The sequence below is a fragment of the Rhinolophus hipposideros genome, assembly GCF_964194185.1.
Source record: "Rhinolophus hipposideros genome assembly, chromosome: 22".
NCBI classification, from domain to species: domain Eukaryota; kingdom Metazoa; phylum Chordata; class Mammalia; order Chiroptera; family Rhinolophidae; genus Rhinolophus; species Rhinolophus hipposideros.
In genome coordinates, this window is record NC_138068.1 from 44,149,913 (window position 1) to 44,222,001 (window position 72,089).

Consider the following 72,089-nt stretch of genomic DNA (forward strand, 5'->3'; position numbering starts at 1 on the left):
CAACAGCGTAGCCGATTGCCTCCCCACCCCCGTGTCTTTCCTTGAGGAAAGAAAAGTCTGTAAGACTGTGCCCTTTTGGGTCTTTGCTTATCTCAGTGTTTTACACCTCATGTCTCTCTGTCTGGTCCCCAAAAGACAGTTTGCAGCCAATGATGAGTAAGATTTCCCACGGGGGAAACAACTCAAGCCAGACGGAATTGAGTGGGGACCCCCGATGAGCTGCCTTAGAAAGATTTGGGAAGGGGCCTTGCCCCCACTTCCCGCTGCCTGGGAAAAGCCACTGCTGACCCTGGCTTTCCCCTTTCACCTAATTGAGAGAAGAGTCTTTAGAGCGATAAGATTAAGCTCTCTGCTCAACTCTGTAAAACAATTTCAACATATGATATATGCCCCTCAAGGGAGTCACATATCTCACCTCAAGGACTTTCTGCTTTGTCTGTTTAAAGATCAGCATAATTGGTTTGGGTTATTTCTAAAACGTGATAAATGAGTCTCACAGACCATGTCAAAAACAATAACACTCCCTTGTGTACTTATCAATAAATCCCACCAGTCGGCTTTATTCTGGATTCGTCTTTCATGACTGTAAGTCCCCTGGCCTTCTGAGATTTAAACTACATTAAGTCTCTGTTTGTTTCTTTCTTAAAACTTAACCCAAGCCACCCCTTCTCGCACCTTCACTGCCTGTGTTGTGCTGGACACAACAAGAAAGAACAGTTTTAAAAATAGAATTAGAGGGTGATTCTAAGATGGTAGAATAGGTAAATGCCATGCCTGCCACCTCCCATGACCACAGTAAAATTACAACTAAATTATAGAATAATCAACCTCAAGAACCATCTAAAGGCTAGTAGAACAGAACCTCTATAACGAAGGATATAAAGAAGAGGCCTCAAAGAGACTGGTAACAGAGGAGGAGACACAAAGCAGGTTGCCATTCTGACTGGGGTGAGGTGATATCTCATTGTGGTTTTTATTTGCATTTCTCTGATGATTAGTGATGTTGAGCATTTTTTCATATGTTTATTTGCCATTTGTATGTCTTCTTTGGAGAAATATCTCTTAATTTCTCTTCAATGGGCAGAGAAATGTCTCTGCCCATTTTTCTATTGGGTTGTTTGTTTTTTGTTGTTGAGTTGCATGAGTTCCTTGCATACTTTGGATATTAGCCCTTTATCGGAGGCACTGTTTGCAAAAATCGTCGCCCATTCAGTTGGTTGCCTCTTATTTTGTCGATGGTTTCTTTTGCTGTGCAGAAGCTTTTCAGTTTCATATAGTCCCATTTGTTTATTTTAGCTTTTACTTCCCTTGCCTTTGGAGTCAAATTCATAAAATGCTCTTTGAACCCAAGGTCCATAAGTTTAGTACCTATGTTTTCTCCTATGCAATTTATTGCTTCAGGTCTTATGCTTAAGTCTTTGATCCATTTTGAATTAATTTTGGTACATGGTGACAGATAGCAGTCCAGTTTCACTCTTTTGCACGCGGCTATCCAATTCTCCCAGCACCATTTATTGAAGAGGCTGTCTTTTCTTTATTGTATAATTTTTGCTTCTTTGTCAAAAATTATCTGTCCATATTTATGTGGTTTTATTTCTGGGTTCTCAATTCTATTCCATTGGTCTATGTGTCTGTTTTTCTGCCAATACCATGCTGTTTTGATTATTATAGCCCTGTAATACAAGCTAAAGTCAGGGAGGTTGATCCCTCCAGTATTGTTCTTTTTTCTTAAGATTGCTTTGGCTATTTGGGGTCTTTTGTGGTTCCAAACAAATCTGATGATTTTTTGTTCTACTTCTTTAAAAAATGCCATTGGGATTTTTATGGGGATTGCATTAAATCTATATATTGCTTTGGATAATATGGGCATTTTAACTATGTTGATTCTTTCAAGACATGAGTACAGAATATTTTTTCATTTCTTTGTGTCTTCTTCAATTTCTTTTAATAATGTCTTACAGTTTTCAGCATATAGGTCTTTCACATCCATCATAAGTTTATTCCTAGGTATTTCATTCTTTTTGCTGTGATTGCAAAAGGAATTGTTTTTCGTATTTCTTTTTCTGAGATTTCATTGTTAGTATACAGGAATGCAATGGACTTTTGTATGTTGGTTTTTGTAGTTGGCATCTTTACTGTATTCATTGATTGTTTCTAATAGCTTTTTGGTGGAGTCTTTAGGGTTTTCTATATATAGCATCATGTCATCTGCAGAGAGTGATAATTTAACTTCTTCATTCCCAATTTGAATGCCTTTTATTTCTTTCTCTTGCCTGATTGCTCTGGCAAGGACTTCCAACACTATATTGAAAAGCAGAGGTGATAGGTGACAGCCCTGTTGTGTTCCTGAATGTAGAGCAAAGGGCTTCAGTTTTTCACCATTAATTATGAGATTAGCTGAGGGTTTGTAACATATGTCCTTTATTACGTTAAGGTATTTTGTTCTATACCTATTTTATTAAGTGTTTTAATCATAAATGGATGTTTTAGCTTGTCAAATGCATTTTCTGCATTAATTGATAGAATCATATGATTTTTGTCCTTTATTTTGTTTATGTGATGTATCACATTGATGGCTTTGTGGATGTTGAACCATCCTTGTGCCCCAGGGATGAACCCCACTTGGTCATGATAAATAATCTTTTTAATGCATTGTTGTATTCGATTTGCTAGAATTTTGTTTAGGATTTTTGCATCTGTATTCATCAGAAATATTGGTCTGTAGTTTTCTTTTTTTCTGTTGTCCTTACCAGGTTTTGGTATCAGGGTAATGTTGGCCTCATAAAATGAGTTGGGGAGTACTGTCTCTTCAATTATTTGGAAGAGTTTGAGCAGGATTGGTATTAGATCCTCTTTGCAGGTTTGGTAGAATTCGCTAGTGAAGCCATCTGGTCCAGGACTTTTGCTTTTGAAAAGCTTTTGGATGACTGAATCAATTTCATTACTGGTGATCGGTCTTTTTAGATTTTCAGTTCTTCATGGTTCAGCCTTGGAAGGCTATATGTTTCTAAGAACTTGTCCATTTCTTCTAGGTTATTGAATTTGGTGGCATATAGTCCTTCATAGTATTTTTGGATGATCCTTTGTATTTCTGTGGAATCCGTGATAACTTCCCCTTTTTCATTTATGATTTTGTTACTTAGTGTCTTCTCTCTTTTTATCTTAGTTAGTCTAGCCAAGGGTTTGTCAATTTTGTTAATCTTTTCAAAGAACCAGCTCTTTGTCACATTAATTTTTTCTATTGTCTTTTTGTTCTCTATTTCATTTAGTTCTGCTCTGATTTTTGTTATTTCCTTTCTTCTACTGCCCTGGGTTTTATTTATTCTTCTTTTTCTAGTTCTTTAAGGTGTAACGGGAGGTTATTTATTTTAGATTTTTCTTATTTCTTGAGATAGGCCTGTAATGATATAAATTTCCCTTTTAAAACTGCTTTCAGTGCATCCCCAAAATTTTGATAGGATATATTGTCACTGTCAATTTGTTTCTATGTATCTTTTGGCTTCCCCTCTAATTTATTCTTTGACCTGGTTGTTTTTTAAAAGTATGTTGTTTAATCTCCATGTATTTGTGTTTTTCCTGCTTTCTTTTTGCAGTTCATATCCAATTTCAAAGCCTTGTGATCAGAGAACATGCTTGGTATGATTTCAATCTGCTTAAATTTGCTGAGGCTGCTTTTATGTCCCAATATATTGTCTATCCTTGAGAATGTTCCATGTACACTGGAAAAAAATGTATAGTCTGATGTTTAAGATGAAGTGCTCTCTAAATGTTTATTATGTCTATTTCATGTAATGTGTCATTTAGGGCTATTATTTTGTTATTTATTTTCTGTTTGGATGATCTATCCATAGCTGTCAATGATGTATTTAAGTCCCCTAGTATAATTGTGTTTTGGTCAATTTCTCCCTTTAGTTCTGTTAGTAGTTGCTTGGTCTATTTCGGTGCTCCCTGATTGGGGGCATAAATATTGATGACTGTTATGTCTTCTTGTTGTATATTCCCCTTTACCATTGTGAAATGTCCATCTTTGTCTCTTGTTACCTTTTTCCCCCTAAATTTGTTTCATCTGATATCAGTATGGCTACACCTGGTTTTCTCTGGGTACCATTTGCTTGGAGTGTCAATTTCCACCCTTTTACTTTGAGTCTATGCTTGCCTTTGTAGCTGAGATGTGTCTCTTGGAGACAGCATATGGTTGGGTTTAGTTTTTTGATCCAATCCACTACTCTGTGCCTTTTTATTGGTGAGTTCAGTCCATTTACATTTAGGGTGATTATTGATACATGAGGATTTCCTGTCATTCTATCTTTAGTTTTCTGGTAAGGCTGTGTCTGCATTGTTTCTTTGCCTTTTCATTGTTGCCTATTATTTCTGTGTGTTGGTGGTATTCTATGATGTTCCCTCTGTTTCTTCTTTTATTACAGTATATATTTCAGTTCTGGATTTTTTTTTGATTGGTTACCCTTAACTATATGTAAAAGAAAGTTTGATATTTAGAGTATTCTATTTTCTTCAGCACATTTACTGTCTTCATTCACATATTCCGGTTTAGGCCTTTACTCTCCCCCTTTTTATGTTTTTGTTGCCACAAATTGTCCCTGTTGATGGTGGTCGAATAGCTTCCTTTAGTATTTCTTGTAGTGCAGGTCATGTATTAGAAAATTCCCTCAGCTTCTGTATTTTTGGAAAGGTCTTTATTTCTCCTTCATATCTAAAGGATATCTTTGCTGGATATATTATTCTTGGCTCGTAATTTCTCTCTTTCAATAGTTTAAATATTTGGTTCCACTCCCTCCTAGCTTATAGAGTTTCTGCTAAAAAATCTGATGATATTCTAATGGGCTTTCCTTTGTAGGTTACCGTCTTCTTTTCCCTGGCTGCCTTGAGGATTCTTTCTTTGTCGTTGATTTTAGACAGCTTCAATACAATGTACCTTGGAGAAGGCCTATTGGGATTGAGGTAATTAGGTGTTCTATTTGCTTCTTGGATTCGAGGATCCAGTTCTGTCCACAAGTTTGGGAAGTTCTCATCGACAATTTGTTTAAATATATCTCTGTTCCCTTCTCTCTTTGTTCTCCTTTTGGTATGCCCATTATTCTTGTGTTGCTGTTTCTGATGGTGTCAGAAAGTTCTTGTAGATTTCTTTCATTTCTTTTAAGTCTCAAGTCTTTTTCTTCTTCCATCCGTGTCATTTACAGGTTTGTGTCTTCGATGTCACTGATTCTTTCCTCCATCTGGTCAACTCTACTACCTAAGCTGGTTATTTCATTCTTAATTTCTTATACTGAGTTTTTAACCTCCAGAAATTCTACTTGGTTCTTTTCTAAAATGTCAATGTCTTTAGTAAAATGCTCATGTTATTCTTTGATTGTGCTTCTCAGTTCATTAAACTGCCTTTCTGTGTTTTCTTGCATCTTGTTGAGTTTTTTCAGAACTGCATTCTTGAATTCTCCGTCATTTAAGTTACATATTTCCATTTATTTAAGTTCCTTTTCTGGAGACTTTTCACTTTCTTTCTGAGCTGTCTTGTTGTCTTGGTTATTCATGGCAATTACTGATTTATTATTTCTCTTCCTAGACATCTACAGAAGTGGCTTCTACAACAGATTGATAAGAAGAGGTCTTTCTTTTGTTTTTCAGTAATTGTGGGTAGAATGTTTTATTTTCTCTCCGTTGCAGCCGTTTTTTCTCTCTCACATAGTATTGCTACGTTTTCTCTGCATTATTCCAGCTTCTTACACAATTGGGGGATTCCCTGGGAGACGGGCTTCTCCTCTGTTAATAGTTCACCTGAGTCACAGGGCGCAGTGTTTGTGTGGGTATGCGGAGAGGTTTTGAAGTTCCAAAGCTCTTCCTGCACCAGATTCAGGGCCCGTATGTTTCAGCAGTTCTGTTTACTCCTGCAGGGATCTGCCCAGATAGGTGGGGCCAGGGGCAGGGTGAGTTGTGAGAGGTGGCCCAGAGCAATGGCAGTGACCACCACCACTGCTGGTCCTACTTCCATAGCTCCCTCCCCTTTTCCAGAACTAGTTGGGTTGCGAATCTTTGTCTGTGGTCCACAATTCTCAGAACAGCAAATATTCTGTTCTTTTGTTCTGCCACTGCTACTGTTCCTCTTCTAGCACCCGGCAGGTGGGGGCTGGGCGAGATCTGGGAGGGTAGGAAGGGGGCAGCTAGTCTCAGTGCCTAAGGCTTCCATTCTCTGCTCAGCAGTGAGGGCTTAAACCACCATTTTCAGCCTTCTTCCCTCAGTCTTTTCTCTGAGGTCTCTCCCGTGAACATTGGGTTCAGCAGCATTACATGCTGTCCCCTTAGCCCTGTGGGCTATAGACGGAGCCCTAGCAATCCGAGTTCTTCCCTCTCCTGCAGCTGCGGTAGTTCCAGCATGCAGTGAGTTCGGAGCACTGAGCTAGGCCTGTGTCCTGTGCCCGTGGGGCTCCGTCTCCGCAGTTCTCCCTTTCCTCCTCATCTCCCACCCCCTGCATGATTTGCCTACCTTTAGGTGAATTCACTAGTGGCCCTCTTCGTCTTGCCTGTCTGCTGTGCAGGGAGTCCTTTGTGGAGTTATAGTTGTTCCATTTGTTGTAAATTCCAAAGGAGATTTACAGAGGCTCACCTCATGCTGCCATTTTGATGACGTCTTTTTACCACTGACTTTTGACTCCTCCTTCCCCAGGCCTGGTCAGCCCAACCACCTCATAGCTTTGGATATAGCTTACTTTCCCCTCTGTCTTGCTTATATCCCAGCAGCAGGCACTTTCTTGCAATTGTAGTATTCCAATAGCCTTTTAACCAAGCATCCAGTCATATGCTATCACACGGAGAATCATATTTAAAAAATTAGAAATGTTATAATGCCAGTCCTGTAGACCTCCGTGTTTAAGCAACTTTTATTTTTTCAATTTTTTGGGGTCATCCAATGGGTAAGATATGGTTGTGAGAGGAGGAACAAATGAAAATATGGATAACAGTTAGTGGGGGATGGGGATAAAGGAGGTGATCTAAAAAGCAAAGCTGCCAACATCCTTATCCTACAGAGAGAAGTTCAAAATGAACTCCTGGGAATTGATGAATCAGAAATAGAGGTTTAATTATATTTGTTAATCTTATAAAATAACTACCAGAATATCTATCAATCCATCTATCTATCCATCCATCCATCCACCCACCTATGCTTCTAAACAGTGAGAAAAAGAGGGAAGTTAAAGGGCTACATGTGAACTAAATCCTCATCTTTTATATCAAGGACCCACAATATCTTTCATGAGTCCTGGGAAATGGAACCAAGAGATAAAGGGTGGGGTTGGGCACTTGATTTTCATGTTAAGGTCTTCTCTACATTTGACTTGGAACTTTGAAATTTTTATAAAAGTGATTCTATTTACTAAGAGACAGAGCATTACAGAAATATTTAACTTAAAAAGTGACATTGCTGTATAATCTCATTCCTCAGGCATAAGGCTATGAATGGTTCAAAATCTCCAGGTTTCCTTTTATTTGAGCTTAGCAAATCATTGTCTTTTCTTAAATCCAGATCTTTCTCTGCTTACTGTTTTAAACTTGCTTATAACAATTATACAGAGCAAATAGCTTTCCATGTAAGTACATGCACATGATTTGGCTGATTTTTAAAATCTCATTTCATAGATTTTAGATATTTTATTTAATAGTTTACTGTTGATACATATTTGGGTTAATTTCATTTTTTTACTATTAGAAACTGTGTTGCAGTAAATACATTTCAATTTTGTGCACATAGGCAAATATTTCTGTGGGATACAACCCAGATGTGGAACATTGTGTTAACGAATATGTATCTTTTAAATGTTTAGCAAAGATTGCTAAATCGCTATGAACAAAGACTATTGAATTCCCACTCTGCCAATGCTGATGAAAGAACCTTATTGAGAAGGCATTATCATTGTGTTTAATTTTTTTCAATGTTTAGGAGAATAGTGACCTTTCATTGCTGGGTTAATTTGAATTTTTATTATTGAGGAAGCTAAGAGTATTTTCATGTGTATTAGAGACTTTCATATTTTTTCCTATGATGTGTGTGTTTGTGACTTTTATCCAAGTTTCCTATTGGATTTTTGTCCTTTTATTTAAATAATACTTGTAATAGCTCTTTGATATGGAAATTTAATTTATCTGTGTCACATTTGTCAAATTCTTACCACTTGTCTTACTTCACAACCACTAGGATGACTATCAGCAAAAAGACAGATAATAGCCAGTGTTGTCAAGGAAGTAGAGAAATGGGAACCCTCATACACTGCTGATGGTAATATAAAATGGTGTGGCCATTTTGGAAAACCATCTAGTAGTTCTTAAGAAAGTTAAACATAGAATTACCATGTAACCCAATAATTCCACTTTAGGTAAATTCCCAAGAGAAATAAAAACATACACCCACACAAAAGCTTAAACACAAATGTTTATACCAGTATTATTCATAATAGCCCCAAAATGGAAACAACCCAAATGTCCACCAATTGATGGATGGATAAATGAAATGTTTTATATATACAATGGAATATCAACAGTAAAAGGAAATGAAGTAGCAATACATGCTATAACATGGATGAACCTTGAAAACATGCTAAGTGAAAGAAACCAGACACAAAAAGATAATATATAGTATGATTCAATTTATATGACATGTCCAGAGTAAGTAAGTCTATAAAGAAAGTAGAGTAGTGGTTGCCTAGGGCTGGAAGGGGTAGGAGATTGTCAAGGTGCGGGGAGGGTGCAGTGATAGCTAAGGAGCACAGGATTTCTTTGGGGGGTAATGAAAACATTATAAAGTTGACTGTGAAAATTCTGAAAGCCATTGAATTGCACACTTAAATTGTTGAATTGTATGGTATGAGATATATTTTTTAATGAAATTGTTTTTAAAAAAATCCAATCCATGAGCAGTGAGCTCAGTTGCATCCAAGCTGCTCTCTGATCCCACCCCATGAGACACCATGATTTGAGAAGCACCTCGCCGGCCCTTTCTGAAATCTCAATTCCCACAGTCATGAGCAAAATGAAGTGTTTCTTATGTATCAGTGAATCTGAAACAACCAGTATCTGTGGTTGCTGATGACCCCAAAGTAGATAGAGTGTGCTTGGTGTGGGGAGTGTTGAGAGGGAGGAGTGGGGCTTTGCCAACTGCTTTCCTTTCTCCATCAGTGGAGATCTGAGGACCAGCCCAGGAGTCAGCCCTGATGGAGTTTTCCCTTCAGACTTGTGGGCCTATACCCATCACAGCATTCAGAAAACCTACCCCAACCCCTTTTACTTTCACCAGGACCACCATCTTCAGGAGAAGATGTGGGGTCACAAATGCCTGGGTTTTTGTCCAGACCTGTGGAATGCACACGGAAGGGTGTGGTGTCTCCCTGCTCTGTGTTGTGCAACTTCCCCTGGACAAAATGCCAGATAGGTGGATAAGTAGGCCCTTGGAAAGAAGCCTCATCAGAGGCCAAACAGCTGATGTGTGGCAAAAAAGGGAAATGAATTCCTTTTGAATATATTATCTACTCGAATTTTTGGCTCAGTTTGAGCCAAGACAATGAAGGAAATTCTCTTTTTCTTTTGGATTTTAAAGATATTTTTCCATAAACAGGAATTTAGCCCTTTGCCACATATCTTCCAAATAACTTACTCTGTATTCCCATTTAGCTCTTGGCTTTGGGGGTGGGTGTGTGTGTTACAAAAAGTGTGGCCAAATTTATTATTCCTTTCCATTTTCACTTCTGTGTTTTATACATGCTTAGAAAGGGTATCTCAGTTTGAGCACACAGTTTTGTCTCAAACCTTTTAAATCTTAGCCTTTTTGATTCTCAGGTCTTATGGACCTGAGAGTCTGACTTTATGTTTGTAATTTTATCTTATGTATCTCAGGTATGAGCCTCTTTGCACTGATCAGTATTTCATCCTGGAAAGAGAAATATTAATTTCTGAACTCTGAGTTCTTGGGAGCTCCCTCACTGTTACTAAGCCAGGCCCTAAATGAGATGGAGCCTGGTTTGGGAGTTGGCCTCCCAAGGTGGCCTCCCAAGGTGGCCTCCAAATGTGCCCCAGACAACAAATAGGAGAGGATGTTCCAGCAAGTGGGAGGTAAGCACAATCAAGAATACTTATCTGGGAAGGTTAAAGATGGGGAAGATATGTTTAACAGGCAAGTAGGGATCTGTTTAGTTGTTTACCCATAGAGCTGTATTATGACAGCATAGCTGATGCCAGCTGACACTTGGTTTTTCTAGTGGCATCTCCTGCCAGCTGTAGGCCCCCAGCTCCTTGGCCCAGGCACCACACAGGATCTCTCCTTCCTAGGGCCTCTCAGTCCCAGATTTCCTGAGCCTGGCTGTCTGGTGCCTCTCCCTGCCTCTAAGATCATGAAGTCACATAACAGAACCCTTGACAGAAATGGTTGTGGAGGTGATTTCCTTCCAACTGGTTTAGTCCAAAGCCCAGAAATTTAGAGCCAGAAGGCATGGAATAAGAGTGAGGACTTCTGCACTGGGGGCAGGCGCTAGTCGCTCTTGGTAATCCTGTGAACTGAGGGCTGAGGGATCACTGTCAGAGTTGTTGCTCACTTAAGCAGCATCAGAAAGGCTGGACTTACCTCACAAAAGGGCCATAGATGTGACCACCCAGCTGCATAGTACAGCCAGAGGGCAGAGGCAGCCCTGAGCTCAGGCCCCACTGACACCCTGACCAGGCGCAGAGCATGAAGTGAGCTTGTTGGGGACAGAGAGTGGCCCACAAGCTGGTCAGAGATCAGGTCCCGAGGAAGGAGAAAGATACTACCTGTTGGCCAGGGCAGCCAGCTCAAGGCTCAGCAAGCAGGAACCTGGTGAAGAGCTTGGTTCTGAGGTGGGTCTGGGGTTTAACTGTCCTGGGTGGAAAATGGCAGTGATGCCAAGGTGGCCTCCAAATGTGCCCCAGACAACTTTTACCAGAGATGACAAAGCAGAAAGGCCCACAGACCAAATTTTGCTGTTCAAATCACATGTGTATCAAATCAGTGATTTGATTGATTGATTGAGAAAGAAGCAAGGTGATGAGAAGGAGCAGGTTAACATGCTTAAGATATGGGGCAAGTGAGGTGGAGGTGGACCCTGGGCCAGCCATGTTCTCTGTTGCATTATCCTGCTGCTGATAGGGGTTATGAGGCCCAAAGTGGAGGTTTGAGTAAAGTGGCCCAACAGGTTAGTAACACATATAGACAAGTCTGCCTGGCACAGCTAGCCACACTGGGTGGCTTCTTGTACAGCCCAGGATTTGGTTTAAGTGTTCTGGACAGGACCCATGAGGTCAGAATGACATCACCAATGAGCAACCAGATGAAGACATTCTGAGTATTGTGTGCTGAGTGTATCTCATGTGCATTTAGTGCCTAATGGATATCAGGATCACCTTGTATGTTCAACTTAGGCACATGGTACGTATCGTTTCTCTCTACTGAATACTTATGGATTCTGCCTGTCTCTCAGGCTCCTTAGTCATTGTCTACAATTAACACATCTGAACCATTTTGCCTGTCTCACGAACTACATCCTGATTTATCTTCTATAATAGAATTGAATCCCCTCAAAAGCAAATGCACATTAAAAGCTTGATCTGTACACACAGGTATGTCAGGTTGAATAGGTCTGAAAGTTAGCATCTGGGCAAGCAGTGAGGTAAAGCTCCCATGTGATAAAGTGGCCAAGGCGCTGGCTTTACGAGGTGTGCCAATTAAGTTTGCGAACTTGCCACCGTGTGCTTACATTGGCAGCACCGTATAAACAGCTCAGCAAGGTTTCATAACCTTGGTATATCAGTGTCACAGCTGTGTTCATGTCGATGTGTGGTAGTGTCTTGCTGAGTGGCATTCATTATTGTTGTTGCTTGTTTTTGTGTGCTATCGTGAGAATGTCTGAGCTTGAATTAGAGCAAGCAGCAATCATTAAATTTCTTGATAAACTTGGCAAGAGAAGAAGTGAAATCAGGAACATGTTAATCCAGGTTTATAGGGATAATACCATGAAGAAAATGGCAGTTTACAAATGGATTAAATGTTTTTATGGGAGAGAACACGTCACTGATGAAGAAAGAACAGGGTGGCCAGTAACGAGCAGAACTGATGAAAAACATTGCAAAAATTCGTTCAATTGTGCATCAAAATCTTCAGCTGACTGTGACAAGCATAGTAGACCAAGTAAACATTGATAGAGAAACAGTTGGGAAAATCTTAACTGAAAATCTTGGCATGAAAAAGGTGTGTGCAAAAATGGTCCCGAAGGAGCTCACTGATGAACAGAAGCAGAGTCGCAGTTTGCCAAGACCTTTTTGAGAGGCAAGATAATGTTTTGGGCTGTGTTATCACTGGTGATGAAACATGGGTGTACCAGTATAACCCTGAAACAAAGCGTCAAGTATACAATGGAAGTCAACCAATTCTCCACGACCAAAAACTTCCGTCAGTCCAAATCAAGAGTCAAAATGATGTTGCTAAACTGTTTTGATATCAGAGGGATTATTCATTATGAATCTGAACCAAATAGGCAAACAGTTAACCAAGTTTACTATTTGGAAGTGTTGAAAAGCCCGTATGAAAAAGTTAGACAAAACGACCTGAAATTTTTGCCAACAATTCAAGGCTCTTGCATCATGACAATGTACCACCTCACACGGCACTGTCTGTGAGGGAGTTTTTAGCCAATAAACAAATAACTGTATTGGAAGACCCTCCCTACTCACCTGATCTGGCCCCCAATGACTTCTTTCTTTACCTGAAGATAAAGGAAATATTGAAAGGAAGACATGTTGATGACATTCAGGACATCAAGGGTAATATGATGACAGCTCTGATGGCCATTCCAGAAAAAGAATTCCAAAATTGCTTTGAAGGGTCCTCTAGGCACTGGTGTCAATGTATAGCTTCCCAAGGGGAGTACTCTGAAGGTGACCACAGTTATATTCAGCAATGGGGTACGTAGCACTTTTTCTAGGATGAGTTGACAAATTTAATTGGCCGACCTCATACTTCCTTGTGAGTTACATTTTTCTCAGTATAAAAGGTCCCATGGGGAATCTCAATGATTAGGTGGAATAAAACATGTACAGTCCTTATTGCAGGGCCAGGCAAAACTCAGCAATACTCAATAAATATATTCCATTGTGATTACTAGTGAGCCTGACTACAAAGAGGGGAGATGCAGGCAGGGCATAGCTTTGAGATCCGTACAAAGACTATTTTATACATGCTCCTGGAAAGGAAACAAATAGAGGAGTTTTGAACCCCCTGTTCTCCTGGTAGCAGCAGGTCTGCTACAAGTCCTGACACCCATCTATGCACACCTACCTGATACAGATAGGCACTTTCACTGGCTACCCAGGGACCTCACAGACAAAGCATCGGGTTATCTGGCAGGGAAGAAAATGTGCGTGTGTGTGTGTGTGTGTGTGTGTGTGTGTGTGTGTGTGTGTCTACATTTGTGCTCCCATATGTGAGTGCATGGAGGTTTGCATCCTTCCAGAAAGGAAACAGCCTGAATTGGGAAAATAGACTGAATTGTGACTGTAGGTTTCTTATGCAGCTTCTCTGGGGAAGAAGAGAGAGAAACCCACAAAAGACAATGTTTACAATTCTCTCCTTTTCACCCACGGCAGTGCCAGGAGGAGCTGGGGAGCAGAAGCATCAGGACCAGCCCAGTCCACCACTGCCACAGTCCAGAAGGACAGAAGGAACTGAGTCTGTGCTCCTTTGGCTGAGGTGCCATGGCCAGGCACTGCCCAAACCTGCTGGTCTTGGTGGCCACTGTGGCCCTTGTGTTCACAGGTGTCTATGCTTGGGGCTTGCCAAAGGTGGTAAGGAAATTTGAAGACATCCCAGAAAGCTACGTCTATGTGCAGCAGGCACTGTGGTTCACCATGAAAGAATATAACAGGGCCAGCAAAGACAAGTACACCTTCAAGGTAGTGAAGGTTCTGAAGTCCCAGGAGCAGGTCGGTGGGCATTTGCTCCTTGTTGTCTTTTTACATGTCTGTGGTTACGGTGAGGCCACTATCCATGGACGGCTACTGAAACCAGGGTGTAGAAAGCAGGTCAGACATGTCTTGAGCCAAATTACATTAATTTTGTTTCAGGATATTTTTTTAGAGGAAAAATAATTGTACTTTATCCTTTATTATTCTGAGATAAAATATGAAATATCCATTAAAATAATTTTAAATTGATTATAGTCACATCATAAAGCATAGGTAAGAGCCCAGAAGTTTGGGAAAATGTAGGAGATAATGTTGTCAAAATAATCAATGACAGAGATGAATTATTACCCATTCAACAATCAAAGAAATATTAAGTCAAGCTTTTACTGAAAAAAGGAACCAGGGCAGAGAAGGGAAGGCACTTCTTTATAGAAAAAAAATGCCTATTTATAAATGTAAAAGACTATGTAACTAAAAAAACCACCTTTTACAACCGCCATCATAATAACTAATTCAGGCAAAGATCATTAATGAATCTTATAACCATTGGGTGGGAAAGTGCTGGGGAATTAATTTCTGCATGGATCACTTAATTAATTATATTGGCTAAAAGATACACTTTCTGGTGAACACTTCACCAAATTCACCAACACTTGGACAAAGTGACATCATGTGCCCCTCATGTAATGTCCCTGAAAGGACAAAATAAGACCTCTTTATGTTATTCTTACACAAAATAAATATCCTGAACATAGTCATGAGGAAAAATTTGACAAATCCACATTATGGGTCATTCCATAAGACCACTTAAAAATATCGATGTCATGAAAGACAAGGGAAAAGCAGGGAACTTGTTCTCCAGTAAAGGAGACTTAAGAAACATGACAATAAATGTAATGTGTGGTCCTGTATTATCTCTTGGATTAAAAAAAATCATAAAGAATGTTATAAGGGCAATTGCAGGAATTTGAATATGGACTATAGTACAAAAGAAAGCATTGGAACAATGTAGTATTTCCTGAGAAAAATGATTGTAACATAGTTATGTAGGAGCCCAATATAGGAAGTGGTAGGGTGTGCTGAAGGAACAGGAGTTAGGTCAATCTGGCTGGAGTTTGAGGAAGGTGGAGAAGGTGAACGAGAGCTACCCTGAACCCAGTATGTTGGTGACATCGGCATGACCTGCAGTAGAGGGACATGTCTTTCTCCTCCTTTTCCTCCATCCATCATTAGTTCCATCACTTTTCCACAATTTTCCCTTTAATCTTTGCTGTTCATCCCTTTAGATCACTGGCCAACCTGCCCTAGTTTCTCATTTTCTTATGTGGTCAGGAGAGCAGGTTCATTCAGTGGCTTTATCCCCTATGAGGCTGGGACATCTGGCTTCTTGGCCATCTTCCACAAGCTGGAACCTTGGTTCCCTCTGGTTCTTTTCTGTGGTCCTGGTTACATTCTTTGCATTTCTTCAGTAGTGGACACCTGAGGCCAGGATGTGTGTCACCAATGCGTGGCTGAATTAAACCTCATAAGTATTGACTGTCTCAGGGGTCTCATTTAGATTGAGTACATGTCCTTAGTGGAACTCCACCTTTCTCAGAACTATTATACTTTCTTGGACTTCTCTTTATCTATGCGTCTCTACTTATACAAATTGAGATAGATAGCTCTGCTCTATATGTAGGTTTTTAATAATAAAGCAAGTCAAATACCATATATCTCAAAAATTATATATCATTTTGTACTGTGTGCTTCTTTTTTTCATGAATGTGCATTTTTTAAATAATTAGATTTATTGGGGTGACAATTGTTAGTAAATTTACATAGATTTCAGGTGTACAATTCTGTATTACATCACCTATAAATCCCATTGTGTGTTCACCACCCAGAGTCAGTTCTCCTTCCATCACCATATATTTGATCCCCCTTACCCTCATCACCCACCTCCCACCCCCTTACCCTCTGGTAACCACTAAATTACTGTCTGTGTCTATGAGTTTTTGTTTCTCATTTGTTTGTCTTGTTCTTTTTTTATTTATTTATTTTTTTAATTAAATTTATTGGAGTGACAATTGTTAGTAAATTTACATAGATTTCAGGTGTACAATTCTGTATTACATCGTCTATAAATCCCATTGAGTGTTCACCACCCAGAGTCAGTTCTCCTTCCATCACCATATATTTGATCCCCTGAACACTCATCACCCACCCCCCCACCCCCTTACCCTCTGGTAACCACTAAATTATTGTCTGTGTCTATGAGTTTTTGTTTCTCGTTTGTTTGTCTTGTTCTTTTTGGTTTATATACCACATATCAGTGAAATCATAGGGTTCTCTGCTTTTTCTGTCTGACTTATTTCACTTAGCATTATACTCTCGAGATCCATCCATTTTGTCACAAATGCTCCTATATCATCTTTCCTTAACGCCGAATAGTATTCCATTGTGTATATGTACCACAACTTTTTATCCATTCATCTATCGAAGGACATTTTGGTTGTTTCCATGTCTTGGCCACCGTAAACAAAGCTGCAATGAACATTGGAGTACACGTGTCTCTATAGAGAAATGCTTTCAGGTTTTTTGGGTAGATACCCAGGAGAGCGATTGCTGGGTCGTATGGTAACTCTATTCGTAGTTTCTTGAGGAACCTCCACACTGCCTTCCACAGCGACAGTGTATGAGAGTCCTTTTTCTCCACAGCCTCTCCAACACTTGTTACTATTTGTCTTGTTGATGATAGCCATTCTGACTGGGGTGAGGTGATATCTCGTTGTGGTTTTTATTTGTATTTCTCTGATGATTAGCGATGTTGAGCATTTTTTCATATGTCTCTTTGCCATTTGTATATCCTCTTTGGAGAAATGTCTCTTCAGGTCCTCTGTCCATTTTTCAATTGGGTTGTTTGTTTTTTTGTTGTTGAGTTTCATGAGTTCCTTGTATATTTTGGATATTAGCCCCTTATCAGAGGAACTGTTTGCGAAAATCTTCTCCCATTCAGTTGGTTGCCTCATTATTTTGTCAATAGTTTCTTTTGCTGTGCAGAAGCTTTTCAGTTTCATATAATCCCATTCGTTTATTTTAGTTTTTACTTCCATTGCCTTTGGAGTCAAATTCATAAAATGCTCTTTGAACCCAAGGTCCATAAGTTTAGTACCTATGTTTTCTTCAATGCAGTTTATTGTGTCAGGTCTTATGCTTAAATCTTTGATCCATTTTGAATTAATTTTGGTACATGGTGACAGATAGCAGTCCAGTTTCATTCTTTTGCACGTAGCTATCCAATTCTGCCAGCACCATTTATTGAAGAGGCTGTCTTTCCTCCATTGTATGTTTTTAGGTTCTTTGTCAAAAATCATCTGTCCATATTTATGTGGTTTTATTTCTGGGTTCTCAATTCTATTCCATTGGTCTATGTGTCTGTTTTTCCGCCAATACCAAGCTGTTTTGATTATTGTAGCCCATAGTACAAGCAAAAATCAGGGACTGTGATACCTCCAGTATTGTTCTTTCTTTTTAATATTGCTTTGGCTATTCGGGGTCTTTTGTGGTTCCAAACAAATCTGATGATTTTTTGTTCTATTTCTTTAAAAAATGCCATTGGGATTTTAATGGGGATTGCATTAAATCTGTATATGGCTTTGGGTAATATGGCCATTTTAACTATGTTGATTCTTCCAATCCATGAGTACAGAATGTTTTTCCATTTCTTTGTGTCTTCTTCAATTTCTTTTAAAAATGTCTTATAGTTTTCAGCATATAAATCCTTCACATCTTGGTTAACTTTATTCCTAGGTATTTTATTCTTTTTGCTGCAATTGCAAAAGGAATTGTTTTTTCTATCTCTTTTTCTGAGATTTCATTGTTGGTATATAGGAAAGCAATGGACTTTTGTACGTTGATTTTGTAGCCAGCAACTTTACTGTATTCATTGATTGTTTCTAATAGCTTTTTGGTGGAGTCTTTAGGGTTTTCTATATATAGCATCATGTCATCTGCAAAGAGTGACAATTTAACTTCTTCATTCCCAATTTGGATGCCTTTTATTTCTTTCTCTTGCCTGATAGCTCTGGCGAGGACTTCCAACACTATGTTGAAAAGCAGAGGTGATAGGGGACAACCTTGTCGTGTTCCTGAACGTAGAGCAAAGGGCTTCAGCTTTTCACCATTAATTATGAGATTAGCTGAGGGCTTGTCGTATATGGCCTTTATTATGTTGAGGTATTTTTCTTCTATACCAATTTTAGTAAGTGTTTTAATCATAAATGGATGTTGTATCTTATCAAATGCTTTTTCTGCATCAATTGATAGAATCATATGATTTTTGTCCTTTATTTTGTTTATGTGATGTATCACATTGATGGATTTGCGAATGTTGAACCATCCTTGTGCCCCGGGGATGAACCCCACTTGGTCGTGATGAATAATCTTTTTAATGCATTGTTGTATTTGATTTGCTAGAATTTTGTTTAGGATTTTAGCATCTGTATTCATCAGAGATATAGGTCTGTAGTTTTCTTTTTTTGTGTTGTCCTTATCAGGTTTTGGTATCAGGGTAATGTTGGCCTCATAAAATGAGTTAGGGAGTACTGACTCCTCTTCAATTTTTTCGAAGAGTTTGAGCAGGATTGGTATTAGATCCTCAATGAAGGTTTGGTAGAATTCACTGGTGAAGCCATCTGGTCCAGGCTTTTGATTTTGGGAAGGTTTTTGATGACTGATTCAATTTCCTTACTGTTGATCAGCCTGTTTAGATTTTTCAGTTCTTCATGATTCAGCCTTGGAAGGCTATATGTTTCTAAGAACTTGTCCATTTCTTCTAAGTTATTAAATTTGGTGGCATATAGTCCTTCATAGTATTCTTGGATAATCTTTTGTATTTCTGTGGTGTCCATGATAACTTCCCCTTTTTCATTTATGATTTTGTTACTTAGTGTCTTCTCTCTTTTTATCTTAGTTAGTCTAGCCAAGGGTTTGTCAATTTTGTTAATCTTTTCAAAGAACCAGCTCTTTGTCACATTAATTTTTTCTATTGTCTTTTTGTTCTCTATTTCATTTAGTTCTGCTCTGATTTTTGTTATTTCCTTTCTTCTGCTGACCTTGGGTTTCACTTGTTCTTGTTTTTCTAGTTCTTTAAGGTGTAACATGAGGTTATTTATTTGGGATTTTTCTTGTTTCTTGAGATAGGCCTGTAATGATATAATTTTCCCTCTTAAAACTGCTTTCGCAACATCCCAAAAATTTTAGTAGGATGTATTTTCATTGTCATTTGTTTCCATGTATCTTTTGAGCTCTCCTCTAATTTCTTCTTTGACCCAGTCGTTCTTTAAAAGTATGTTGTTTAATCTCCATGTATTTGTGTTTTTTCCTGCTTTCTTTTTGCAGTTGATATCCAATTTCAAAGCTTTGTGATCAGAGCATATGCTTGGTATGATTTCAATCTTCTTCAATTTGCTGAGGCTGATTTTGTGTCCCAATATATGGTCTATCCTTGAGAATGTTCCATGTACACTAGAAAAGAATGTATAGTCTGATGTTTTAGGATGAAGTGCTCTATATATGTCAATGATGTCCAATTCATCTAATGTGTCATTTAGGGCTGCGATTTCGTTATTTATCTTCTGTTTGGATGATCTATCCATAGCTGTCAATGATGTATTTAAGTCCCCTAGTATAATTGTGTTTTGGTCAATTTCTCCCTTTAGTTCTGTTAGTAGTTGCTTGGTATATTTTGGTGCTCCCTGACTGGGGGCATAAATATTGATGACTGTTATGTCTTCTTGTTGTATGTCCCCTTTACCATTATGAAATGTCCATCTTTGTCTCTTATTATCTTTTTCACCTTGAAGTCTGTTTCATCGAAAATCATTATGGCTACACCTGATTTTCTCTGGGTACCATTTGCTTGGAGTGTCGATTTCCACCTTTTCACTTTGAGTCTATGCTTGTCCTTGTAGCTGAGATGTGTCTCTTGGAGACAGCATATGGTTGGGTTTAGTTTTTTGATCCAATCTGCTACTCTGTGTCTCTTTATTGGTGAGTTCAGTCCATTTACATTTAGGGTGATTATTGATACATGAGGATTTCCTGTCATTCTATCCTTAGTTTTCTGGTAAGGCTGTGTCTCCATTGTTTCTTTGCCTTTTCATTGTTGCCTATTATTTCTGTGTGGTGGTATTCTATGATGTTTCCCTCTATTTCTTCTTTTATTACAGTATATATTTCAGTTCTGCATGATTTTTGAGTGGTTACACTTAAGTTTATGTAAAAGAAAGTTTGATATTTAGAGTATTCCAGTTTCTTCAGTACACTTACTTTCTCTATTTCCATATTCCAGTTCAGGCTTCTACGCTCCCCCTTTTTATGTCTTGGTTGCCACAAGTTGTCCCTGTTGATGGTGGTCGAATAGCCTCCTTTAGTATTTCTTGTAGTGCAGGTCGTGTATTAGAAAATTCCCTCAGCTTCTGGATGTCTGGAAAGGTCTTTATTCCTCCTTCATTTCTAAAGGAGATCTTTGCTGGATATATTATTCTTGGCTCATGATTTCTCTCTTTCAATAGTTTAAATATTTGGTTCCATTCCCTCCTAGCTTGTAGAGTTTCTGCTGAAAAATCTGATGATTATCTAATGGGCTTTCCTTTGTACGTTACCGTCTTCTTTTCCCTGGCTGCCTTGAGGATTCTTTCTTTGTCATTGATTTTAGACAGCTTCAATACAATGTGCCTTGGTGAAGGCCTGTTGGGATTGAGGTAATTAGGTGTTCTATTTGCTTCTTGGATTCGAGGATCCAGTTCTGTCCACAAGTTTGGGAAGTTCTCATCGACGATTTGTTTGAATATATTCTCTGTTCCCTTCCCTCTTTCTTCTCCTTCTGGTATGCCCATTATTCTTATATTGCTCTTTCTAATGGAGTCAGAAAGTTCTTGTAGATTTCTTTCATTTCTTTTAAGTCTCAAGTCTCTTTCTTCTTCCCTCTGTGTAAATTCCAGGTTCCTATCTTCGATGTCACTGATTCTTTCCTCCATCTGGTCAACTCTATTACCTAAGCTGGATATTTTATTGTTAATTTCTTCTATTGAGTTCTTATCTCCAGAAATTCTATTTGGTTCTTTTTCAAAATTTCAATCTCTTTTGTAAAATGCTCATGGTGTTCTTTGATTGTGTTTCTGAGTTCATTAAACTGCCTTTCTGTGTTTTCTTGCATCTCGTTCAGTTTTTTCAGAATTGCAATCTTGAATTCTCTGTCATTTAAATCACATATTTCCATATATCTAAGTTCCTTTTCTAGAGCCTTTTTACTTTCTTTCTGAGCTATCTTGTTGCCTTGGTTATTCATGGCAATCACTGATTTACTATTTCTCTTCCTAGACATCTACAGGAGTGGCTTCTGCAACACGTTGATAGGTATGCGAAGAGCTTTTGAAGTTCCAAAGCTGTTTCTGCACCAGATTCAGAGCCCGTTTGTTTCAGCAGTTCTGTTTACTCCTGCAGGGATCCGCCCAGATAGGTGGGGCCAGGGGCGGGGTGAGTTGTGAGAGGTGGCCCAGAGCAATGGCAGCGACCACCACCACAGCCAGTCCTGTTTCCACAGCTCCCTCCCCTTTGCCGGAACTAGTTGAGCTGCGAATCTGTGTCTGTGGTCCACAGTTCTCAGTGCAGCAAATATTCTGTCCTTTGATCTGACACTGCTACTTTATTGCTTCTAGCACCGGGCAGGTGGGGGCGGGGCGAGCTCTTGGAGGGTAAGTAGTGGGCGGCTAGTCTCAGTGCCTAAGGCTTCCATTCTCTGCTCGGCAGTGAGGGCTTAAACCAACGATTTCAGTTCTGTATCCTCAGTCTTTGCTCCGAGATCTGCTGTGAGCAAGCGTTGGGTTCAGCCGTTTTGTATGCTGCCCTCTCAGCCCTGTGGGCCATAAGCGGAGCCCTAGCAGTCCAAGTCTTTCCCTCTCCCGCAGCTGCAGCTGCAGTAGTTCCGGGATGCAGTGAGCACGGAGCACTGAGCTAGGTCTGCGTCCTGCACCTGCGCGGCTCCGTCTCTGCACTTCTCCTCTCCCTCCTTCCCCGCTCGCAGGATTCACCCACCTGGAGGTGAATTCAGCAGTGGGCCTCTTCATCTTGCCTGTCTGCTGTGCAGGGAGTCTTTTGTGGAGTTACTGTTGTCCAATTCGTTGTAAATTCCAGGGTAGCGCTACAGAGGCTCACCATATATATACAGCTATATCTTGTTAGGTGATTTAAATAAAAAGTGCAAAGAGCTACACCAGGAGTTGGACAACTACAACCTGTGACCAAATCTGACCTGATGCTTATTTTTGTATGCCTCATGAACTAAGATTAGTTATAAGAAATAAAAAGAATATTTTGTGACGTATGAAAATTACGTAAAATTCAATTTCAGTGTTCGTAAAGTTTTACTAGAACACTGTCACATGAACTTGTTTGAGTTTTGTCTAGCGCTGCTTTTGTGCTGCAATGACAAGACCATGTGATCTGCAAAGCCTGAAATATTTACTCTGTAGCCCTCAAAGAAAGGTGTGCAGCCGACTGCTGTAGTTGACTGAGATTCTGCTGCTGATTTTGTGTAAGGTGAATGCTGGTAAAAAGCACTGACATGGCTGAACTCAACCCTCATGACAGAGACCTCGGAGCTGAGAAAAGAAGGCTGAAAACAGTAGTTTAAGCCCTCACTGCCGAACAGAGAATGGAAGCTTCAGGCACTGAGACTAGCCGCCCCCTCCCTACCCTCCCAGAACTCTGGCTGCCCCCACCTGCCCAGTTATAGAAGCAGAACAGTAGCACTGTCAGATCAAAAGAACAGAATATTTGCAGTTCTGAGAACTATGGTCCACAGGTAGATATTCACATCCCAACTAGTTCCAGCAAAGAGGAGGGAGCTGTGGAAGGAGGACTGGTTGTGATGGCAGTCGCTGCCATTGCTCTGGGCCACCTCTCACAAACCACCCCGCACTTGTCCCTACCTACCTGGGCTGATCCCTACAGGAGTAAACAGAAATGCTGAAACACGAGCTCTGAATCTAGTGGAGGAAGAGCTTTGGAACTTCAGAAGCTCTCCGCATCCCCACAGGGATGCAGCACCCAGTGACCCAGGCGAACTGTTCACAAAAGAGAAACCTGCCTTCTAGGAAATTCTTCCATTGTGTGAGAAGCTGGAATAGTACAGAGAAAACATAACACTACAGTGTGAGAGAGAACAAAAGGCTGCAGTCAGAGAGAAAATAAAACATTCTACCAAAACCTACTGGAAAAGTAAGAAAGACCTCTTCAAATCAACCTGTTGCAGAAGCCACTCCTGTAGATGTCTAGGAAGAGAAATAATAAATTGTTAATTGCCATGAATAACCAAGGTAACAAGACAGCTTAGACAGAAAATGAAAAGTCTCCATAAAATGAATTTAAAGACATGGAAACATGTGACTTAAATGACAGAGAATTCAAGATTGCACTTCTGAAAAAACTCAAAGAAATGCAAGAAAACACAGACAGGCAGTTTGATGAACTCAGAAACACAAACAAAGAACAAAATGAACATTTCACCAAAGAGATTGAAATTTTAAAAAAGAACCAAATAGAATTTCTGGAGATTAAGAACTCAATAGAAGAAACTAAGAATGAAATAGCCAGCTTAGGTAGTAGAGTTGATCAGATGGAGAAAAGAATCGGTGACATCGAAGATAGAAACCTGGAAATGACATGGATGGAAAAAGAAAGAGACTTGAGAATTAAAAGAAATGAAAGAACTCTACAAGAAATTTCTGACTCCATCAGAAAGAGCAATATAAGAATAATGGGCATACCAGAAGAAGAAAGAGGGAAGGGAACAGAGAATATATTCAAACAAATCGTTGATCTGAACTTCCCAAACTTGTAGACAGACTTGGATCCTCGAATCCAAGAAGCAAATAGAACACCTAATTACCTCAACCCCAACAGGCGTTCTCCAAGGCACATTGTTTTGCAGCTGTCAAAAAAACAACAAAGAAAGAATCTTCAAGGCAGCCAGGGAAAAGAAGACGGTAACCTACAAAGGAAAGTCCATTAGAATATCATCAGATTTTTGGGCAGAAACTGTACAAGCCAGGAGGGAGTGGAACCAAGTATTCAAACTATTGAAAGAAAGAAATTATGAGCCAAGAATAATATATCCAGCAAAGATCTCCTTTAGATATGAAGGAGGAATAAAGACCTTTCCAGACATACAGAAGCTGAGGGAATTTTCTAACACATGACCTGCACTACAAGAAACACTAAAAGAGGCTATTCGACCACCATCAACAGGGACAATTTGTGGAAATAAAAACATAAAAAGGGGGAGAGTAAAGGCCTGAACCGGAATATAGCAATGGAGAAAGTAAGCATGCTGAAGAAAATGGAATACTCTAAATGTTAAACTTTTTTTACATAAACTTAACAGTAACCACTGGAAAAAAAAAAAAAAAACCCAGAACTGAAACATATCCCGTAATAAAAGAAAAAACAGAGGGAAAAATCATAGAATACTACCACCACACAGAAATAATAGACAGTAAAAAGGAAAAAAAAAAAAAAAAAAAAAAAAAAAAAAAAAAAAAACAATGGAGACACAGTTTTACTAGATAAATAAAGATAGAATGATAGGAAATCCTCACATATCAATAATCACCCAGAATGTAAATGGACTGAACTCAGAAATAAAAAAGCACAGAGCAGCAGATTGAATCAAAAAACTAAACCCAACCATATGCTGTCTCCAAGAGACACATGTCAGCTACAAGGACAAGCATAGACTCAAAGTGAAAGGGTGGAAATCGACACTCCAAGCAAATGGTATCCAGAGAAAATCAGGTGTAGCCATAATGATATCAGATGAAAAAGACTTCAGAGTAAAAAATGTAACAAGAGACAAAGATGGACATTTCATAATGGTAAAGGGGACTATATAACAAGAAGATATAACAGTCATCAATATTTATGCCCCCAATCAGGGAGCACAGAAATATACCAAGCAACTACTAACAGAACTAAAGGGAGAAATTGACCAAAACAAAATTATACTAGGGGACTTAAATACATCTTTGACAGCTATGGATAGATCGTCCAAACAGAAAATAAATAAAGAACTAGCAGCCCTAAATGACACATTAGATGAAATGGACATAATTGACATATATAGAGCACTTCATCCTAAAACATCAGACTATACTTTTTTTTCTAATGTACATGGAACATTAACAAGGATAGACCATATATTGGGACAGAAAATCAGCCTCAGCAAATTTAAGCAGATTGAAATCATACCAAGCATATTCTCTGATCACAAGGCTTTGAAATTGGATATCAACTGCAAAAAGAAAGCAGGAAAAACCCCAAATACATGTAGATTAAACAACACACTTTTAAAGAATGACCACGTCAAAGAAGAAATAAGAGGAGAGATCAAAAGATACATAGAAACAAATTGACAATGAACATACATCCTACCAAAATTTTGGGGATGCAGTGAAAGCAGTTTGAAGTGAGATATTTATATCATTACAGGCCTTTCTCAAAAAACAAGAAAAATCCCAAACAAAAAACCTCACATTACATCTTAAAGAAGTAGAGAAAGAAGAACAAATGAAACCCAAGGTCAGCAGAAGAAAGGAAACAATAAAAATCAGAGCAGAACTAAATAAACTAAAGAAAAAAAGGACAATAGAAAAAATTAATGTGACAAAGAGCTGGTTCTTTGAAAAGATTAACAATATTGATGAACCCATGGGTAAACTCACAAGATAAAAAGAGAAAAGACACTAATAAAAAAATCAAAAATGAAAGAGGGGAAGTTATCACGGACACCACAGAAATACAAAGGATCAGGCAAGAATACTACGAAGGACTATATGCCACCAAATTCAATAACCTAGAAGAAATGGACAAGTTCTTAGAAACATATAGTCTTCCAAGGCTGAGCCATGAAGAACTGGAAAATCTAAACAGACCGATCACCAGTAATGAAATTGATTCAGTCATCAAAAACTTTCCCAAAATCAAAAGTCCTGGACCGGATGGCTTCACCAGTGAATTCTACCAAACCTTCAAAGAGGATCTAATACCAATCCTGCTCAAACTCTTCCAAAAAATTGAAGAAGAGTCAGTACTCCCTAACTCATTTTATGAGGCCAACATTACCCTGATACCAAAACCTGGTAAGGACAACACAAAAAAAGAAAACTACAGACCTATATCTCTGATGAATACAGACGCAAAAATCCTAAACAAAATTCTGGCAAATTGAATGCAACAGTGCATTAAAAAGATTATTCATCATGACCAAGTGGGGTTCATCACCGGGGCCCAAGGATGGTTCAACATCCGCAAATCCATCAATGTGATACATCACATAAACAAAATAAAGGATAAAAATTATATGATTATATCAATTGATGCAGAAAAATCATTTGACAAGATACACATCCATTCATGATTAAAACACTTAACAACATAGGTATAGAAAGTAAATACCTTAACATAATAAAGGCCATATATGACAAGCCTTCAGCTAATCTCATAACTAATGGTGAAAACCTGAAGCCCTTTGCTGTACATTCAGGAACACGACAGGGCTGTTCCCTATCACCTCTGCTTTTCAACATAGTGTTGGAAGTCCTTGCCAGAGCCATCAGGCAAGAGAAAGAAATAAAAGGCATCCAAATTGGGAATGAAGAAGTTTAAATGTCACTCTTTGCAGATGACATGATGTTCTATATAGAAAATCCTAAAGGTTCCATCAAAAAGCTATTAGAAACAATCAATGAATACAGTAAAGTTGCTGGCTACAATATCAATGTACAAAAGTCCATTGCAAAACACAGCCCGCATCTGCAGCGGTAGAAACACTGCTGGCATCCACAGCTGCAGAGACTCAGAGGATCCCAGGACAGAACACAGAACACAAAAGCCAGAAGGTGGGCTCTTTCCCTGCGTCCCACAGTTGATCTCTCCTGCTGACGAGGCAGCCAGTTGGGACCTAGGTCGGACAAAGGACACAAACTTCATACCTGGGCCCCTCCCACCATTCTTCAATTCTACCCCTGCTTTTCCAGAGACTTAAACTGGTCCCTGAACTGAGAAGTAGTGTCAGATTACAGAGGAGCCTTAGTGCTCAGGCTCTGGGAAGACCGGCATGCAGCTCTGACCCAGGGAAGAGGCTAGGAGGAGTGTGATTTTTGCTGGGCTAGGAGAGAAGAGACTCCTCCACCCCAGCCACCACCTTTTCTGGCCTGCAGGAAGAGTGTGACATGGCTGGGCTGGGAGAGAGAGGACCCCTCCATCCCCAGCCCCCACTCTTTCTGGCCTGCCTAGGGCAGGGCAATTACAACTGCAGATGCACACCCTGGGATCAGCAGTAGGCGACAGACGCAACTCTGGGCTTTCAGTAGCTCAGAAATCTCCCCCTGCCACACACACACGGAAGAAGGGCCCTAAGACTCAGGAGAACTGGACACAGAGCTGGTGGTGCTACTCTCAGTGTGCATAGGAGCAGGCAAGGGCAGAAACTGCACTGACTTTGTAAAAACTATCATCCAGACCCCTCAGCGCCACGCATCTAAATCTGCAGTCCCAACGTCACTCTGTGCCGCAGGTGACCGGCTCTGCCTGCACAATAGGCAGGGGACTCTCTGGTACAGCAGTGGACAACCTGGAGATTACTTGGTGGGCTTAAGCCAAGACTGGAGCTGCTTTTTTTGTTTGTTTGTTTTTTGTTTTTTGTTTTGTCTTTAAATCTTTGATATCTTTGCCTGTGTTGAGTGTATGTTGTCAGTTGTTTTTACATGTAAATGTATTTGATTTTTTTCTTTGCTGTTGTTGTGGTGGTAATGCTTCGTGATTTGCTTCCTTCTGAAATTGCCCTACCAGGGCCCAGCTTAAGAGGCACAGCATTCAACATACCCAGAGGCCAACTCCAGACCAAACCAGAGTACTACCAGGTTTGACCTACAAGTCACACACCCAGAGGGAATTCTCTACAGGCACAAGAGCCCATAGAGGCAAACCACATTTAAGCAGTCAACCCTCATGCAACAGAACACCCTGCGGTGGGCAGAGCCAAGTCTCACAACTAGTCAGCCTAGGAGTTCACCCCACCTATTCACAAGCGAAAAGCAATTAAAGATCTTCTTTAACAGGACAATATACACAATGTAAGAGTCACCTTTGGAGCACACGCAGAGGAGAAGAATGAAGTAGTACAAGTCAAATATAAAGGACACATACTACATAAGATAACCCAGCAAGAACTAAGAACTCTAGAGGACCTACCTAATACATCAAAGCAAACACAGAGAGTCAGCCAGAATGCAGAAACAAAGAAACATGTCTCAATAAAAGAACAGAAGAAACCTCCAGAAATGGAACCAAATGACACAGAGGTCACCAAACTATCAGAGACAGAGTTCAGAACACTGGTGATAAGAATATTTAAGGAACTTAGAGATGACATAAAAAAGGATGTAGAAATCATAATGAACAACCAGTTAGAAATAAAGAACACAATTACTGAAATTAAGAACTCACTTGAAGGAATTAACAGCAGGTTAGATGAAGCAGAGGATCGAATCAGTGACTTAGAAGACAAGTTAGCAGAGATCACCCAAACAAAACAACAGAAAGAAAAAGAACAAAAACAATGAAGATGGTTTAAGAGACCTCTGAGATTACATCAAGCGCAACAACATGCGCATCATAGGGATACCAGAAGGCAAAGAGAGGAAGCAAGGGATTGAGAACATATTTGAAGTAATAATGTCCGACAACTTCCCTAACATGATGAAGGAAACCAACATACAAGCCCAGGAAGTGCAGAGAGTTCCAACCAGGATAAACCCAGACAGGTCCCCACCAAGACACATTATAGTTAAAATGGCAAAGCTTAAAGACAAAGAGAGAATCCTAAAAGCAGCAAGAGAAAGACAGAGGGTTACATACAAGGGAACTCCCATAAGACTATCAAATGATTTTTCTATAGAAACATTGAAGGCAAGAAGGGAGTGGCAGGAGATACTCAAAGTGATGGATCACAAAGGCCTACAACCTAGATTGCTTTATCTAGCAAGGCTATCATTTAAAATTGAAGGAGAGATAAAGAGCTTCTCTGAAAAGAATAAGCTAAAGGAATTTATCAACACCAAGCCAGCATTGCAAGAGATACTAAAGGACTTCTGTAAATAGAAGAAAGATGAAAACAATCTAACTACAAATTTAAAAATGGCAATAACTATGTACCTATCAATAATCACTTTAAATGTAATGAATTGAATGCTCCAATCAAGAGACATAGGGTGGTTGAGCGGATAAGAAAGCAAGACCCTTGTATATGTTGTATACAAGAGACTCACCTCAGATCAAAAGACACACACAGGCTGAAAGTCATGGCTTGGAATAAGATATTTCATGCAAATGGAAATGAGAAAAAAAGCTGGAGTTGCAATCTGACAAAATAGACTTTAAAATGAAGAACATATTAAGAGATAAAGATGGGCATTATGTAATAATAAAGGGATCAATCCAACAAGAGGACATACCCTATATACATTTATGCACCCAACATAGGAGCACCTAAATATATAAAACAGGTACTGACTGACATAAAGACAGAGATCAACAGTAACACTATCATAGTAGGGGACTTCAACACACCTCTGACAACAAGGGACAGGTCTTCCAGACAGAAAATCAATATGGAAACAATAGCCTTAAATGATACATTGGACCACTTGGATTTAATCGATATTTTCACAGCATTTCACCCCAATGCTGCAAAATACACGTTTTTCTCAAGCGCACATGGAACATTTTTCGAGATAGACCATCTGTTAGGCCACAAAACAAGTCTTGATAAATTTAAGAAAATTGAAATCATACCAATTGTCTTCTCTGATCACAGTGCTATGAAATTAGAAATGAACTACAGGAAAAAAACTGGAAGACACACCAATTCATGGAGGCTGAATAACTTATTACTAAATAATGAATGGATCAAGCAGGAGATCGAGGAAGAAATCAAAAGATACCTGGAGACAAAGGAAAATGAAAACACAACACAAAATCTATGGGATGCTGCGAAAGCAGTCTTAAGAGGGAAGTTCATAGCACTGCAGGCCTACCTAAAGAAACAAGAAACATCACTAATCAATAGTTTATCTTCACACTTAAGGGATCTGGAAAAAGAACAGCAAAATAAGCCCAAAAGGAGCACAAAGGAGGAGATAATAAAAATCAGAGGGGAAATAAATGAAATATAAACCAGAAAAACAATACAAAATATCAATGAATCCAAGAGTTGGTTCTTAGAGAAGATAAACAAAATTGACAAACCTTTAGCCAGACTCATTAAAAAAAGGAGAGAGAGGACCCAAATTAATAAAATCAGAAATGAAAGAGGAGAAGTGACAACAGACAACACAGAAATACAAAAATTTTAAGAAATTACTATGAGCAATTATATGCCAACAAATTTGACAATCTGGAAGAAATGTGCAATTTTCTAAAGGCCTACAACCTTCCAAGGCTAACTCAAGAAGAAACAGAAAACCTGAATAGACTGATTACCACCAAGGAAATTGAATCAGTAATCAACAATCTTCCAACAAACAAAAGCCCTGGATCAGATGGCTTTACAGGTGAATTTTACAAAACGTTCAAAAAAGAATTATCACCTATTCTCCTCAAGCTCTTCCAAAAAATCCAGAAGGAGGAAACGCTCCCAAACACTTTTTACAAAGCCACTATCACCCCGATCCCAAAATCAGACAGACACCACAAAAAGGAAAACTACATGCCAATATCTCTAATGAACACAGATGCAAAAATCCTCAACAAAATATTAGAGAACAGAATTCAGCAATACATTAAAAAGATCATACACCATGATCAAGTGGGATTCATTCCTGGTATGCAAGGTGGTTCATCATCCACAAATCAATTATGTGATACACCACATTAACAAAATGAAAAATGAAAATTATATGATCATATCAATAGATACAGAAAAAGCACTTGATAGAATCCAGCAGCCATTTATGATAAAAACCCATAAGAAAGTGGGAATAGAGGGATCATATCTCAACATAATAAGGCCATATGTGACAAACCCACAGCTAACATCATACTCAATGGGGAAATGCTAAAACCATTCCCCTTAAGATCAGGAACAAGGCAAGGTTGCCCACTTTTTCCACTTCTATTCAACATAGTGCTGGAAGTTCTAGCCACAGCAATCAGACAAGAAAAAGAAGTAAAAGGCATCCAAGGTAAGGAGGAAGTAAAATTGTCATTATATGCAGATGACATGATACTATATATAGAGAACCCTAAAGACTCCACCAAGAAACCATTAGAGCTGATAGATGAATTTAGTAAAGTAGCAGGATACAAAACTAATATTCAGAAATCAGTTGTATTTGTATATACCAATAATAAAACATCAGAAGGAGAAATTTTTTAAAAAGCCCATTTATGATTGCTTCAAAGACTATAAAATACTTGGGAATAAATGTAATCAAAGAAGTGAAAGATCTGTACTCAGAAAATTATAAGACATTGAAGAAAGAAATGAAAGAAAATACAAATAGTTGGAAACACATATCATGTTAATGGATAGGAAGAATTAATATAGTTAAAATGTCCATACTGCCTAAGGCAATATACTTATTCAACGCAATTCCTATCAAACTACAAATGATGTTTTTCACAGAAATAGAACATATAATCTGAAAATTTATACGGGACCATAAAAGACCCTCGATATTCTCAGCAATCTTGAGAAAAGAACAAAGTGGGAGGTATAACAATACCTGACATCAAATTATACTACAAGGCTACAGTAATCAAAACAGCATGGTACTGGCATAAAAACAGACATAGATCAATGGAACAGAATAGAGAATCCAGAAATAAATCCATGCCTATATGCCCATTTAATCTACGACAATAAGCAAGAATATACGGTGGGATAAAGACAGTCTATTCAATAAATGGTGCTGGGAAACCTGGACAGACACATGCAAGAAAATGAAGCTGGACCACCTCCTTACACCATATACAAAAATAAATTCAAAATAGCTTAAAGACTTAAATGTAAGATCTGAAACCATAAAATTCCTAGAAGAAAATATAGGAAGACACTTCACAGACATTACCCAGAGTAAGATTTTTACTGATATATCTCCTCGCACAAGGGAAGTAAGAAAAAAAATAAGCATGTGGGATTACATCAAACTAAAAAGTTTTTTCACAGCAAAGGAAACCATCAATAAAAGAAAAAGGGACCCTACTGAATGGAAGAAGATATTTGCCAATGATATATCTGATAAGAAATTAATATCACAAATTTATAAAAAACTCACTCAACCCAACTCCAAAAAGCAAACAACCCAATTCAAAAATGGGCAGAGGACATGAAGAGACATTTTTCTAAAGAGGACATACAGATGGCAAACAGACATATGAAAAACTGCTCAAACTCACTAATCATTAGAGAAATGCAAATAAAAACCACAATGAGATACCACCTCACCCAAGTTAAAATGGCTATCATCAATAAATCAACAAACAACAAGTGTTGGCGCGCATGTGGAGAAAAGGGAACCCTCGTGCACTGTTGGTGGGATTGCAGATTGGTGCAGTCACAATGGAAAACAGTATGGAGGCATCTCAAAAAACTGAAAATGGAACTACCTTATGACCCAGCAATTCCACTCCTAGGTATCTATCCAGAGAAATCCAAAACTCTAATTCAAAAGAATTTATGCACTCCTATGTTTATTGCAGCACTATACACAATAGCCAAGACATGGAAACAAGCGGAATGCCCATTGGTAGATGACTGGATTAAGAAACTGGTACATTTATACAATGGAGTATTACACAGACATAAAGAAGAAAGAAATCTTACCATTTGCATCAACATGGATGGACCTAGAGAACATTATGTTAAGTGAAATAAGTCAGAAAGAGAAAGACAAGTACCATATGATCTCACTTATATGCGCAATCTAAAGAAGAGAATAAGTGAATGAACTAATCAGAAACAGTTTTGGGGACATAGAGGAAAAACTGAGGGTTGCTAGATGGAGAGGGGTGGAGATAAGGGGGAAGGTGAGGGGATTAGAAAACAGTCAGTAACCACAAGATGGCCACAGGGTTCTGAAAATTAATTTGGGGAATGTCATCAATAATGTTGTAAAGGTTTGGTAGGGTATCTGAATGGACACTTGTCTCATTAGGGAGACCACCTCAGGGAAGATGTAGATGCCTGATCACTGCACTGTACACCTGAAGCTGAAGCTGAACAATAATGAATGTCAAGTACAAGTTTGTATGTATATGTGTATATATATATATATATATGTAAATATATATGTATATGTATGTATGTGTATATGTATGTACTTAGAAGAAGCAGAGTACAGCATCCGGAATAGAGACAGTGGAAATGTAATGGCTCTGTGCGGTCAGAGGGGTAGTGGATGGGGGGAGGGGTGTTCACACAGTGTGAGGAATATAAAAGATAAACGTCTAAGTATTACTTTGTCTTGTGCACCTGAAACTAATTAAAAAAAAAACTCCATTGCATTCCTATATACTAACAATGAAATCTCAGAAAAAGAAATAAATAAAAAAACAATTCCTTTTGCAATTGCAGCAAAAAGAATAGAATACCTAGGAATAAACTTAACCAAGGATGTGAAGGATTTATATGCTAAAAACTATAAGACATTTTTAAAAGAAATTGAAGATGACAGAAAGAAATGGAAAGACATTCCGTGCTCATGGATTAGAAGAATCAACATAGTTAAAATGGCCATATTACCCAAAGCAATATACAGATTTAATGCAATCCCTATCAAAATCCCAAGGGCATTTTTTAAAGAAATAGAACAAAAAATGATCAGAAAAGATCCACCTGCATTGGTTATCTCTGGTGGTGTTGGAATTGCTGCTGACCACCACCCTCAGCAGGTCTGCAGCCACTTAGGAACCATCTATCCTCCGCTGTTTGGTAGTGACTCTTCTGTGCTCTGTGATATTGGCTAAGGCTTGTCTTGGGAAGGAGACTGGTTGACTACTGGACTGGTGATTGACTCTTATTTCCAATTGTATCACCTGAATCACCAAAAGATCAGAGTGTGAAGATACAGAACTATGATAGGTCTGGAGTAGAGGCGGGGACTATGGTACTGATATTTAACTGCCTCCTCTGTGTAACTAGTACTATGACTGGGGCTGAGATTGAGCATGGAGCCCAGGCCAAGCCTAAAAAGAAGGCTGGAGAAGAGGTTAGGAGTGGGGCTGAGAGAGAGAACGAAGCCCTTTGGTCACACACAAGATTCGGACCCAGGCCCAGGTAATGCTTGGGGCAAGGCCCAAAACTGCATCCAAGGCTATGAATGGGGTAAAGCCCAAAACTGAGTCCAAGGCCATGAATAGGGCATGGCCTGAAACGGACTCCCAGGCGATGGCTGGATCAGGGCCCCAAACTGATTTCAATTGATGGCTAGGGCAAGGTCCATAATTGAAGCCCAGACAATGTCTGAGGCAAGGCCAAAAACAGAGGCCAGGGCAATCACTGGGTCAAGGCCCAAGGATAACATCCAGGCTTGGGCCCAGACTGAGTTTGGGGCTGAGGTAATGTCCCAAACAAAGAGTGTGCCCCAGACCAATGTAGTAGCCTGGCCACTGGTCCATACTGACTGCGAGTCATGTGCTAAACTTAAGGCCATGTCTGTAGATAGAGAACTGCTCAGTGTGGATGCTGAGACCTTTCCTGGCTCCCAGGGTTAGCCGGGAATCCAACCCTGGTTTGGATCAGGGGAGGAATGTAATACCGAGGCCTGGTGCTATCCCAGCCCTCCAGAGCGGGTGGGCTCTAATGAATCTCGGCTCTGAGCAGCAGATGATAACTCTGTGATGTCTTCTTTCTCAGCTGGAAAAGAGGCCAGCATTAGATCGTGACCCAGAGAAGAGGCCAATACCAGGTCCAGGCACAGGCTAAACGTCAGCCTAGCCCCAGGTCTAGGCCCAAATCCAAGCAAGATCCCTATATTGATTCCTGGTCTGGGTCTGAGGAGGAGTCTGGCAACCCATTCCACTTGTGCGGGGTGGGGCGGGGGAGGCAAAAATACCAATACCTTGTTCAGGTGCAGACTAAGAGATGAGGCAAATGTTAGGGCCAAGCTCACTACAAAGATAGAGGATGTTTCTGAGTCTGAAGATGAGTACTTTAAGGAGTCCTGGTTTGTGCCTGGAGAACAGGCCAATAGTAGATTCAGGCCCAGAGACAAGGAAGAGCCCAACACCGTCCTGAAGCCCAGGACCCAGAAAGATGCTGATAACAGTGATAGGGTCAAACAGGAGCCCAGGTTTGAGGAGGAAGTCAGCATTGGGTCCTGGTTCGGGGCAGAGAAAGAGGCCAGCATGGAGGCCGGGCCTTCTGCCATCTGTGAGTCCATGCTTCCCAGGTTTGGGGCTGAGGAGGGGACCATCAGTGGATCCTCGTTCAGGATTGAGGAAAAGTTGTTTGGGGTTTATGGCCAGAGAAGAGACCAGACCAGAGTCTGAAGAAGAGGCCATATTTGGATCCTGGTTCTGGGACCGGGATGAAGCCTACTTTGACCTAAATCCCAATCCGGTATATAAGGCTAGTCCCAGGTTCCGCGATTCAGCTGAGGAAATTAATAAATCATCCAGGGAAGAGCCCAGTACCGTCCTGAAGCCCAGGGCACAGAAAGATGGGCCTGGGCCCTTATACACAGAAAGATGGGCCCTGGGCTTCAGGATGGTACTGGGCTCTTCCTTGTCTCTGGGCCTGAATCTACTCCCCAAACCTGGGAAGAAATCACTGTTGAGTTCAAACCTGGTCCTTGTTACTTGGTTGGTTTCCCATCCCCAAACCGCTTTAGAACTCCTGAAGAAGCAGCAGCAGCTGCATACTCTGAACTGTTTGAGAGAATTTGAGAATTCTCTGCATTCTCAGAATGCAGAACATACCCCAGAAGGGGAAGAGCAGGAATCTGTGCTTCAGCCCGATCAGCCTGATCCTGAGTTCCCATTTCAGTAGGAACCATCCTACAGGTCAGTCAGGAAAATTCAGGAGCACCTTAGGACCAGGGAGAATGCAGAGCCTGAGATTTGGTCCTGCAGCTGCATCCAATGTGAACTTAAAATCGGTTCTGGAGAGTTTGAAGAACTCCTTTTGTTAATGGACAAAATCTGAGATCCTTTTATTCAGGAAATACCTAAAATCGCAGTGGGTATGAGAGGTGCTTCTCAATTTACCCAAGATTTCATTCAGGATTCGGGTGTCATCTGACTTATTCAAACCTTGCTCAATTATCCCTCTTTCCGAGTTAAGAATGTATGATTCACGTGGCTCCACCATATCCAAATCTAAACATGATTGAGACATTCATATGTCAAGTATGTGAGGAAACCCTTGCACAAGCAGTGGATTTCCCCGAGCAGCTGCTTAAATTAAGGCTGCTTAGATACCTCACTACAACTACTGACTATCATACACTGGTTGCCAATTTTCTATCTGGGTTTCTCTCCCTATTAGTGACAGGTGACGCAACAACAAAATTTCACATTCAGAAAATGCTGTTGAATTTGTCTGAAAATGCTGTGGTGGCCAAAAATCTATTTAGGGCCAAAGCTCTATCGATATTTGTGGGTCTCTTTAACATAGAAGAGACAAATGATAATATTCAAATTGTTATTAAAGTGTTTTGGAATATCATTAATATTATAAGAAATGGAACAATGGCCTTAATTGATGATGATTTCAGTCTTGAGTCACTTATTGCTGTATTCTATGAATTTGAGAACTTAGCCAAGAACCTACAAACCCAGATAGACAATCAACATGATCCTGATCCTGAGGGGGGACAACAAAGCTAATATGATTAACCATCTGCCTCTGATCGGACTGATATTCCCAAAGAGCCCTGAGTAGCAGCTTTGGTTTTCACAGTCTGGTTTTATGTTGCAACTTGTATTTTTAATGTTGATGTTAATTTTGTCCAATTTTTGGTTTGAGCTGGCTCATTTTGTGGATGCCAAATGAACATTAGAGCTGAAAACATATTTGTTGATATTTGTCTTGCCATCCAGATTGTGGTGTTTTTCACTATTGACCTTCCAATGAACTGACTCACCCATGTAAGCTACCATGCTATTCATTGTTTAAACAAATGGTTATGTATTTGAGGATGTGTTTTCAATAAAGTTCTGGATGAAGACAACAAAAAAAAAAGCTGTAGGAGAGAGGGTCACTGATCCTAAGCAGTCAATGGCATATTTATTTGTCAATGTCATATTTATTTGTCATATTTATTTGAATGTATACCATATATTCATTTATGATATTTAATTTTTGACAGGTCACAGATAGTTTGGACTACTTTCTTGAAGTCAAAATTGCCCGAACAATGTGCAAGAAACTTTCAGGGGAAAATGAAAACTGTTTGTTACAACAGGATCCCAAAATGCAAAAGGTATGTGGTTGAGACAGGAGAAAGTGATGGCCATGGTTAGGTTTGTGTTCCAGACAGAGAAAACTGATAGAACTAATGCTGCTTTGATTTTCAAGTTTACTTTTTTTATTATTATTTATTTATTAGTTTCAGGTGTACAAAACAATGTAACAGTTAGACATTTATCATTTATATACCTCACACAGTGATAACTCCCCTCCCCCAATATATATATACACACACATATATATTTTATATATATATATATATTTATATATATATGTATATATATATATATATATAAAATTGTAGTTGACATTCATTATTGTTCAGCTTCAGCTTCAGGTGTACAGTGCAGTGATCAGGCATCTACATCTTCCCTGAGGTGGTCTCCCTAATGAGACACGTGTCAATAAGATACCCAACAAATCTTTACATTATTGATTACATTCCCCAAATTGACTTTTGTATCCCCATGCAATTTTGTGGTTACTGATTGTGCTTCCTAGTCCCCTCACCTTCCCCCTTATCCCCACCACCCTTCCCATCTAGCAAACCTCAGTTTTTCCTCTATGTCTCTGAGACTGTTTCTGATTAGTTCATTCATTTATTCTTTTATTTAGATTCCACATGTAAGTGACATGATATGGTATTTGTCTTCCTCTGTCTGACATTTCATTTAGCATAATTTTCTCTAGGTCCATCCATGTTGTTGCAAATGGTAAGATTTCTTTCTTCTTTATGGCTGTGTAATACTCCACTGTATAAATATACCACATTTCTTAATCCAGTAGTCTACCGATGGACATTTCAGTTGTTTCCATTACTTGGCTATTGTGTATAGTGCTGCCAGAAGCATAGAGGTGCATAAATTCTTTTGAATTAGAGTTTTGGATTTCTCCGGATAGATACCTAGGAGTGGAATTGCTGGGTCATAAGGTAGTTCCATTTTCAGTTTTTTGAGATGCCTCCATACTGTTTTCCATAGTGGCTGCACCAATCTGCAATCCCACCAACAGTGCAGGAGGGTTTCCTATTCTCCACATCCTCACCAACACTTGTTATTTGTTGATTTATTGATGATAGCCATTTTGAGTGGGGTGAGGTGGTATCTCATTGTGGTTTTATTTACATTTCTCTAATGATTAGTGAGGTTGAGCATTTTTTTCGTATGTCTGCTGGCCACCTGTATATCCTCTTTAGGTAAATGTCTCTTCATGTCTTCCTTCCATTTTTGAATTGGGTTGTTTGTTTTTTTGGAGTTGAGTTGAGTGAGAACCCCTTATCAGATATATCATTGGCAAACATCTTCTCCCATTCAGTAGGATCCCATTTTGTTTTATTGATGGTTTCCTTTGCTGTGAAAAAACTTTTTAGTTTGATGTAATCCCACATGTTTATTTTTTCTCTTACTTCCCTTGCCCAAGGGGACATATCAGTAAAAATATTACTCCAGGTAATGTCTGTAAACTTTCTTCCTATATTTTCTTCTAGGAATTTTATGGTTTCAGATTTTACATTTAAGTCTTTAAGCCATTTTGAATTTATTCTTGTATATGATGTAAGGAGGTGGCCCACCTTCATGTTTTTCAATGTGTCTGTCCAGGTTTCCCAGCACCATTTATTGAATAGACTGTCTTTACCCCACCGTATATTCTTGCTTCCATTGTTGTAGATTAAATGACCATATAGGCGTGGATTTATTTCTGGGCTCTGAATTGTGTTCCATTGATCTATGTTTCTGTTTTTATGCCAATATCATGCTGTTTTGATTACTGTAGCCTTGTAGTATAATTTGATGTCAGGTATCATTTTACCTCCCACTTTGTTTTTATTTCTCAAGATTACCGAAGCTGTGCAGGGTCTTTTATGGTTTCATATAAATTTTAGGATTATATGTTCTATTTCTGTGAAAAATGTCCTTGGTAGTTTGATAGGAATTGTGTTGAATTGTGTTGAATTGTATATTGCCTTAGGCAGTATGGATATTTTAACGACATTAATTCTTTCTATCAATGAGCATGGTATGTGTTTCCATCTATTTGTATCTTCTTTAATTTCTTCAGTGTCTTATAATTTTCTGAGTACAGATCTTTTACTTCTTTGGTTAAATTTATTCCCAGGTATTTTATAGTCTTTGAAGCAATTGTAAATGGTATTGTTTTCTTAATTTCTCCTTCTGATATTTTATTATTTGTATATACAAATGCAACTGATTTCTGAATATTAATTTTGTACCCTGCTACTTTACTAAGCTCATTTATCAGTTTTAATAGTTTTTTGGTGGAGTCTTTTTTTGTAAGACTTTATTGGGGAAGGAGAACAGGACTTTATTGGGGAATAGAGTGTATTTCCAGGACTTTTTATTGGGGAACAATAGTGTGTTTTTCCCAGGACTCATCAACTCCATCCAAGTTAAGTTCTTGTCTTTCCAATCTTACTTGTGAAGGTTGCAGCTGAGCTCCAGGTCCAGTTGCCATTGTTAGTTTCAGGGGGCGCAGCCCACCATCACTTGTGGGGTTTGAACTGGCAGCCTTGTGGTTGAAAGTAGGTGCTCAACCAACTGAACCATCTGGCCACCCTGGAGCTCCACGGCAACTCATTGACTTCATTCTGGTTGCAGAGGGCACAGTTTGCTGGCCCATGTGGGAATCGAACAGGCAGCCTTTTTACCCAGAGCTCACGCTCTAACCAACTGAGCCACCCGTCCACCCTGGTGGAGTCTTTAGGTTTCTCTGTATATAGTATCATGTCATCAGCATATAATGACAATTTTGCTTCCTACTTACCAATTTGGATGCCTTTTATTTCTTTTTCTTGTCTGATTGCTGTGGCTAGAACTTCCAGAATTATATTGAATAGAAGTGGAGAAAGTGAACAACCTTGCCTTGTTCCTGATCTTAAGGAGAATGGTTTTAGCTTTTCCCCATTGAGAATGATGTTAGCTGTGGGTTTATCATATATGGCCTTTATTATATTGAGATATGATCCCTCTATTGCCACTTTCTTAAGAGTTTTTATCATAAATGGCTGCTGGATTTTGTGAAATGTTTTTTCTGCATCTATTGATATGATCACATGATTTTTATTTTTCATTTTGTTAATGTAGTGTATCACATTAATTGAGTTGCGAATGTTGAACCACCCTTGCATGCCAGGGATGAATCCCACTTGATCATGGTGTATGATCTTTTTAATGTATTGCTGAATTCTGTTTGCTAATATTTTGTTGGGGATTTTTGCATCTATCTTCATTAGAGATATGTGCCTGTAGTTTTCTTTTTTTGTGGTGTCTTTGTCTGATTTTGGGATAAGCATGATAGTGGCCTCATAATAGGAGCCTTCCCTCCTTCTGGATTTTTTTCGAATAGTTTGAGAAGAATAGGTGATAAATCTTTTTTGAATGTTTTGTAAAATTCACCTATAAAGCCATCGGGTCCAGGGCTATTGTTTGTTGGGTGTTGTTGATTACTGATTCAATATCCCTGGTGGTAATCAGTCTATTCAGGTTTTCTGTTTCTTCTTGAGTTAGCCTTGGAAGGTTTTATGCTTCTAGAAATTGTCCATTTTTTTCCAGGTTGTCTAATTTGTTGGCATATGGTTGCTCGTAGTAATTTCTTAAATTGTTTTGTATTTCTGCAGTGTCTGTTGTCACTTCTCCTCTTTCATTTCTGATTTTATTAATTTGGGTTCTCTCTTTTTTTAGATGAGTCTGCCAAAGGTTTGTCGATTTTCATCTTCTCTAAAAACCAGCTCTTGGATTCATTGATCTTTTGCATTGTTTTTTTGGTCTCTATTTCATTTTATTTCCCCTCTGATCTTTATTATCTCCTTCCTTGTACTCCCTTTGGACTTACTTTGCTGTTTTTTCCAGATCCCTTAAGTGTGAAGATAAAATGTAGATTAGTGATGTTTCTTGTTTCTTTAGGTAGGCCTGCATTTCTGTGAATTTCCCTCTTAGGACTGCTTTTGCTGCATCCCATAGATTTGGGGTCATCATGTTTTCATTTTCGTTTGTCTCGAGATATCTTTTTATTTCTTCCTTGATCTCCTGGTTGACCCATTCGTTATTTAGTAACCTGTTACTCAGCCTCCACGTATTTCTGTGTCTTCCAGTTTTTTTCCTGTAGTTTATTTCTAATTCCGTAGCACTGTGGTCAGAGAATACAATTGGTATGATTTCAATTTTCTTAAATTTATCATGACTTGTTTGTGGCCTAACATGTGGTCTATCTTGGAAAATATTCCATGTGTGCTTGAGAAGAACGTGTATTTTGCAGCATTGGGGTGAAATGCTCTGAAAATATCAATTAAATCCAACTGGTCCAATCTGTCATTTAAGGCCATTGTCTCCATACAGATTTCTGACTGGAAGACTTGTCCCTTGTTGTCAGAGGTGTGTTGAAGTCCCCTACTATGATAGTGTTACAGTTGATCTCTGTCTTTATGTCAGTCAATATCTGTTTTATATATTTAGGTGCTCCTATGTTGGGTGAATAGATGTCTAATAGGGTTATGTTCTCTTGTAGGATCGATCCCTTTATTATTATAGAGTGCCCATCATTGTCTTTTAATATATTCTTCATTATAAAGTCTATTTTGTCAGATATAAGTATTGCAACTCCAGATTTTTTTCTCATTTCCATTTGCATGAAATATCTTACTCCAAGCCATCACTTTCAGTCTGTGTGTGTCTTTTGATGTGAGATGAGTCTCTTGTACACACCCTATGCAACGGTCTTGCTTTCTTATCCACTCAGCCACCCTATGTCTTTTGATTGAAGCATTTAATCCATTTACATTTAAAGTGATTATTGATAGCCACATAGTTATTGCCATTGTTAAATTGTTTCATCTTTTTTTCTGCTTACAGAAGCCCTTCTAATATTTCCTGCAATTCTGGCTTGGTGGTAATAAATTCCTTTAGCTTATTCTTTCCTGGGAACTTCTTTATCTCTCCTTCAATTATAAATGATATCCTTGCTGGATAAGTAATCTATGTTGTAGGCCTTTGTTTTTCATTACTTTGAATACCTCCTGCCACTCCCTCCTTGACTGCATAGTTTCTGTAGAAAAGTCATTTGATAGTCTTATAGGAGTTCCCTTGTATGTAACCCGCTGTGTTTCTCTTGCCGCCTGTAGGATTCTCTCTTTGTCTTTAAGCTTTGCCACTTTAACTATACTGTGTCTTGGTGTGGACCTGTTTGGGTTTATCCTGGTTGGAAGTCTCTGCACTTCCTGGGCTTGTATGTCGGTTTCCTTCACCAGGTTAGGGAAGTTTTCGGTCATTATTACTTCATATATGTTCTCAGTCCCTTGCTTCCTCTCTTCACCTTCTGGTATTCCTATGATGTGCATGTGGTTGCGCTTGATGTTATCCCAGAAGTCTCTTAAACCATTTTCATTGTTTATTATTCTTTTTTCTTTTTGTTGTTCTGTTTGGGTAATCTCTGCTAACTTGTCTTCTAAGTAGCTGATTCAATCTTCTGGCTGATCTATCCTGCTGATAATTTTTTCAAGTGTGTTCTTTATTTCAATGATTGTATTCTCCAGTTCTAAGTGGTTGTTCATTATGATTTTTTTTTTGCTTTGTTAAGTTTTTTTTTTTTAATTTATTAGTGATTTCTCCATCTTTCTTTATGTCATTCCAAAGCTCCTTAAACATTCTTTTCATCAGTGTTCTGAACACTGTCTCTGATAGGTTGGTTACCTCTATTTCATTTTGTTCCAATTCTGGAGGTTACTTCTGTTCTTTTATTTGGGACATGTTTCTTTGTTTCCCCATTCTGGCTGACTCTCTGTGTTTGCTTTGATGTATTAGGTAGATCCCCTAGGGTTCTTTGTTTTTGCTGGGTTATCTTTCTTTTTTCTTTTTTTCTTTTTTTTTTAATTTATTGGAGTCACAATTGTTAATAAAATTACATAGATTTCAGGTGTACAATTCTGTATTACATCATCTATAAATCCCATTGTGTGTTCACCACCCAGAGTCAGTTCTCCTTCCATCACCATATATTTGATCCCCCTTACCCTCATCTCCCACCCCCCAACCCCCTTACCCTCTGGTAACCACTAAACTATTGTCTGTGTCTATGAGTTTTTGTTTCTCATTTGTTTCTTGTTCTTTTGTTGTTTTTGGTTTATATACCACATATCAGTGAAATCATATGGTTATCTTATATTGTATGTATCCTTTATATTTGATTTGCACCACTTCCCTATACTGCTGTGAGTGTGCTCTAAAGGAGACCCTTGTGTTGTGTACATTGTCCTGTTAAAGTTGAGCTTTAATTGCTTTTGGCTTGTCAGTCAGTGGGATGGACTTCTAGGCTGACTAGCTGTGAGACTTGGCTCTGCCTACAGTGGATGATCTGCTGCTTGAGGGTTGACCACTCAAATGAGGCTTGGCTCCTATGGGCTCTTGTGCCTGTAGAGAATTCCCTTTTTGTGTGTCACTTGTAGGTCAAATCTGGTAATACCCTGGTTTGGTCTGGAGTTGGCCTCTGGGTGTGTTGAATTTGTGCCTCTTGGGCTGGGCCCTGGTGTAGGGAAATTTCAGAACAAAGCAAATCACCAAGCACAACAACAACAACAACAAAGAAAAAAATCAAATACACTCACATGTAAAAACAACCGAAAACCCACACTCAACACAGGCAAAAATACCAAAAATACAAAAAAACAAAAACAATAAAACAAGCAGTGCCAGTCTTGGTTTAAGCCCAAGTAACCTCCAGGTTTCCCTCTACTGTACCAAAGAGTCCTCTGCATCTCGTTCAGGCAGAGCCAGCCATTTGATGCCCTGAGTGACCCTGGCACTGCAGTTGTAGATGAGTGGGGCTATGGGGTACGAATGGTAGTTTTTACAAAGTCAGTGCAGTTTCCACTCTTGCCTGCACATATGTGTACTGAAAGTAACACAGGCAGCCCTATGCCCAGGTCTCCTGAGTCTTAGGACACTTCTTTAGTGTGTGTGTGTGTGTGTGTGTGTGTGTGTGTGTTCGTGACTGTGTGTGGAGGGCTTGAGATTTCTGAGCTGCTGAAAGCACAAGCTGCCCCTGCCCCTGCCCCCTGCTGCTGACCCCTGGGTGTGTCTCCACAGTTGGAATTGCCCTGCCCTAGGCAGGCCAGGAAACATGGGGACTAGGGATGGAGGAGTCTTCTCTCTCTCAGCCCAGCAGTCTCACACTCCTCCCAGCCTCTTCCCTGGGTCATAGGTGCAGTCCGGGTCTTCCCAGATCCTGAGAGCTACTGCTGCTCTGTAATCTGACACTATTCTTCAGTGTAGGGGTCAACTTGAGTCTTTGGAAGGGCGGGAGTAGGATTGGGAGAGTGGGGGGAGGGGCCCAGGTTTGGAGTTTTCGTCCTTTGTCTGACCTAGGTCCCAGCTAGAGGTCTCAGCTGAGGTTTCTGCCTCAAAAGCTGGATATGCTGCTCTCTTGGCAGGAGAAATCAGCTGTGGGATGCAGGGAAAGAGCCCTGGCTCTTGGCTCTCAAGAGCCCCACCTCCTGGCTCTTGCAGTCTCTGTTCTGTCCTGGGACCCCCTGTGTGTTCCCAGCTGCGGATGCAGGCCATGTCTCCACTCTGCTCCCTTCCCTCTTCCTTTGCTCCCCAATTTGCCCACCTTCAAGTAATCCTTTTAGCTGTTCTGTGTGATGAGCGGAGAGTCTTTTGATGGGTTATAGATGTTCAATTTGTTGTAAGTTCCGGAGGAGAACTCAAGAAGACAATCTTGCTGCCACCATTCCTATGACGTCACTCTTGAGTTTACTTTTTAAACCATATTCTGATCATATTGAAGACCGAAGATGGCCAGGTTCCAGACATAGAGCACCATTTTTATTTTCTGTTGCTGATACCACTTTCCCCTCACCCTGTCAACACACACACACACACACACACACACACACACACACACACACGCTTAAAGCAACACCAAGTGATTATTTATTTCTCACTATTCTGCAATCTAGACTGGTTTCTGCCCCCTGTGGTGTGTGCTGGGGCAGGAATGTTTCAGATGGCTGCTCTACTTACATGTCTGGTGTCTCAGCTGGAACAGTTGAAACAGTTAGGGTTGGCTGTCATCTTTCTCACTCTGCTATGGGACTCCCTGTGGGACAAATTTGTAAGGTGACCAGTTATCCTGGTTTGTCCAAGACTAAGAGGTCTCCTAGGATGTGGGACTTCCATGTGCTAAAACCAGTAAAATCCTTGGAAAGTTGAGATGAATTGATCATCCTACACTTAGGCTTCCTCACAACATGGTCGTCCCAGGGAAATTACACTTCTAGGAGGAAGAAGCAGAAGATGCCACCAGTCCTCCTCAGACCTTGACTTGGAAGTTTCAGAATGTCCCTTTTACCACATTGTTTTGGTCAAAGCAGGTCACAAGTTCAGCCCAAATTCAATGGAAGAGCATAGACTCCCCTCTCCCTGAACAGAGCATCGTGCATATACTGGCAGGAAAGGATTTGATGGCAACTGTCTTGGTGGGACCATCTGCCCCAGGTGCCATTTACTGGAGGGTGCTTACCAAGTTGAAAACATGGTGTGACCAACTCTGCAAGTTTGTGATTGCTTTGCAGTCGCTAATGCCAGAAGGCTGCAGTGTTGGCTGATTACAATAGTCCAGCTGCTGTACGAAAGACCTGGAGTTTTTAGGACATCCCCAAGACTCTTAGCCCAGACGTTCCACATACCCACTATAGTCTCACATGTTCAGTCTTCTGCTTCTTCATGACACAGATGAGGAACAATGCCAGCTGGGTCCAGGTATTGCCAGGCCTCATGCACAAATGTACACTGTCACAAATGGGTCAGTAAGAAATTTCCATAACCTCAACACATTGGATTAACAGGAACATTGTAAAAAAAAAAAATCAATACAGATGCTGGAGAGACACAGGACTGCTTTTAAATAATAAATCCTGATGAAGTTATGTGACTTTCCCATGCTGCATATTTCTTGTGTGTAAAATAGATATGATGCCTTCAATTTTTCTAGGTCATTTTGAACATTGTGGGCCTATATTTAGAGCAGCCCATTTGCCACACATGGTTATTGAGCAGCTAGAACAGAACTTGGCCAAATTGAGATGTGCTGAAAGTTTAACATACATATAAAATTTTGAAAACTTGGTAAAATTGATTTCATATTAATTACTTGTTGAAATGATACTAGTTTGGATATATTGGGTTAATTATATAAAGTATGTTATTAAATTTAAAAAAACAGGGACATTGTGGATTTAAATTTAATCTTTTAAAGTGTACATAAAATATTTTCTAAAAATATATTTTCATAAAAATATAAGTGCCAAAGGTGATGCCATGCCCCTCTGGGCACCTTGAGGCTCTCCCTCCGATTCTGTCCCCTCTCTAAGAGTAACCACTGGGATCATCTGTGTGGATATTTCCAAGATAACGTTACTATAAATTTGTATAAATCAATATAGTCTTTCTTCTCCTTCCTTTTTTAAACAACTGTTGATGTACTATGTATATTTCGATGTAACTTCCTTTTTCACCTTTTTAAATTTGTCTTGGTGATCTTTCCATAGAAGTTATTTCCAATTTTTCTTTTTATAAATGAAGTTGCAGATATATATCTATCATCTATCTATCTACCTATCTATCTATCTATCTGTCTGTCTATCATCATCTTTCTGTGCCTTCTGTATTTTTTCACCTATTTAATAGATGCTAAAGCTGGCATAAGACATGACTAAATAACGTCAGATTAGTGGTTGCCAAAACTTATCCAGATATGCTCAAATAAAAAATATCTTCATATTCTAATGAATAGTAGACACCACAGCAGAACAACCAAATGCAAGTGGATGGCTACATCTAAAGAGTAGATACTTGTTATATAAATTATTAGAAATCGCTTTCAATTAAGTAATATTTCAAAAATTCTGGTAGATACTAAGAATGATATATCAAATACCCATGTGCCTGCCCCACAGATTTTATAGCTGTTATTTCATTACATTAATTTAAAATATTTATTTTAACAAGTAAAATGTTACACATCCCTCCCACTCCCCTCCCAAAGATAACCACTCTCTTAAAATTGGTAAGTAGTGTTTCTACCCATTTTAAAATACTTTTATCTACGTATGTAAAGTTTTGTGCGTTTTTCAAAATTTACATAAATTTTGGAATTTTCTCTGGTTTTTATTTTCACTCAATGATATGTTTTGAGATTTATTCATATTGGCACTATTTTCTATTCATGTCAAATGACTTGTTGGGCCAGTTGATATATATAGAAATTGACTAAAAACTGTATTTATTACTATATATGGAACTCATGTAACGATATTATGTTGTATTTAACCATTTCCCTATTTTGAACACTTTAGATTATTTAAGCTTTTTCACTCTTAAGAACAATGTTGTGGTAAAAGTCACAGCGCGTGCTTTCTCCAGGGATATTGAGAGTGGGACTGCATATTGTGGAGCACGTGAAACTTCAAATTTTGTGTGGTAGGCCACACATGACACATGACTTCAATTTTATTCCCCAGTGTGGTTGAACCAGCATATCTTCCGTCAGTTGTGTGTGTGATTGTTCATTTCTCCTCAGCCTTACCAACACTTGGTGTTATGAGTCTAAAATTTTTCTAGTCTGACATATATGAAATGTTATCTCCTCATTATTTCACTTTGTATCTCATTGATTTCTAGTAAGGTTGAGATGTTTTACTATGTCTATATGATCATCCAGGTTTTCATTTCTAGGACTAACTGACTTTTTAATATCCTTTACTCTGGAGCCATCAGAGGGCCTCTATCAGGAGCCATGGACTCAGGTGGAGGAATACAGCCAATCCACTATAAACCTCTGAGCTCACTCTCCTCGTGCCTCCCACTTTCCTGCCTCTATCTCCCTTGACCAAACCCAACTGGAAATCAGAGGATGCCCATTGACATGATCTATAGAGGTTAGAAGGCAAGGATGCCCATTGGCACAGCCCATAGAAGTTGTTGGTCTTTCAAGACATACTGGGTAGAGACAAAAGGAGTGTAGATATGGAGGGACAAATGGAGCAAATCCAGCCTAGGGGCATGGGTAGAGACAGCAAGATCAATATGAGTCTATTAGGAGACTATTGAAATAGATCAGATGGAGATGATGTTGGTTAGGATGGTGGAGGTGCTCAGCTCTGGATGTCTGTGGAAGGCTTGGGCACAATTTGCTGAAGGATTGGACATGGAGTGTGAGAGGAGGAAAGTCAAGGATGACTGTAAGATTTGTGGGATTTGGAGGAAGTTCACTCTCTTGGTTTCCTCTTATGCACTCATTCTGTATATTGAGTACACATCATTCAATAGACTTCCATAAACTTACTTGCACCCATGTCTCATGCAAGATTCCTCCCTGTCTCTGTCTTCGCGTGGGGTCTTTTCCTGTTTCATAGAATTCCTAGAGATGTGAGCTTATCTGTTTTCTTTAGTTGTTTATTGGAGTTTAGAAAGTAAGAAAGAATAAACATCTAGGCACCTTAAAATAAATTTTTAAATTTTATATTATTTTAAATAGTTATTGGCCTTATTCATTTAATAGAGAAAATTTGGAAAGTTTCAAAAGTATTAAGTACCTTAAATCCAACTAAAATAGCATTATATAAAGTTTACCACTGTCAATATATCTTTATGCATCTTAGCTTTTTCTCTATATTTTATGTTATACTTGCATTTTTGTGTAGTTGGGAATCCTATTGTACATTGTTCCATTATCTAGCTTTTCATTTAATAATAACCTCTAAGGATTTCCAAAACTAAAATTATTTGAAAGCATCATATAATGGAACTATTTGGTTTTATTTAATGATGTTTCCACATATTATTTAGCCAATCCCTGAGAATTGATTGTTTGCCTAATTTTTAACTATTATGAACAGTGTTTTAATGAATACTCTTTATTTCTATTTTTGTGTATACCTGATTATTATTTCCTTGTAGACAAAGTCCCTACAAGTTGAACTACTCATTCAATATTTTTTTACCTCTTGAAAAATTTTAATGTACATTGCTAAAATGTCCTCTAAGATTGATATTGATAATTGAGTTTTCAATCCCTCTGTTTCATGATCGTTTCCTGTTTACCTTGACTGATCCAGAAGTGAAGCAATTACTTAACTCTGTGATAAGCCCACACGCTGCCCTCCCCACTATTGCTGTGCATTAGCTCAACCCATCCTGAATGCGCATCTGGCATGGACATCCCTCCAATTCGGCCTCAGTCCTTCAGTGGCCTATCTGGGTTACTGGTAGCTTGGTCCTATTTTCTCCCTCAAACTGATCCCTCAGTTTTTATATTTTATACAACTTTAATTCTACTTGATGTTGCCATTCATGTTTTCATTGATATAATGGAGGTATCCCTACTTTATGTTTTTATTTTAACTGAATAATATTTTTAGGAGACAGAAGAGGGACACAAATGAATTCATCCCACACTGTGGGCCTGAAGCCCTGCAAGCCCTGGAAAGAGTCCTATATGCCTCCTCTCACCTCCCCAACTGCAAGAATTCTTGGTGGTCTCTGTCCAGATTTTGACCCTCTCTCACCAAGGCACGCAGGACCTTGTACTATTCTTCTTGCATTGCCTCCTCCGGGAAGGACCATTGCGTCCTCCAGGCAGCACAGGGTCTCAGTGGGCTACAGAAGTTATGACAGCTGGATGTGATGATTTCTGAGATTAGCCACTTCCTGGGCTCTGGCCCTTGCCCTTCTGGAGGAAATACAGCCAAGCCTGTGATGGCTTCATATTACAGGGAAGTGGATTGGCAGGGGTCTATCCTGGTCAGTGAGGCTGGCTCCTCTGCCATCAGGTTCCAGGAGGCTGTGGGGGCATAACTGGCTCAGACTACCTCCTACTCCTCCTGAAGCCAAATCCTCACACCTGGTAATAGAAACTTTAAAAAAACAGATTTTTCACTTTTCTTTCTTAAAGCAAATTCTTTTTGTCTCCTTTAGGTATTTCTTTGCACCTTTATTGTGGCATCCAAACCTTGGAAATTTGAATTCACTATGCTGAAGAAACAATGCAAAGATGTCTAATTGCCTTCTAGTATATTCTGCCGCTCTAACTTCCATTTTAAAGAAGAAGCAAAGACACTTGCAAAACATTTAAATAACCATTCACTTTGTTTCCGTGGACTTTTTGCTGTTTTGTGTGTTCTTCAGGGACTGATGTTGAGAACATCATGCCTTTTCACAGTGTTGGGCAGCCTCTTCTAGTTGGCTAATCCATCTAATAGCAGGGGTAATATGCTACTGAGAATGGAAGGGAGTGTGAAACTGTTTCCATATTTCCTCAGACTCTGAACACAAGTTACTTTTCACTGACAGCTTTCTGAAGAACTAACAGGAGGACCCAGCCCTCAATTGCTTCAAGCTGGTAGGTAGTTTCTGCAAGGCTCTGAGGGTCTGGTTGCCTTGACAGTGTTCATCTATGGATCCATCTATAGATTTCCACAGAAATCTCCCTGCTCAGGACTCCTGTAAAGACACAGCCTAATGGCTTAGAAACAGTTTTAAACCCAAGATCAACCTGAGAGATAGTTAAGTTATAGGAGATTTGTGTTTTACTTTTGGTTTTGAATTGAGGCAGAAAAAATGCAAGAAGGATGGTGCATGAAGAGTAGGCTGCATTTGTGTGTGCATGCGTGTGTGTGTGTGTGCGTGTACATGCACACAGAAGGATGTATTATTTAATCCTGCATGACTATTGTATTACATAATGACCCTGCCTTTAGTGGCAATTTATTTATGTCTCTTATAGTGTCTGTGGCTCAGGAATCTGGGCATGGCTTGGCTGGGTGTTTCCAGGAGTCACCTCTCATGAAGTTAAACTCAGACATTGACCACACTGCTCGCAGCTGAAGGTTAATTTGGCTGGAGAATCCAGGTGGCTCACTCTCATGGCTGTAGGTCGGTGTTAACTATTACAGGAGATCTCTGTTCTCCACATAGGCCTCTCCCAAGTGTTTTTATGTGCTTGACATTTTGGCTTACTTCCTCCAGACAGCGTTCTGAGAGACCAAGATGGAAGCCACAATGTCTTTTGTGACCTTGCTTCAGATGTCACACACCATCACGTCTTCCCTGTGTTGTTGGTAACCCAGATTAGCCCTTGTTCAGTGTGGGAGGGGATTCTACAAGGGCATGAAGAATAGGAGATGAGCGTCAGTGCAGGCCATCTTGGAGGCTGGCTACTACAATGTGTGTGTGTGTGTGTGTGTGTAGGGATGGGCTGAAATGATTAAAGGGAGTTAAAATGACCTGAAAGAGGAACTTTCTGAAACCTGGATGTGGAAACTAGCACTTGTGTGCAGGTCAAGGCCAGCAGGGGAAGTCAACAATAACATAGGAGCAAGTTCTAACTTAGACACACTCGAGATGGTGAAGCTTAGAGGCCACCTGGCTGATAGGTAAACACTCTCAGAGAGTTCTTCTCTGGCAGGGCCTATGGCAAGCACCTGAGCCTCTCTGCCTAAGGGCTTCCTCTCCACCTGTGAGGGGTAGGTTGGACTGCTGGAGACGTATTGTCCCTGGGAGGAGCCCTCAGCCAATGGCCAAAGTTGGAAGATGAATACCACATCCTTCTGATGCCCCAGCATCAGATGGTTACACCTGATGTAATCAGGTGGTTAACCTTTGGGCCCCGGGGGTGTTGCTGTCGGCAAACCCGCTGTGACTGAGTTCACAACCTACACGTCTTACACTCCCACTGAGTTGCAGGAGCTGGGGAGGTGGTGCCGACAGAGCCCTGGAGAGACAATCTCAGTTTGGCTACTACGTTTATGGGATGAGGGAGTAGACAGCATTCTCTGTTCCCCAGGCAAAATGGAAAAGCTAGCCTTCAAGACAGTGCATCCGTCCCTGTGACAAAGGTTACAGAATTGCCATAGTTTGGCCCAAGACCAGGGAAACATGGCCTCAGTTTACAGATGTCGGTTAGAGAGTTCCATCTCCAGATCCAGGTGGTGAGAGTGGTGACACATGGGCATGTCCACCACCCTTGCCAAGTGGGGTGTCTACTTGGAGCAACATAACACCTTAGTTCAAGCCCTTTGAGCACAAAGCTACAGCAGGTACTGGGGTCTGTCCTGGGCACCGATGGCACAATCGTAACAGGTATGTGCTATCTCCTGCCATTTCAAAGGCAGACCCCGGCATCTGCTCACCTGCCACATGGTTCTGCTGTACCCTTCGCCCCCTCCGTCAATCACTCAGCTAGAACCTGCAGGGCCCTCTCCACGCTGGCCAGAGAGCCATCCATGTCCTCCCATCCCTCCTCGGGGGTCCAACTCCTGAGAACAGTGGCTACCAGATACCACACATTGGGTGGGGGCCACATGTCCTCCTGCCCAGATTCAGACACCATTCCTACCTGGCTGGAATCCTGCTCACTGCACCAGGTGTCCAATTAGGTAGAGCCCTCGGTATAAGCTGTCTGCAACTCTAGGAGCCCATGGCAGCAGTGGATCACCAAAAGGAAGGTGACGCCCGTCATGGCCAATAGGGTGGTGTGCCATCCGGAGGCTAGAGAGGCCCACCAATTCACCGAGGGGTCACGTTTCTCCCAGGCAGATTGCATTTCCTGCTTCTGGTGCCGCTCCTCACGAGCTTCCCGAGACTGAGCGCTCACATGCACAAGCTGATCCACCACCTTTTGGAGAGTTTTGGCCGGCACCGTACCTACTTGCTGCGCCATGTGTCATGCAAGGTCTCTGGTCCCGCTCCCTGCACAGGAACGCAGGATATGGTGAGGCCAAAATGAACACTAATGGAGCCGTAGATAGGGGAGTCATACTACTATATACTCGCTGGCAGCTGGGTTGGAGACACAGGAAGCAGGAGCCACAGAATCCGCAATCCACCGTCAGCTTCTCTGCCAACCAATCAACCAACCAACTAGTGTAGCCACAGCAGTTATATTAGTGGCTAAGGCTAACTGGTTACAGCTGATGGCCAACTAGTCACAGCTGATGGCCATCTACCACCTGAGCCAGCACCTTTCTACGTGAGGCCAAGAGCCTGGAACCTGCTCTCTGGGGCTCTGTCCCCGCACTTGGCCACCCAAAGACCAGCAGCCCATGAGAAGTTACATCCTATCCCCACCCTCTTCCTCAGAGATGGTGCTCCTAAGATGACCTGGATGACAGAAGTATCGGCTTGCCATCATGTCCCTTTTTTTCCTATAGATCATGAAAAAAATAATTTTGGGGGTGGAGAGAGAGTCAAAAGTGCATCTTCCAAGTAGGGTGTGTTCCTTTCCTGGGCTGGAAGTACATGGGGCTGTGGGCAGGGAGAAACCAGAGTTCTAACCTCATGGGCTGTGCCAGGACCTGAGGGAGCTGTGAGCCATCAGAACTGATGTGGAGGTGTGGAATGCGTGCAGTCGCGCTGAGGAGCACGCAGGGCCAGAACCACCAAGAGCAGACTGCATCCCTGGGACAGTGCCTGACAGCACCACACCTGGCGCCCAGCCCTCCCTCTGCTTCTAGCCCGTGGGGGCATCCTGGCATCTGCAAAGGCCACCCTGAGTTCTCCACCTTGTTGCTTTGTGTTAAGACCTGTCTTTTTTGAACCGCAGGGCTGTGCCCTGTCCCTGATATTCTGGAAAAGCCGAGGAAAATGTCCAATGTCCCCTGGCAGATGGGGAAATGGCTACAGAGAACACAGGATATGTATGCAGAGCAGTTGATAACAGAGACAGGCAGCTATTTTCTTGTGCTGCCCCCACTTGACATTCAGCTACAGGCCTGGGAATTCATTCCTGGGAATGTTTTCCAGAAAGTCTTGACTTTCTGGTGGTTACAGGGAAAGGAAGGGTGCTCTTAATGACTCATGGTTTATGTACTGACCAGATCGATCCTCACAGAATGCCCAGGGTTCTGGTTATTATGGCTGTGTAGGGCCAATCACTGGTCCTGCGAGAACTGTGGGGCAGTTTCCAGCTCCCTTGTGTGGGAAGCTTGGGCAGCAAAGCCCATTCCCATAGGACCTGTGAGCACAGGGCCTCAGCGCCTCCGCACTGCTTATGCAGATGCCCAGGATCTGGGGAAGCTCACACTGTAGGAGGCATGAACTCGGACTCTTTCCTAGGAGATGTACTATCTCTCACATCATTTCATTCAGATTACTGCTTTCAGGCATTTTTTTATTCCCACCAAGAGCTACCTCCCAGAGACTGAGTGTCAGCCCTCCCTGTTGGCTGTCGCCCTCATTCATTTTTCCTCACCTCTAAGCTCACCTGAGCATTCCTGCAAAATTCCAGACCATTTTTGTCAAGTATTGGGCTGGGAGTCATTTTCAGACTCACTGCTTTCATGGTTGTATAGTTTACCTTTCCTATCATATGTTCATATGAATGTCCATTCTCATGTCAATAAAACATTTTTATTTCCTTTTTTAAGACTAGTTATTTCTAGGAAATTGATTTAAACATAATCAACAAATTGGTTGGTTTTGGTAAATATCTCATCCTAGAACACCTCTACAGGACACTAGGTTGTGACAAAAAGGATCAAGGGCACAGAAGTGGTCCTGTTCACCATCTCATTATTGATATAGAAATATATGCTATCCCAGGGTAGTAATTTAAACTTTGGTCTTGAGTGGTTGTCCCCAAACTTAGGTGAAATGTGTGTGTGTGTGTGTGTGTGTGTGTGTGTGTTGTAGGGATGGTAGCTGTAGGGCTGTGGGCAGCTAAGATAATATCCAGATTTAAAAGGCGCACAATCTGTGCTTGCTTCGGCAGCACATATACTAAAAGGCGCACAATTCAGTCAAGGCTAGCCTGTGCCTGACAAGGACAGAAGCATCAGGACATAAGTCTCTGTGTTTCTTGTCCTCTCCCCACTAGACTTATTGTCCATTATATTATAAGATGGTTGATAAAATTGGCATTTTTATCATAAGAATGATTAAATTCTTTTTCCTTTGCAAACAGAATTTGACTTCTGCTGTACTAGAAACAAGAAAGTGACAAAGTGATATTTCAGTTCTTCTTCTGAACAAAGGGGCTCCTCTCTCTGGCTGGAATAAGGATGGGAGAATGAGAGTCAAGATGTCCCCAGATCTTATCTCAGCGTGCTGGGGGAGGCTGAGGCGCAGGATGTCTAAGGACATCCGGCTACTAAGGGAACACCCAGGGGAAAACATCAAGCTGTGGGCTCTGAAGAAGCAGCTTTCATAACTCGTGGGAAGGGCTAGTTTTGGATCTCAGTTTCAACCATGTCTGCATGCAATTAAGTCCAAACTTCCTTATTTCAATTCAAGTTTTGAGTAAATATTTAACTAAGTTTCATGTGTATGTGCAAGCACCACACACAAACTTTAGGATAATTTGTTATACAAAAATAAATAACAGATGGATATCTAGATTATATTTTCCTGTCTTCAGGGAGTCTACTGAGCCAGCTGGTCCTCTATCTATGCCTGTTCTGACCTAGGAACTTTTGGGACAGGAGGATGGGAGGTGAGCTTCGCTGGCAGCCAGAACTTCCTCCCTTTAGTCTAGGTTTCTGTTGTGTAGGGTGCCTGTCCCCAAGACCCATTCCAGGTATGAAGACCTGGTTCCATGTTCTCCTTGGGGTAAAGTTTGCTACTACCAGGTGTACATGCTGACAGTTCAAGGCCTGTGCACCCCGGCTGTTCCTCACATCTTTTGGGAGGAAGTCCAAGAGCACAGGGGGGGGGAAGGTTGGTGACCTGAGAAGTTCACCTCTGGGAGCTTGGAGATCGCTCCAATGCCAGGCCCAGCTCAGGAGCTCCTAGGGCTCAGGCATTAGAGTGCAACAATGAACCACAGCTTAGCGCTTTCCTGAACACTCACTCTCTTACTCAGGAAAAGAAAAGTACATTGTTTTACATTTTCTTGTGGATTTCCAAAAAGTCCTGAAGAGTTTCTCTTCCTTCCTTCTTCTGGTGGCACAGTTTATGGTTCACCTGATTAATACTGCCAGTGACGACTTACCAAGCAAAAATGGGAATGCCTGGCCAAACACCTTCCGTCCTGTGATTATATCCTGCTTCCCAAGTCTGTCAGTAATGACAATTTGAAGCTTTTATAAAAGATGTGACAAATATTTCCAAACTTCCTTTCTCTGACCCCATCCTTCCTAAATATGTGTTCGACAAAATATGGTTCCATTGGGACCATTTCCTCATCACAACAGCCATTCTATTGGCTTTCTTTCTTTCCTTTTTTTTTTAAATAAAATTTTAAAGTTTAAATAATACCAGAAATGTACAAATATAATCACCATGACTTTATCTACACTTAACCATATAACACATCTTAAATTTGTTTGATCTGATTCTGTTTGGGGTATTTCATTCTATTCATCTAGTTAATAAAATGTTTTGACATATAGCCATGAAAGTCTCCTGCAAATGCTCTTTTAAAGAAATAGCTCATCTATCTTTTGACCTTTACTTACAGAATTTTAGAACATGTTTGTCTAATTTTACAAAAAAATTCTTTGAAGTTTTCATTGGAATTGCATTATATTTGTAATAAATTTTAAAAATTTCACCTTATTAAATAATGAAAGTGTTTCCATGCATTAACATGGTACTCACACACAAACACATGTACCATTTTTCAGGTCTCCTTTTATAGTCTTCAACAATTTATTGTTAGGTTCTTTCAAATAATCTTGATTTTTAAAAAATATTCACAGGTAATAACTCACAGTTGTTTTTCTTCTGTTTCTATCATTTTGAATGATATTCCACTTTATTTCTATTACATTTTATAGTTGTTTTTCAAATGCCTTGACACATTATCCATGTTTAAATCTTGATCTTTTGTTAGCAGTACTCTGGGCTGCTTGATCCAATAGCTAAGACATTTTCTTTTTCTTAGAAAACCAAATTCCTTTGAATAGCTTAATTTTATCTCTTCCTTTTAAATCCTTATACCATTTATTCATGCTTCTTTTCATAGCTTAATGACAGGGACATTCTTTATAGTGTTGAATATTAGCTTGTGAGCAGGCATCACTATTTTATTCTTAACTTCAAAGGCAGTTCTTTTCTAGGCTAAGCTATTTCTATTTTTATACTAGTCAGCAAAGAATTTTCTTTCTTTTTGAGTAGTACGTTTTATCAAATGCTTTTTTTCTGTATCTATTAAAATAAAGAAGATTTTATCCTTTAATTTACTATATTAATATTTTTATTGAACTATTCCTATGTTATGGAATAAACTCTGCTGTCGTGTCCCGCACAACAAGGGCAGTGAGGGTGCGAGAAGGGGCGGTTTGGGTTAAGTTTTTAAGCAAGAAACAAACAGAGACTTAATGCAGTTAAATCTCTCCGAAGGCCAGGGGTCTCTCAGTCTCAGAGGACTGGAGCCCAGAATAAAGCTGGCTGGAGGTTTTTATTGATAGGTCTACAACTACAAGAAAGCAACTACAAGAAAGCAACATTGTTGCTTACACCATCTGTGAGGCTCAGACTTCCTAACAGAAAAATGTTTATTCCAATTACCCTTTGTCTTTAAACAGCAGAAGCACAAGGTCCCAGGATGTTTTTACTTAAAGCATGTACCTTTTCAGGATCAAGTCTTTCACATTGTAACAACTCCGTTGAGAGAAGTGGAAACAGGTGTAAGGGGAAAGCCAGAGCAGCAATAGACTTTCCCAAGCAGGGGGAAGGGGAGGCAAGGCCCCCTCCCATACCTGTCCAAGGCAGCTCATTGGGGGTCCCCACTCGGTTCCGCCTGGCTTAGGTTATATCTCCCGTGAGATATCTTACCCGTCTTTGGCTGCAAACCATCTTTTGGGGATCAGACAGAGAGACATAAGGTGTAAACAAAGGATGGAACAGAGTCCCAGAAAGGCACAATCTCACAAACTCTTCTTTCCTTAAGGAAAGACATGAAGGGACAGTTGGCTAGGCTGTTGTGCGACTACACTCTGCCACAAATTCCAAAGTATCAGCTTAAACCTATAGTGTTTTTAATTAACTTTTTATTGACATAGTTGTAGATTCACATGCAGTTGTAAATAATAATATAGGGAGATTCCATGTACACTTTCCTAGTTTTCCCCAATGTTACATTTTGCAAAACTGCAGTAAAACATTAACCTGTCTTATTCAGATTTCCCCAGTTGTTCTTGTACTGGTGTGTGTGTGTGTGTGTGCGTGCGCACGCGCATGCATTGGGTTCTATACAATTATATCACCTGTGTAGGTTCCTGGATCCACCCCAATTGCAATATTATAAGAATTCCTTGTGTTGTCCTTTTGTTACCACACCAACCTCTCCTGCCCTCCATAACCCCATTCTCCATTCCCTATCCTTAGCCCCTGGCAACACTAATTTATTTGTCTTACATTTCTAAAATTTTGTCATTCCAAAATGACAATGTAATCCAAATTCCAAAATATAAATGTAATCATATAGTGTTTAACTTTTGGGATTGACTTTTTTCACTTAGCATATTTCCCTGGAGATTTGTCCAAGTTGTTGTGTGTCCTTTATATTCCTGCGTAGTATCCCATGATTTGAATGTACTACAATGTGTTTAAACATTCATCTGCTGAAGGGTATCTGGGATGATTCTTGTGTTTGGCTATTACAAATAAAGCTGCTCTGAACATTCCTCTACAGGTTTTTGTGTAAATGTAAGTTTTCATTTTAGTGTGTTCTGTGCTTAAGAGTGCAATTACATGTTGAGTTTTATGAGAAGTTGTGAAATTGTTTCCCAGAGTGGTTATGCCATTTTACATTCCCATCATCAATGTATGAGTGATCCAGTTTCTTTGCATTCTTGCCAACATTTGGTGTTGCACTATTGTTTTTAATCTTAGTAATTCTTATGAGTGTATGTGATATCTCATTGTGTGTTTTAATTTGCATTTTCTTGTTGGATAGTGATGTTGAATATATTTTCAGATGTGTATTTGCCATCTGTGTATCCTCTTAGGTGAAACATCTGTTCATGTATTTTGCCTATTTTCTAACCAGATTTATATATATTTTTACTGTTAAACTTAAAGAGTTCTTTGTATTTTCTAGACATTAGCTGTTTGTTAAATATGTGGATTGCAAATACTTTCTCTCACTCTTTAGCTTACTATTCATTATTTTCACATGGATTTTCACCGACAAAAGTTTTTAATTTTGACAACCACTAATTTATCCTTTTTTTCTCTTATGGATCAAGCTTTACTGTCAAGTCTGAAAATTGTTTGCCAGGCTATAGCTTTTTTCATATGTACATTAATATTTATCCTTTGTCTCTAGTGGTCTGCCCTTTTTAATTATTAATATTTTATATTCTATGTCCCTCTTTGTTCTTCTAATGGTGCTTGCTAAATGTTTGCCTGCTTCTTCTTTTCACTCAATATTCAGCTTAGATTGTTACTCCACTTTTTTCTTATTTTACAATTTTGTTGTTTATCATTAATCTCACCTTTTTACTTATATAATATATATTATTTTTCTATTATTTCTGGCTTTTTAATAAATGCATTTATGAATATAAATTTCCTTGTAATGCTACATTAGCTCCAATTGACAGGTTTTGGGTTTTTTTTTTTTTAATTGGGGAAGGGGAACAGGACTTTATTGGGGGAATAGTGTGTACTTCCAGGACTTTTTTTTTCCAAGTCAAGTTGTTGTCCTTTCAATCTTAGTTGTGGAGGGTGCCGTTCAGCTTCAAGTTGTTGTCCTTTCAGGATTAGTTGTGGAGGGCGCAGCTCAGCTCCAGGTCCAGTTGCCGTTTTCTAGTTGTAGGAGGCGAAGTCCCTTGAGGGACTCGAGGAGTTGAACTGGCAACCTTGTGGTTGAGAGCCCACTGGCCCATGTGGGAATCGAACCAGTGGCCTTTGGAGTTAGGAGCACGGAGCTCTAACCGCCTGAGCCACCGGGCCAGCCCTCCAATTGACAAGTTTCAAAGTGTGTTATACCTGTTGTTTAAAAATCATTAACAGATAATGTCCAAGATGGCGGAATAAGTAAACACTATGTCTGCTGCACCACATGATCACATTAAAATTACAATAAATTTTAGAACAATCAATCTCAAGAAACATCTGAAGACTAACTGTACAGAACTCCTATAACTAAGGGCACAAAGAAGAGGCCACATTGAGATTGGTAGGAGGGGCAGAGATGGGAAATGAGCTGACCCCAAACCCATAGGTAGTGGTTGAGCATCAGGAGGGAGACCTCAGTAGTAGAGGTCCCCCCTGAAAAGTGAAGGATTGAAGCCCCACCTTGGTGTCTCCAACCCAGGGTCTTTGTGCCAAAAAGAGGACTGGCACAGTGTTGGGTTCCCACAACACTGGTGGTGAAAATCAGCAAGGATTCTGTTCATCCTGCTGAGACAGTAGGTGGATGGAAACCCAAATGTCCTCTTAAAAGGCCCGTGCACAGATTTACTCATTTGCAAGCACTCACCCTAGGCTCTGGTGGACAGGCAGCAACTCGAGAGACACCAGAGAAATACAGGGAAATTCTGAGTTGTTTGGCTCCAGAGTGAGGGCTAGAGAGACAGCCACCATTATCCCTATGTTGAACACACCTCATGTGTAACTTACAGGAGGGAACTATCTTTCTTCTGTTGAACCCACCTTCAAAGGGCCAAATCTGAGACCCTGTTGGGCTGGTAAAATCCACACATGCGTGCACAACTTTGGTAATTCCCTTGGACCCCACTCCTCCCTGCCCCTTACATCACCAGTGTCACTCTCAGCTCCTGGGCAGCCAGACCCTCCCTACCAGTTGTGGTCGGCTTGTACAGCAGCAGACAGTCCATGGCAGCCTGGGAAACTTTCTGCGACTGGTGACCCAGCCTAGCTTGCACTGTAGCCTTTCTTGGGTGGTTGTTAGCGATCTGTGAACCCAAGGAGAGTGGTTGCTGGTGATGGTGTTCCCCCGGTATTTTGTGGAGTGGCCACAGGCTCAGCACTGGTTCAAGAACTGAATCTGCATTAACTTTGTAAAAACCACTAGCCACACCTTGTGACTCCCTGGGACCCTGCCCCGCCCAGGTAGTGCAGCATGACAGGGGCACTCTTAGCTCCTGGGTGGCTGGCCCTGCCCCAAAAGCTGCTAGAGGTTTGTACAACAGTGGATGGCTCATGGCAGCCTGGGAAACTTTCAGTGGTGGGCAGTCAGTCCCAGTTTATGCTGCAGCCTTTCATGGGCACCTCTCGGGGTTCTATAGGCCTGAGGTGAATGACAATTGGCTGCGGTGTTCTCAGGGTGTTTTGCAGAGTGGCCACAGGCTCAGCACTGGCATAAGAAAACCATCATCTACAACCCGTGACATCCTTGGACCCCACCCCACCCAAATCAGGTGGCATCACAGTCAACACCAGATCAGCCATCCTGGCCCACACATGTAAAGAGGCTCTTCCAGTGACTAAGCTTTATGGGAAGCTGGAAGCTGGCAACAGGTCTAGGGGAGCCCTGAGCCTTTTGCTAAGCTCCTTCAGGGCTGCTACTAGTGGCAGCTGGCCTTGGATAACCGTGAGGCCACAGCCACACAACTCCAGGTCCAACACAGGAAAAAATCAATTACTTACAGTTTTGTAACTCCAACCAGATAGCCCTGGGCCTGTGACAGGCAAAGCTGAAATTGTCTGCACAGGAACCCCTCTCAAGAGGCACCAGAAACAACACACCCAGACATCAGCCTCAGACCACACCAGAGCACTATCTGATTAGCTTCACAAATGGCAAAAACAAAGAGTGTTCTCAACAGGAATCAGAGCCTACTCAGGCAAATCTTCCTATGAGGGGTCAACCCACACACAGCAGCACATATGCTGTGAGCATAGCCAGTCATCAAAGCCAGTCAGCCTAAGAGTCAATCCCACCCACTGTATTACCAACAGCAATTAATTCTCAATTACAACAGGAGAATACACAAACCACACACAGGGGCAGTCCTGGAGCACCCAGTGCGGGTAATAAGGGACACTGTGCCACTGGACCACACAGGACCTATTACGTAAAGCCACTTGGCAAAGACTGAGAGACATAGGAAATGTATTTAATACATAAGGGCAAACACAGAGAGGTAGCCAGAATGAGAAAACAAAGAAATATCCCAAATAAAAGAACAGGAAAAAACTCCAGAAAAATAACTAAATGAAATGGAGGCAATCAACTTACCAGAGACAGAGTTTAAAATGTTGGTTATAAGAATGCTTAAGGAACTTAGTAAGAACTTCAACAAAGAGGTAATAAGCATAAAAGGGACATGGAAACCATAAAAAAGAACCAGATAGAAATGAAGAATACAACAACAGAAATAAAGAATACACTAGAAGGAATCAACAGCAGATAACATGAAGCAGAAGATCAAATGTGAGATTTAGAAGAAAAGGTAGCAGAAAACAATCAGAACAACAAAATAAAAGTAAAAATTTTTAAAAAAGATAGTTTAAGGGACTTCTGGGACAACATCAATCATAACATTTGCATCATAAGAGTATCAGAAGGAGAAGAGACGAAGCAAGGGATCGAGGACCTATTTGGGAAAATAAAATTACTGAAAACATCCCTAATCTGGTGAAGGAAATAGACATACAAACCCAGGAAGTGCAGAGAATCCAAAACAAGATGAACCCAAATGGGCTCACACAAAGACACATTACAGTTAAAATGACCAATGTTAAAGATAAAGACAGAATCTTAAAAGCAACAACAGAAAGACAACTAGTTACTTACAAAGGAATTCCCATAAGACTATCAGCTGATTCTTCAACAGAAACTTTGCAGAGCAGAAGGGAGTGGCAGGAAATATTCAAAGTGATGAAAAGCAAGGGCCTACAACTAATGCTACTCTACCCAGTGAGGCTATCATTTAAAATTGAAGTAGAGACAAAGAGCTTCCAGGTAAGAAAAAGCTAAAGGAATTTATTACCAAGCTAATATTACAAGAAATGTTAAAAAAGAAAAAAACGCATTGAAGAAGAAGAAGGGGGAAAGCAAGCAAAGAAAGAATAAAAATATAAATACTAAAACAGCAATAACTATGTACCTATCAATAATCACTATAAATGTAAATGGATTCATGCTCCAATCAAAACATTGGAGGTCTGGCAATTAAGTTTGTGAACTTGTTGCAATGATGTTGCGAATCTTTTTTATATCAGAGGGATTATGCATCATGAATTTGTACCAACTGGACAAATTGTTAACCAAGTCTGCTATTTGGAATTGCTGAAAAGGCTATATGAAAAAGTTAGACAATCTGAACTTTTTGACAACAATTCATGGCTCTTACATCACAACAAAGCACCAGCTCACATGGCACTGTCTGTAAGGGAGTTTTTAGCCAGTAAACAAATAACTGTAGTGGAACACCCTCCTTACTCACCTGATCTGGCCCCCAATGACTTCTTTCTTTACCCAAAGATAAAGGAAATATCGAAAGGAAGACATTTTGATGACATCCAGGACATCAAGGGTCATACGATGACAGCACTGATGGCCATTCCAGAAAAAGAGTTCCACAATTGCTTTAAAGGGAGCACGAGGTACTGGTGTAGCTTCCCAATGGGAGTACTTCAAAGGTGATCATATTGATATTCAGCAATGAGGTATGTAGCACTTTTTCTAGGATGAATTCTTGAACTTGTCATACCTCGTATGGTAGCTGTATAGATAAGAAAACAAGCCCCATGCAAATGCTGTCTAGAAGAGACCCACTCAGATTGAAAGACACACATAGTATGAAAGAAAAGGGATAGGAAAATATGTTTCATGCAAATAGAAATGAAAAAAGAGCTGGGGTAGCATTACTTATATCAGACAAAATAGACTTTAAAACAAAGACTATAATAAGAGACAAAGAACATTACATAATTATAAATAAATAAATCTAACAAGAGGACATAGTCCTCCTAAATATCCATGCACCCAACTTAGAAGCAGCTAAATATATAAAACAAATACTGACTGACAAAAAGGGAGAGATTGACAGTGCCACAATCATAGTGGGGAACTTTAACACCTTATGGTAACCAATGGACAGATCTCCCAGGCAAAAAGTCAACAAGAAAACATTGACCTTAAATGACACACAAGACTAGATAGATTTAATTAACATTTCATTCCAAAGCAGCAAAATGTACATTCTTTACAAATGCACATGGAAAATTTTCCAAGATAGACCACATGTTAGGACACAAAACAAGTCTTAATAAATTAAAGAAGATTTAAATCTTATCAAATGTCATCTTTGATCAAAATGGTATGAAACTAGAAATCAATTACCAAAATTAAAAAGAAAGAAACGAAAAACACACAAATACATGGAGGCTAAATAATATGCTACTAAATAATCACTGCATCCGCTATGAGATCAAGGAGGAAATCAAATGATACCTTGACACAAATGAAAATGAAAACGTATGGAACACAGGTAAAGCAGTCTTTGTTGGGAAATTCATAGAAATGCAGGCCCACCTCAAAAAACTAAAAATCTCAAAAAAACTAACTTTTTTTTTATTTGGGAAGGGGAACAGGACTTTATTGGGGAACAGTGTGTACTTCCAGGACTTTTCCAAGTCAAGTTGTTGTCCTTTCAATCTTAGTTGTGGAGGGTGCAGCTCAACTCCAGGTCCAGTTGCCGTTGTTAGTTGCAGGAGGCGCAGCCCACCATCCCTTGCGGGAGTCGAGGAGTCCAACCAGCAACCCTGTGGTTGAGAGGACGCCCTCCAACCAACTGAGCCATCCAGAAGCTCAGCTGCAGCTCAGCTCAAGGTGCTGTGTTCAATCTTAGTTGCAGGGGGCACAGTCCACCATCCCTTGTGGGAGTCGAGGAGTCGAACCGGCAACCTTGTGGTTGAGAGCCCGCGCTCCAACCAACTGAGCCATCTGTCCACCCAGGAGCTGAACGGCAGCTCACTGACTTCATTCTTGTTTTGGAGGGCGCAGCTCACTGGCCCATGTGGGAATCGAACAGGCAGCCCTGTTGCCCAGAGCTCGTGCTCTATCCAACTGAGCCACCCGTCAGTCCCAAAGACAATCTAACTTTACACGTAAGGGAACTGGAAAAAGAACAGCAAACAAAGCCCAAAGAGAGTAGAAGGAAAAAAATAATAAAGATCAGAGTGGAAATAAACAAAAGATCAATAGAACCGAGAGTTATTCTTTGAAAAGATAAACAAAACTGATAAACTTCTTACCAGACTCATCAAGAACAGAAGAAAGAACACAAATAAGAAAATCAGAAATGAAAGAGAAGTGACAACAGACATCACAGAAATACAAAAAAAATTAAGAATATACTACATGAAATTATACACCAACAAATTGGACAAGCTGGGAAAAACAGTGAATAAATTCCTAGCAGCATACAATCTTCCAGGGCTGAATCAAGAAGAAACAGAAAATCTGAACTTATTGATTACTACTAATGAAATCAAGTCCATAACCAACAAGCTGCCAACAAACAAAAGTCATGGACCAGGTGGTCCCACAGGTGAATTTTACCAAACATTCAAATGAGAATTAATATCTATCCTTCTTAAACTATTCCAAAAACTTCAAGAGAAAGGGAGCCTCCCAAGATCATTCTATGAGGCCACCATTACCCCGAGTCCAAAACCAGACAGGGACATTACAAAAAAGAAAATTATAGGCTGATATCCCTAATGAACATAGATGAAAAAATCCTCAACAAAATATTAGCAAACAAAACCCAGCAATACATTAAAAAGATCATAGACCATGATCAAGGGGGATTTATTCCTTGTATGCAAGATTGGTTCAATATCTGCAAATTAATTAATGTGATACCACAAAATCAAAATGAAAAGTAAAAATCGTATGATCATACCAAGAGATGTAGAAAAAGCATTTGACAAAATCCAGCATCTATTTATGATAAAAACTCTCAGCAAAGTGGGAATAGAGGGAATATATACCTCAATATAATAAAAGCCATATATTAATACAACAAACCCAGAGTTAACACCATACTCAATGGGGAATAGCTAAAAGTGTTCCCCTTAAGATCAGGAACCAGATAACAATGCCCACTTTCACCACTTTTACTCAATATAGTATTGGAAGTCCTACCACAATAATCAGACAAGAAAAAACAAAGACATCCAAATGGGAAAGGAAGAAGTAAAAATGTCATTATTTGCAGATGACATGATACTATACGAGGTCAGACAATTAAGTTCACAAACTCATAGAAAAAAGGGCTACATACCTCATTGCTGAATATCACTATGGTCACCTTTGAAGTACTCCCCTTGGGAAGCTATGCACCAATGCCAGCATCTAGTCCACCCTTCAAAGCAATTTTGGAACTCTTTTTTGAAATGGCCATCAGAACTGTCATCACATTATCCTTGATGTCCTGAATGTCATCAAAATGTCTTTCTTTCAGAATTTCTTTTATCTTTGGGTAAAGAAGTCATTGGGGGCCAGATCAGGTGAGTAGGGAGAGTGTTCCAATACAGTCATTTGTTTACTGGCTAAAAACTCCCTCATAGACAGCGCTGTGTGAGCTGGTGCATTGTCGTGATGCAAGAGCCATGAATTATTGGCAAAAAGTTCAGATCGTCGAATTATTTCATGCAGTCTTTTCAGCAATTCCAAATAGTAAACTTGGTTAAATATTAGTCTAGTTGGTACAAATTTATAATGAATAATCCCTCTGATATCAAAAAAGGTTAGCAACATCATTGCAACAAGTTCACGAACCTAATTGTCAGAGCTTGGATATATAGAAAATCCCAAAGATTCCACCAAAATTTTGTAGCAGCGTACAAAATTAATATTCAGAAAATTAATATTCAGAAACTATTTTTATACACCAATAACAAACTATTAGAAATACAAATTAAGTAAAGAATCCCATTTACAATTGCATCAAAGAAGATGAAATACATAGGAATAAATTTAAGCAAGGAAGAAAAGACCTGTAGTCAGAGAATTATAAGACGTTGAAGAGAGAAAGTGAAGAAGATACGAATAAATGGAAGCATATACCCTGCTCAGGGATAAGAAGAATTAACATTGTTAAAATGTCCACACCACCCAAAGCAATCTACAGATTCAGTGCAATCCCTGTCAAAACACCAGTGGCATTTTTCACAGAACTAGAACAAATAATCCTAAAATTTATATGGAACCATAAAAGATCCCAAATAGCCATGGCAATCCTGAGAAAGAACAAAGCTGGAGGTATCATGCTACCTGATATCAATATACTACAAGGACACAGAAATCGAAACAGCATGGTATTGACATAAAAACAGACCCATAGATCAATGGAACAGAATAAAGAGCCGAAAAGTAAACCCATGCCTATATGGTCATTTAATCTATGACAAATTAAGCGAGCATATACAGCAAAGATTGTAAATACAGTCTCTTCAGTAAGTGGTGCTGGGAAAACTGGATAGATACATGCAAAAAAATGAAACTGGATCACCTTCTTACTCCAAATACAAGAATAAATTCAAAATGGATTAAAAATTTAAACACCTGAAACCATAAAACTCCTAGAAGAAAACATAGGCAGTGAACTCTCAGACGTTACCCTTAGTAATTCTTTTACTGACATATCTCCTTCAGCAAGGGAAACAAAAGAAAAAATAACAAATGGGACTACATCACATTAACAAGTTTTTGCACAGCAAGGACAACTATCAACAAAATGAAGACATCCTACTGAATGGAAGAAGATGTTCACCTATGATACATCTGATAAGGGGTTAATACCCAAAATTTGTAAAAAGCTCATACAACACCCAAAAACACCCAAACACCAAAAAACACCAAAAAACACCCAAACAATCCAATTAAAAGATGGGTAGAGGACCTGAATAAATATTTCTCCAAAGAAAACCTACAGATGGCTAATAGATACATGAAAATATGCTCAATGTCACTAAGCATGAGAGAAATGCAAATAAATACCACAATGAGTAAAACTTCACTCCTATCAGAATGACCATCATCAATAAGTCAACAAACAATAAATGTTGGTGAGAATGTGGAGAAAAGGGAACCCTTCTGCACGCTTGGTGGGATTGTAAATTGGTGTAGCTGCTACGGAAAATATTTTGGAGGTTTCTCAAAAAATTAATTGAACTACCTTATGACCCATCAATTTCACTCCTGGGTATTTATTCAAAGAAATATAAAACACTAATTTGAAAAGATATATGCATCCCTATGTTCACTGTTGTTCTATTTACAATAGCCAATATATGCAAACAACTGAAATGCCTAGTAATAGACAATTGGATAAAGAAATGGTGACACATGTATAAAATGGAATATTACTCTGTCATAAAAAAGAATGAACTCTTAACCATTTGCAAAAACATGGATGGCCCTAGAGGGTATTATGCTAAGTGAAATAAGTCAGATTGAGAATGACAAATACCACACATTCTCACTTATGTGTGGAATCTAAAGAACAGAATAAATGAACAAACAAAACAGAAATAGACTCCTAGATACAGAGAACAAACTGATGGAGAGGGAGATTGGATGACTGGGTGAGGAAGGTGAAGGGATTAAGAAGTACAAATTGTAGTTACAAAAGAGTCACTGGAATATAAAGTACAATATGGGGAATATAGTCAATACTGTAAAATCTATGTATAGTGCAAATGAGTACTAGACTTATCAGAGGTATTACTTCATAAGTTATATAAATGTCTAACCGCTACACTGTACACCTGAAATCAGTATAAAATAATATTGAATGTCAACTATAATTTTAAAATATAGTCAAAGGGATATAATAGCACAGGATAGGGAATATAATCAATAATATTCTAGTAATTATATACAGTGTCAGATGGGTACTAGTCTTATTGAGGTTGTCACTTTGCGAAGTATATAAATGTCTAATCTCTATGTTGTTTTGTACACCTGAATCTAATAAAAATATAATTAATAGATAATTTGGAAGTAAGCTATTAACTTACATAACAACATGCTTTAGTTATGTTTTCACTATATTTATGATTTTACTACTAATTAAATTTATAATTTACTTAAAAACTAATTTATTTTCTATTTATTTTAATACCTCTTTGGCAGACAATTAAATTTTCAATAATTAATTTCAATTTAATGATAATTTTTTCAGAATTTTCCCAGCTTTATTGAGGTGTGATTGACAAAAAAAAATTTATATACATTTAAGGTATACAGTGTAATCGTTTGATATCCATTGTGAAATTATACATTACTAATATATTTTTACTACTAATTTAATTATATTTTCATCAGGAAACGCATTCATTCAAAACTGCTCAGGAATAGTTTATTGTTGTATTGCCAGTATGTTTGTAACATTTTTAAGACTACCATTTCATGATTATCCATTCATTATTTTAAAATCCACATGTTATGTTAGGTAGAGAGATTTATGGAAAACTGTTGAAGTAGACTAATTAACTGCATCTTTCAACTCACCTATATCCTTTATAATTATCTTTCTTGATAATAGCCCTGAGAAATGTGCTACACTCCTGATGTGATTGTGGAATTGTTGACTTGCCCCACAAAAGCATCAATTTTTCTGTTGGCTATTCCAGCTCCATATGTTGTTTGGATGTAGGTTCATGGGTATTAAAGCTTCCTGATCGATTGTTTATCTTTTTTTTCTAATTTATTGGGGTGACAATTGTTAGTAAAATTACATAGATTTAAGGTGTGCAATTCTGTATTACAGCATCTATAAATCCCATTGTGTGTTCACCACCCAGAGTCAGTTCTCCTTCCATCACCATATATTTGATCCCCTTTACCCTCATCTCCCACCCCCAACCCCCCTTTAGCCTCTGGTAACCACTAAACTATTGTCTGTGTCTATGAGTTTTTGTTGCTCATTTGTTTGTCTTGTTCTTTTGTTGTTTTTGGTTTATATACCACATATCAGTGAAATCATATGGTTCTCTGCTTTTTCTGTCTGACTTCTTTCGCTTAACATTATACTCTCAAGATCCATCCATGTTGTCACAAATGTTCCTATATCATCTTTTCTTACCTCCGAATAGTATTCCATTGTGTATATATGCCACAACTTCTTTATCCATTCATCTATCGAAGGACATTTTGATTGTTTCCATGTCTTGGCCACCGTAAACAAAGCTGCAATGACATTGGAGCACACGTGTCTTTATGTATAAATGTTTTCAGACTTTTTGGGTAGATACCCAGGAGAGGGATTGCTGGGTCACATGGTAATTCTATTCGTAATTTCTTGAGGAACCTCCACACTGCCTTCCATAATGGCTGCACCAGTCTGCATTCCCACCTACAGTGTATGAGGGTTCCTTTTTCTCCACAGCCTCTCCAACACTGGATTGTTTATCTTACCATCACAACCTACGACTGTATGGCTATGAATGCTTTCAGCACTCGATCCAACCATGTACATTATTCCCATTGCTATAACAACATTATTTTAGTTACCATTTGACTAGTGATATATGTGAAAGAATTGACCTACAATAAGGAGCTTATTAAGGGAGTTATAGATTTCTGCACTTAATGGTAACATCTTGTTAAAGGGAATTTACCCACTTCAACTTAACATGGAAGACAACCTGACTGGGACACTCCATGCTTCTGTGGTTCAGAAAGACCATGGTTTCAGCATGAGCATGAGGAGAATCACACACTATGTGGTACAGGTAGGTAACAAGGGTTCCAAGCGCAACCCTTGGAAAGGGCATCAGGGTGATCCAAGTGGGCAGGCTGGACAGAGGAAGGACTGAGTCCCTAAGTTCTGGGAGATGTGCCTGTGTCCAGGGTTCCAGGTAGCCCTCTGGCCGGAACTCATCTGAGAAGAAAACCTGTGCTCCTGTGCTCTCCTTCTGCATTTCCTGCCCTGGCAACAACTCAGGGTCATTTGTTTATCACAGTGGTGAACATAACTCCTGGGATCTATACTTTACTGTCGTCTTGATGGTAATACCAAGTCCCTCCTTAACTCTTGTCCCCAAGGCTGTGGCCAAGAAATGGCCAATATGCAAGTTCCAAATGGACTCAGAGCAGAGATAAGGAAAGGAGCAGAATAACTCTCATTTAAGAGGAGAAGTTTCCAGTTAACCGAGCACTTTTACTCCCAAACTGAATTTAGTCCCAAACATCAACACTTTGGGTAGGGCATGGGTGATGCTATCCCCATGGGAGAGGTGCACAACTGAGGTACAGAAGGCTCAGGGCAAGGCGAAGACTGGACACATGGCAGAACAGAGCTGGCCCTCTGGTTTCCAAGGCCAGGTCACCTGGCCATCTCTCGGTGGCTCCCTGGAGAACTCAGATGAATTCATCACAGTCAGCCAGCTGCTATAAGGGAGCCAAGAATCTCAGTGGCCTCACTCCAGGAAATGGCATAAGTCATCCACTGCCCAGGACAGAGACGGCCAACCAGAAACTGAGGCCTGTGCCTCAGGCAGCCACTCTGAAACCTGGCAACTGTCTTTACCTTCCCTGGAACCCCACCTGTGTTTATTCTCTCTGTCCCCCAGCCCTGGGAAGTGTGGAGGAAAGATTGTTACAAAACATATGTAACCTCCCTCTGACCCATGAGCTGGACCCAGGCCAGCATGGAGATTGTACCCCGTAA

At 39.8% G+C, this 72,089-nt stretch overlaps 1 protein-coding gene and 1 pseudogene across 2 annotated transcripts; both read left to right on the forward strand.

The window, feature by feature from the left end:
* Positions 1-13,758: 13,758 nt before the first annotated feature.
* Positions 13,759-50,550, forward strand: LOC308490685 (cystatin-13-like; the record flags this gene model as incomplete). Its single annotated transcript, XM_081033260.1, has 3 exons — positions 13,759-13,986; positions 37,383-37,496; positions 50,467-50,550. The coding sequence occupies 3 exons, from the start codon at positions 13,759-13,761 to the stop codon at positions 50,548-50,550; spliced, it is 426 nt and encodes a 141-aa protein (XP_080889386.1).
* Positions 34,218-36,900, forward strand: LOC308490733 (G-protein coupled receptor-associated sorting protein 2-like; annotated as a pseudogene). Its single transcript has 2 exons — positions 34,218-35,722; positions 35,779-36,900. The product of its transcript is annotated as a G-protein coupled receptor-associated sorting protein 2-like (transcript).
* Positions 50,551-72,089: the final 21,539 nt, after the last annotated feature.